This window comes from Protomyctophum parallelum (genome assembly GCF_964188405.1).
Source record: "Protomyctophum parallelum genome assembly, chromosome: 7".
NCBI lineage: Eukaryota > Metazoa > Chordata > Actinopteri > Myctophiformes > Myctophidae > Protomyctophum > Protomyctophum parallelum.
In genome coordinates this window covers 35,907,966-35,960,323 of record NC_139705.1, presented here as the reverse complement: position 1 = coordinate 35,960,323, position 52,358 = coordinate 35,907,966, and the positions used below count along the sequence as shown (strand labels likewise).

Here is a 52,358-nt window from a genome sequence, read left to right as displayed (position 1 = left end):
GAACACAAACTTGTATTGGCCCTCTGCACTTGGACCGCCCGAGACTTGCATGTTAAATTATGTATATTATAAATGTATAGTCAAAGTGCACTTATCTTTTTATCCATTTGTAACTCTGTACATTACAGTACAATGGAACCAGCAGGTCCATTTGTACACTGTCAGTTATAGGCTATTTACACTGAGGACTTTACAGTGTAGAATTCAGTGTGATTCAGAGGTCTGCTGTATCATCCGACCACCACATGCGTGGTACCACACAATCTCACTGCTTTCAACACATGACATTTCCATTGAGAAATATTTCATACACCATCCAAAGTGTGTGTGTGTGTGTGTGTGTGTGTGTGTGTGTGTGTGTGTGTGTGTGTGTGTGTGTGTGCGTGTGTGTCCGGGTGTGCACGCTCAAGTGTTCAGTGTTTTTTGTGTTCATGTTTTGTTTTGTCTTATGTAAGTTATGTTCTGTATAGTGCATGTTTCTTTTTATGATTTTCTGGCTGCCGCAATCCGTCCTGTGACTTTTGTACACTTGCCTTTATGTGAAAGATTATAGGCCTACTGTATGAAGAATAAGATAAAAGATAAAAGAGAATCACTGCCCTAACAGTGGCCACTGGCCATATAGGCTACTGGGGGGGGGGGGGGGGGGTCTCTGTGCTGCTGGCAGCCTGGCTCTCTGCCAGTAGTGACAGCTGTTGATGATGATATGATGACGATCGTGGTGGTGATGAAGAAAAAGAAGATAGTGGTGACGTCATTCTTTGGTGGTTCACTGGTTCCAGAGGGCCCCCGCCTAAATGACTGTCTGATATAGTTAGGAAATGTACAGATTGTGAAACTATACATTTGGTTACATTTGCACACTGCAGTGCAGTTCAATTAATGGATGGTCTTGGTCATGGCTCTCTGCCAGCTGTGACAGCTGTTGATGATGAAGATGATGATGGTGACGTCACTCTTGGATCAATGTGGAAGATTTCCCAACCAAACTCTCTCACACTAGTGCAGCAGGCACACACAGGACTGACTGGCTGCGTTAGAGTAGTTTAAAAGTTATACAGAAATATTACTTTTATTTTGGAATGCGAGTTTTCTTTCAAAAGGACTATATCTCTTCAGTCTTCTACTCCATCTCCATGACTTGACAGTACACTGGATTAAGTGTATTAAAGCTCTTTGCAATTTAGCCACAGCAGCAGCGCTAGCGCTTTTAGCCTCCAGCTAATGCCAATATTTCCTCCCACCCGACTGAGAAACAGAAGAAAGAGCGGAGCGATGGAGTGAACATGGAATAACAGAGAAGCCGACACACGGAATGAAACGGCGTTTGTTTTTCATCATAATAATTATGATGAGCCGCCTGATGATCGGGAAGCCGCAGAAGGAGGAAGAAAGAAGTTGAACTTTGTTCCTCAGTTCTTCAAACCGTACGATACGGGGATTGTGTTTTTTTGCAATGACGGCGACAGACAGGCTCTGTTCTGAAGTTTGAATCTCCTGCTAATTCGATCAGTGGACAATAAGTACATGCATTCATCTCTCAACACGCACAGAGGTAACACGCACATACACACACACACACACACACACACACACACACACACACACACACACACACACACACACACACACACACACACACACACACACACACACACACACGAAATGTTTCAAATTCATCCCTATAGAATAGATCCTTTTCACAGTATAGATATCGACATTCATTGTGTTAAAGGTGCAGTCCGTAAGTTTACGCCCAATATCTGTCCAGGGGAAATATTGGGTTTATAATGGTAGTATTACTTGTCAACAAAATGTCCTGCCCGACACCAGGTCCAGGGTCTATTTTTTAATGGAACAGTAGGGAGACCACGTGTGCTGCCTAGTACTGTAGTGGTTCTATATGTTTTTGTTTTTTTCTATAAGTATTTATTAGTACGCCCCCCCCTTTCCCCTCACTTATATGTATCTTTTCGCTTCCTAAGTGTCTATTTGTATGTCTCTAAATGTTTTGATGAATTGAACAATGTGGACCCTGTTGTAAACAAGTGTAATGCTTAATTGGGTCGTCCACTCACAGTATTTGTATTTTCTTTGTATTGAGTGTGTGCTTGAAATGTACTGTAATTCTACAAACTGTTAATACATATTTCAATCAATCAATCAATCAAAAAGCAGAATTACAGTACATTTCAAGCACAACTCAATACAAAAAACTGTTAACTGTGAGTAAGTCTAGTGCTTCACTAGACTTGTTTACACGAGGGTCCACCTTGTTCAATTCATTCATTACATTTAGAGACATACAAATATACACTTCTATATAGCCAAAAAACTGGAAATCATCATCATAAAGGAGGTAAAAAGGGCCATTTAGATTGGTTAAAATAACGTATTATATAGTTCCAGATTGTTGCTTGAATAGATTATGCTCCTTATTACTACTTATTTTCATTATCTAATTTTCCAAATGTTAGTCTCTACAGTAGTATAGTATTGTGATTCTGAAAGTCTGTTGTTATTGAGCTTATAAGGCTTTTATAACTGTTCAATCAGCTGATTTGAGCTGAAAACCAATCAGTGATGAAGCCTAAATCCATCATCATAATGTCTGCCACATTATTAAAAACAACACAAGTTATTGTAGGTTATTGCTGAGTCCTGATATGCATTTGGGCTCCTCAGCCTTTACTCACACTCACACCAACTGCTCATGGCATGCACAGATCATTTCAACTCAAATTAATGATAACATCACACCCTTCTGTGAACCTGTCAGCCCCCGAGCAGAATTCTTCTAGACACTGTTCAGGTGGTTCACATTAAGATACATTATGCAGCAAGTTACTGTGTATATAGGCACACGTTTCCTTTTATGCAGGCAGTTAATTAAACCTGAAAGGGTAGTTTCATTATGGCATTAACCGTCACTGTTTATGGTAAACCACACTTTAACAGCACCCCACCTTCAGGGGCAAGTTTCGTCACGCAGCATTTCTTGAGGAGGGCGTTTTGTGGCTGTTTTGAAGGTGCAATTAGGTTTAATTTAGCTGCCAGGTGATGACAAGGCACCGGGGGATTCATAGCTTTTGTGTCTGGTTCGTACCTGAATGAGTCAGTTTGACTAAAAACCCCAGAGGGTGTCTGTCCCCCAGTTCACAACTTTTACTACCTAGTACTTACTTACTTACTTAAATACTACATATTCTGGCCAGCCTTCAGGTTCTGAGTCATCATCTGGTGTTGTAGATTGTAGAACAGAACACTGATTCTCAACCTGTGGGTCAGGACCCCTAGGGGGTCCCCACATGATTTTGTAGCAGACCCCAAAGATGACAGAAGTGACAATTTAAAGACTTAAGTCATTTTTAATACCTAAAAGAAAAAGACCATTAGTCCATTACGGCATCAAAAGTAATACAAACTATACTATAAAATACTGGTCATACATTGGCCAAAATTGTCAAATAATATCAGAAAGAGGCCACGAATTTGAAAATAGTCGATTGCTTGTGACTTGTGAGCTTGTAGATCTGCTATTTTCACGATATTTATCAAGAGCAAACTAAATGTAATGCCTCCTACTGTACATTCCAAGTGCTTGTCAGGGTGGGGGGTTCCTGCCTGAAAAGGCTGAAGGACCCCTCTTAAATATAGAACAGTGGTCTTCAGTCTGTAGAGTGGGTCGCTCACAGCTACATCGATCAGCGCATCAGTTCTTGTGCATGATGTCAGTAGGCCAAAAATGTACATCCACGCATTATTATGCACGTAACATTCATCATTTTCTAACGGAAGTCAATGAGGATTGGATCGTGCTGAAACATTAGCCAAATTCTGAATGTCATACACATGATTGATGTCAGGACAGGATGGCCACATGAAGTCCCAGATCCACAATGGAGCCAAACCGTTCTTCCCATGTAGATCCCATGTAGATTCCATTTCATTTTATGTAGAGAAACAAAATGCACAATTTACTGTTCACCTTTTCAGTGGGTATTGTTTAAGCTTGACAACATTTTAAGCCAAGCTATAATTTATTATAATTTATTTAAAATTGACAACACTACTTGAATCTTAATACTTGTTCAATAGGGTTACTTACCAATTCGTATGTAAACTGAATGTAATATTTAATTTTAAATAAATGTGATCTTGACATGTCTGTTTAAAAACATACTGTATTGGATTTGTCATACATAGTGTACTCTATGCATATATTAATATGCATAATCAGTATGTATAACAATACAGAAATGTTAATTATCAGATTTTCTTTGGCCATGGTGGTAATGAGAATGTATTCCTTATGCAAAAAGTATTTGGTGAGTCCTGGGTCAAAAGTACTTCCACAGGTGGGTCACAGCAGGAAAAATGTTGGGAATGGACTATTAGAGCCTCCCTGTTGAACGGTTGGATGCTATATGAAAGTGTGTCAAAATCCACTCGCAGCTGCAAGCCATGGGAAAGAATGGATGATTTCATGTTTGTGTTGTGAATCTTGGCCTCCTCAGTTTATAATGTTGCCAGAAGTATTTGTAGACTTACTTCAGAGGAAACGTTTGATTTGGTCAAAAGGGTTGGGATATGAGCTGACCTAAACATAGCTGAAAAATCAGCGGTTGTAAGTAACTGGGTGCAAATCTCCCCGCACCATAATTATGGACTGTCCGCCGATCCCTCTTCCTGTATCTCAGGAAACTCAAGTCAGGCTTTCCTGTGTAACATACTTACCGAACACACAGACACAGACAGACAAATAATGCAAGTGGGTCAGAGAGAGAGAGTTGTAGTAGTGGCATTTTTCATTGTGGGGATGGGGCCTGTCAGTGATTGAGTGACATTCCAGCGGGCATACACTAGATTTAGGTCAGACCAAACAAAGACATCATTCGCAGGCTTGACTGACCGACTGTCTCTGCTGAAACGCATTGGGCAGCAGCCTCCCTCCTCCCTGTGCGACCGACCGCCCTGCTGGAATGCGGCACATAGAATTATTATGATCATGAGCTGCTGCCGTGGAATTTTACCCCATCTCCCCTTCTCTAGTACAGTAAATGCTTACAGCTTTTCGATGTTATGTGCAACGTGTCCAAGTGGTTGGGGTGCGTTCCAGCGTGCAAGTTGCTGCCACAACAAGTGCACACGGTAACCACGTTGGTGCTGAGGTAGGGAATGTGAGTCATAGATGACGCTGCAACATTTCATTAAAATACAGGTGTTCCATGCCAAGGAAGCCCCAAATAGTCAGTTATACCCGTACCGTTCTGGCTAAAATGCAACATGTTTTGCAATGTGCTCACATTGTGCTCTTTTAGATCTTCTATTTATGGTATTTTTTGGAAATTTGGGAAATTTTGACAACGTGACAGATATAACCAAAATTGGATTGCCAGGTTCATAGTGGTTACATTTGAATAGTATAATAATAATAATATACTGTAGTCTGACATTTGTTTATTTGTTTTTCATTTTCCTCTCCTGTCCAATTGCTCCCCTACTTTGAAAACCTGTGCACGACGGGCTGCTCTGATAACGTAACCAGCTTGGTTTACCTAATTACTTCATACTAGCTTCAGTCAGTGTCTTTGGATAGCTTTGATCCTCTTGTGTGGTTGTCAGGTTTTATTTACCCGAAACCTCCATTATGCCCCATTCTGTTTGTCAGTGCCTGCCTCTTGTGTGTGTTCAATATGCATGTGCGTTGCTGCCTCTAAACCTCTGTAACAAAATAGTTCAAATGCCCGAAAGACATCTTTTGAGAGAAGACTAAATTTAATTAAATGTTTTATTTTATTTTATCATTGGCATCGTTGCATAATTGGCCAGATGCGTGGCTTCGGAGAAGTAGTTACAGGGAGGTCTGTTTCTCAGGGGTTAGAGGAGGTTGTGGTCAGATCCAGAGTCCAGACAGACAGACGGATTAGTTTCATGTCACCGCTCAATGCAGCAGTGAGTTCTTGTCTCTTGTCGCTGGCCTGCCTTACGGCCGCTTGGATTTATTTTTGGCTGATGACCTTGACAGGAGTCCATCCTTCCTGATGTCGTCTGTGGTTCCATGCACATCCCATACTAGGGCTTAAGTGCACTTGTAAGACCAGTAGCTTCCTCCTAGATCACAGAGTAATGCCGTCGGCCCCCACCAGCATGCTGTCTTGACTTGTTTTTAGTGTAGAGTGATCAATGAGTAATTCTTGTGTCTCTGCTTTTCAGGTTCCATGTGAACAGAGACGAGGGGAAGATCGGCGTGTGTAAGAACAACAAGCCGTGTGAAAAAAAGCTTCCACCTCGAAACCCTATGGTATTTACCATACCTCTCTGTTCTGGAATAAATGATAGCAGACAGACACACTGGATCAACAGTGTTTCTGTACAGCTTTTTATTTTTCTTGATTTTTTTGAAAGGACAATCACTTTGCATTCAGCAATGGAGAAGTGGGGGTGAGCTTGCCGCAGGCCCCCTCTCGACATGCTGGCTCTGGGGCCTGAGCAGGTGAGGCGAGGGGGGAGAGGGGTCAGTGGCCTGCAGCTACGGACCACTTTGGCCTGGCAGGCCCCTCCTATGGCAAAGCCCCATGCTCAGGACCAGGGCATGAGCATCAGGCAGAAGATCTCCCAGTGGGAGGGCCGCTGCAGCCAGAATGCTGACATCAAAGCACACGCTCCGGTCTTAGCACGAACTGTATCGGGGGACGGACTGGGGGACGGACTCTGCGGCGATGGCTTGGGAAGGGTACCCCAAGGCAAAGCTGTCCTTTATAAAGCAAAAAGCCTGGGTTTGGATTTCCGGGAAGTTCAAACTGCACCTGGCAGAAAGTCTGAGCTGCCACAGCAGAACTGTCCCAATGAAATTGCAAACACAGTTCCACAAATACAGCCACTCGTAGCACATTTACAGTCCTCTCCTAAAGTGGATGGAGACACTTCTAACTGTTCTGTGACACAAATCATTACAACCAACGGCGAGCTGAAGGTTGACTGCCTCTTGGATGGTGAGGTAGTTTCGAAGCTCCTACCTCCATTAGCGGATGACCAAGAGGACAACATGCCCTCTGGGAATTTCTACACTTCTAGAGGTTTCTGGCGGAGACTAGAGGGGGACAAACTATTATGGGATAAAGCTAGAGAATCCCCTGGAGACCTTCAGCCTGCTCCACCCAAACCACAACGAACTTTCCAATATCGGGGAGCTGGCGACAGGGCGCAGTGGGACCGCAGATTCAGGCCTAAGAGAGGTGGAATAGCTCAGCCACCTAGCATCCCACCCCCTCCATGTCCTGCTGCTAAGACCAACGGCCTCTCAAGACACAAGAAGAACAGGTGAGCGATGACGCTTTGGTGAAGTATGGTGAAAGTAAGCCATTTTAATATTGGTTATGAAGGAAACATGATGTTGTATGTATAACATTTCCTAGTGGAGGGGAAATCTCACAGTCATTTTGATCTGAATTATGTGTTTTTTCACAAAGTGAATGCTGAAAGAAAACGCACTTATTGTAAAACACACAAACCAAAACATCTCCTCTAGCCTAGTAAGCCTACTCCATTTTTCTATCTTGACGTCAACTGCTTATCCGGAGTCGGGTCTTGTGGGGCAACAGTTCCAGACTTCCCTTTCCAGGGCAACATTAGCCAGTAGCCACTTCATCCTGGGGGATCCCATCCCAGTATGGGGGGGATATAATCCCCCCCATCTGGTCCTTGGGGGGGGGGGGGGGGGGTGTCACATGATCTGTGGCAGCATCGCACTCCATTGTCTGGACATGGCCTAGTTGTGGAGCAGCCAAGGATACCGGGGTCACTTTTGGTCATTTTGTGGTATGTACACAGACACACTGTCACTCAATCAGCCACTGATACCATCAAGGCTTTATTAAGTCACTCATACACACTACACAGATGACTCTAATTTGGTGACTCATCTTCCAGCAATACAGTTCCCTGCTTTGTGTCCACGCCATGTCCACTCTCTGCTGGTATCATTTCCATCAACATGCTTTCTTTTCTTGGAATGCAATGTGTTTTGCGAGCTTGTAGATACAAAAAATTAAACAAACATTAAATTATCTTTATTGTTAATGGCATTTAATGTTTGTGTTAGGGACAAGATGACGTAAATTGTCCCTTCATTGTCAATTTTAAAACAAACATTAAACCTGTATAATAGGAGGGGCGAGTGCCCCTCAAAAATAGGGACACCAGGTTGAAAGTGGTTAAATATATATAAAGATTTTGTTTTGGTGGGATAATTTGCCTCTGTGGGAAAAAAGTGTACACAAAGTATTGATATATCGTTGTAAAAAAAGAAAATGTTATACACACAACACAGTCATGTTTCCTTCAGTATATGTAGTACTAATGTGTGGTCGTCACAAAATCCCAAGGCACACCTGGACTCACGGCACACCGTTTGAGAAGCGATTCTGTGATTCTGGACCACATGTATCAGTGCTGGTCTAAAGTTCATTATAAACTCTTGGTTTATTGCTTACTTTTAGTCTCAATGTCAATGTGTATTAATCACTTAAACCCTGCTATACTATAGTAGAACTTTAGCCAAAAATAGCAGATCGACAAGCTTCGAGGTGTTGTGAGCATGTAGGTCGGCGATTTAGGTCGGCAAAGAGATTTGTAGAGGTGAAAAAGGAGCAAAACAACTACAGATCAAATCTCTGAAAATACACTGATAGTCAGTGAAGCTATCGGTGTATGAAAAAGTTTAATCTGCAACACAATTTTAATATACAATATGTATGTAGTGGGGGGATTCCCTTTTTTAATATTTAATCTCTCTCAGCTAAGGGGTCCTTGTCCTGAAAAACTTTGAAGACCCCTGCTATATACTTTATAGTTGACTTGAGTACCACAGGAGATAATGCTAGGCCACATCATCTTTCCCTCTAAATTATGATTTTTTTCTGAATTCTCGCCCCCAGAATAGGGATGCTATAGGGTTCATGTGGTTAACCAACACTTAAGCCAGTAGCTGATCTACAGGCTCACAACACAGCGTGATTTATTTTTATTTTTATTATAGATTTTTTTACTTTTCAAAATATAGTAGTAGTATAGTAGTACAAAGCTTTTGCCTATAATGACATGCCCAAAGTAGGGACAGCAGGTTGAAGTTTACATTGTAACCAACCCAACCCAGTGCTTCATATCAACATATGGAAGTCTAGCCAATCGAGTGGCTCTTTGGACAAACCACAAAGACAATGACTAGAGAGAGAACAATAGCAACTATCTAGGCCAATGTTGCCCAAACAATGGGTCGGGACCCATTTCTATGGGTTGTGGGTAAATATATCTTTCCTTACAATTTTTCTTACATAATTTCAAAAGATTTTCAATAATAATAATCATCAATCAAATATATATATTTTTTCCAAAGGACTACATTTACATACATTTTCAAAAATAGTGAAAATAGCCAATCTACCAGCTCACAACATCATATCGCAACATATTATGAGCTCTTTTTTTTATTTATTTTTTACTATTTTTGAAATCTAATTCATTGTGTACGTTTGCGTCTCAGGGAGACACCAAATGTACCTTTTGGGTCTCATAAGCTGAAAAGGTTTGGGAAGCCCTGATCAGGGCCAGTGGTTCTCAAACCTTTTCATGACAAGGACCCCTTGACATGAAAATGTATTTGGCTGCGGACTCCCATGTGAAAATGTTTTGGGCCAGAGACCCCCAGAATAGAACATTTGTGTTAAAAAAATGCAAAATTATTCGAAGCTATTTGGGTTTGATCAATAATAGCAGATTTACAAGCTCGCAGTGACACGCTGTGACCTTGTAGATTGCCATTTTTGAATAACATAATAAATGGATAAAGTGGTTAAAATGATGCTGCTATATTGCCCAAGGACCCCTGGTGGTCCCTGGACCCCACTTTGAGAACCACTGATCTACTACAGTATAGGCTATCTTTGGGACAACAGCCAGGCCTCTGTTTCTCATTGTCCCCCGCCTCTTCCCCTCCTTCCGTCCTACACAGGAAGTCCTTTGAGTACGAGGACGCGGTGCATCTGACGAGCCAGCAGGGCATGCTGGGAGGAGAGGCCAGGCGCTCCTCCGGTCTCTACCACGCCTTCTCCGACGACAGCATTTATGAGGACATAGTCTGTGAGTTTCACTTCCTCTGTCACACAGGCCGCGGGGTCGACTGTGTGTCAGTCCTCAATATGGCTGCGAGACAGTTAAAGCGGCACTATGTAACCTTTTTAACGAATAAAATGTAATGTTATGTAATTTTATTTATAAATGGGAATTTGGGGTGGTTGCACTTTGTCTCCCTGCTCTTCTATTGAGACCTTGAGATCGTGTCAAAGGTCATGTCTCACTTAGACACAGGATCTAACACAAGATTCAATTCAGCCCCTGAGCAAGCAGGCAGGCTCTATTAGCTCAATGATAAACATTTCAGTGCAGGAAACCGGGTTCAAATCTGGGGTAGAAGAGGAAAGTTACATGTGTGCAGATTTTATCTAACTACTCTACATAACGGATTATAAGAAATAAGAAACTATTTTTACTAATCGTTGTTTTGTTTTGTCTCTGTGTTGCAATGCTTCCCCTTTACATTGTGTTGCAAAGAAAGAGTGATTTCAGTTAGATGTATAAACAAACACATTGTTGATACATTGTTGGAGTGTGTAGTTAATGAATATTGACCTTTTGTTGATACATATTATAACACTGCCACACATCTGTAAATCTGATATTTTATTGTGTACTGATGACGTGCCAAAAATAGGGACGCCAGGGTTACGTTTTGGTTACATCATGCCACCCAGCTCTAATGCCAACTTTTCACCTCTTTTGACCTCTGAAGCTCGCAGGGGTCTCGTTAAAAGCAGACAAAGACAGGAAGTCATAAAGACCATTGGCCGAATACACAGCTACTCATTGCAGTTAAAAGTTCCATTTATAAGTCTTGTTTTACTGCTGTAGCTAAAACCTGGAGAAAAATGCCATTTAAGGGCACTGAAAAGGAAGTTTACAATTCACACAATAATCTGATAACTGGGAATAATCAGGTTATGGCAATAATTCAACTAATAGAAGAAACAATATACAGTAGTAGAACAAAGCCTAAATGATGACGATTCGGTCAATAATTTTATTTCTCATCAAGGACATGACGTGTATAGTCCTGTCACTTGAGTTTGATCTCATGGAGATACAGGATGTTTGATTGATTGAAGTATTTATTAACAGAATCACAGTACATTTCAATCACAACTCAATACAAAACTGTTAACTGTGGACGACACCATAAAAAGCATTACACTTGTTTACAATACCCTATTGTAAACCATGTTCAATTCACCATAACATTTAGAGACGTACAAATATACAATGCTATATAGCCAAAAACAGGAAATCATCATAGAGGAGGTAAAAGAGGGGATAAACATATACAGTGAGGGGAAAAGGGGTCAGTTTCGATTTGTAGGTGCCGTGGTGGCATAGGAGCAAAATTAATTTAGTCCTTTGTTTGTGCCGAATCTGGGTTGCACATGGTCTGGTGTTGTGGGTGTGGACTTCATTGACATTACGGAAGTATTTAGACAGGTAGGCTACATGGATTATATCTTGGTGGTGTATCGAATCTTGTGTTCATATTCTTCATTTCTGTAATTGATTGAATATTTTATTAGACAGAAATGCAAAACGGTACAAGTATAGTCAAACACTTTGGGCTGTATTTTGCGTGTCTTAAGTACCAGGTCTTATTCCCTAACTTGAGTAAACTAAAGACCTGGAGGCGTGATCAATGCTCTTTGGCCACTCAGAATAGCCAAATGGCATTGATCACGCCTCCAGGTCTTTAGTTTACTCAAGTTAGGGAATAAGACCTGGTACTTAAGACACGCAAAATACAGCCCTTTGTCTAAAAGGATTACACCAATAATGTCCTTGCGGACCTATATAGATTTTATATAGAGAGTTTCCTCTTCAGTTCAAAAACGATTCCTCCTGATTTGTTTATAGTTTACTGCACCCATGTGCCTTGTTTTCTATCCTGCGGTTGTATTTGTGCAATCATAACAACAACAAAAGGTATCAAACAGTTGCATGCATTGAATTATTTGAAAGATATGACAATTATTATTATTATTTATTATTATTATCCCATGTCAAGATACAAAAATAAATCTGCTCCTTCACTGTTCTGACACTATGAAACACTGTGTATGTCCTTAAATCAATGGTTCTCAAACGTATAAAGTTAATGGACCCCCAGTTTGATTTGCGTAAGGCCACAGGCCCCCATAACTCTGGGAGTGTACAAACGGAATGGCGTCCGTCCATTTGCTTGCATCTGTACACTCCCAGAGTTAGAGACCCGTAAGGGTCTCTCTGCTCGGTTCCAAAGTGTCAATCAAGCTGGCAACTCTCTGGAAAAAGAATCACTGCCTTAAATACTAGTCTGGAAGCCAGCCTTTTATTTTTCACAATGTATAACCTACAGTATGTAGTATTCAGTTCTGTTAATCTCTTCTGTCTAACCTACAGTATGTAGTATTCAGTTCTGTTAATCTCTTCTGTCTAACCTACAGTATGTACTGTAGTATTCAGTTCTGTTAATCTCTTCTCTGTCTAACCTACAGTATGTAGTATTCAGTTCTGTTAATCTCTTCTGTCTAACCTACAGTATGTAGTATTCAGTTCTGTTAATCTCTTCTGTCTAACCTACAGTATGTAGTATTCAGTTCTGTTAATCTCTTCTGTCTAACTACTATTGACTGTCACCCATCTCCCCCGTAGGTGAAGTGCCCAGAGAGAACCCTTATGAGGATGTCAAGTTTTCTCCTACGCGTGTCCAAATTGGGAGACCCAAACCGTGGACAGTTTCTCTAAGGCAGAACCCCCAGGCACCAAAAGTAATGGATCAGAATAGCTTGATATTGCATGTACTGTAGGGGTGAAACGATTCATTGAATTCTTCAAAAGAAAAACATAATGAAAAGATAATGGCTTTCCTTTCTTCTTTGTTGAATATTTTAAAATGGAAAGTAATGTTTTTTTTTGTTTTTTTTTAGATATTTTTTTTGCGGCTTACGCCTTTTATTGATTTTTGAAGGGACAGACAGTAGGCTGACAGGAAACGGGAGAGAGATGGGGGGATGACATGCAGTAAAGGCCGTGTCGGGTCCGGGAGTCGAACCCGCGGCACACTGCGACTGGATTACCAGTCCGGTGCCCAGACCGTTACGCTACGGCCTGGGCCGAAAGTAATGTTTTTGACTGCTGGGTAAACGCAATTTGATGATGTCTGTTGTATAAGTTAACATGTGATGAGCATTAGCTATTCTTTTTTATGGGCACTAGCCCCTCCTATATATGTAGATTTTCGTCCTACACAAACAAATTCCCATTGACAATGAATGGAGAATGTACATTATGTGGACAAGAAAATCGACATGTTACGTCATGATGATGTACGATGATAAGAGCGCCCCTCACTTCACACGGCTGTGATTTATTTTGTTTATTATCTTACAATAAACGAATAATCAAAAAGCACACTTGTGTGAAGTGAGGGGCGCTCTTATCGTCATACATCATCATACATCATCACATTCCGTGCTCAGCCGATCAAATCATCACATTCCTTGCTATGGACACACAGACACACAAAGCTGTGCATTGGAGGGGCTAGCACCCCTCAAATATAATATTGTCATCCGGGTATGGACTAGTAATAAATAGTGCAGAATCGGCCAGATGTTGGCGCAAATGGCACTGCTCAAAAAGACAAATAGGACCAATGCACCACGTCTCCGTATGTGTGAACGTATGTAATCTCGTATGTAATTCGAGAACCATTCCTCCCACCGACTTCATATTTGACACACACACACACACACACACACACACACACACACACACACAGTCCATAATGTGTGTCTGTGAAATACAGAGGCACATTATGGACTGTGTTCAGGTGATCTGAGGATTATGAATCTGTGCCAGCGAGTCATGTCTCCTCCTTCTGTTTGTTAGTTTAGTTGGGCACTGGCCTACTTGGAACGATGCTTGGTACGAAGTTGGAAATGCACCCCCATATCTCCATAATATAGAGATATGGGGTGATCAGGTCGAGAGCCCGGGCATTTTGTGGGATTTTGTGCTGATTCTGGACAACAGGCTATCCGACGGACTCGACACTGGGCACTGCACTCCCCGGGAGTCGGAATTATATCCTTCCTACTAATTGGCTGATGGTACGGACGCACTGACGCCAACACCGCTGCCCTACAGGCAGTCATCTACAACCACGTGGGTGATATTGGCTTAATTCTAGCAATAGCCTGACTCGCAGTCGCAACCAACCTTAACTCCTGAGAAATCCAACACATATTTGCCGTCTCCAAAGACATAAATGTAACACTTCCCCGTGAGGGTGTGGAATGCTTGTGTCAAATTTGAAGTCGGTGGGGCGAACGTTGGGGTGAACGGTTCTCGAGTTACGTGGATTACAGACGTACACACAGAAACTTGGTACATTTATAGATAGATTATTATTAGTAGTAGTACCGTAATTGTAGTATTGGTATTAATTTATTTATTTTTCAGCCCCTCCTATATACAGGTATAATGTTTGTTTTTAGTTCAATGTTTATTTTAAAAACGCCATTGACAATGAAGGGAAAATGTACGTCATGTTGTCCCTCATTACGTCATATTGTCTTATTGTTAATGGCATTTAATGTTTGTGTTTGCACGGTTTGTTTTACATCACCATTACATCACCTAATCAACATGAGTTAGACTTTAATATATTAGCGCCCCTCACTTCACACATGTGTGATTTTTTTATTAGTACTGGTGGCCCAACTTTTTGTGTTGTGCTTTGAGCGAATGCATAGTGTTAAAATGCCGCTTTAGATTATCTGTTTTGCAGACAGCTACAGTCTGCAAATCAACCATGTCGGCAAAATAAAATCAAACTGTTCAGTCCAGTTGTGCCATATGTATGTTGATATAAGATCCTGTTGCAACATAATGTCTTACAGCTCCCGCCAAAGCCCCAGACGTTGCAATATTATGCTGGTAAAGTGGAAAGGAGGGAGCCCAACACGGTAACATCACCCAGTCCCTCAACCCTGGCGGATACCTCCAAACCAGCCACACCAAAACACACAAGCATGCAAAAAACACAAAGGCAGCCTCAGGTAAGCAATAATTCCATGTTTTTTAATTTTGGAGAATTGGAACGCTATCTAGTTTGTGCATAGAATATGATGTGAACCACTGTGAAAGACAGACTAGAGCAGGAAGGAAAAGAGGCTGAGAGAAGTAGATAGCACTTAAGCCTTAGCTATACTTACATGTAGTTGCGTGCACTGAGAATAGCAGATCTGCAAGCTCTCTAGTTTGTGTAGAAGCTGACGTGACTCAATGCGAATGGGTTGTAGTCGGTGGTGACTTGCAGAGCAGGAAGGGGCAGAAACTGAGAAATAGATAGGACTTGGAGAGATCATAATGGGAGCGGGAAGAGAAGTCATTTCAGATGCACAACCCATGGACGTCGAAAGTTTGTGGAAAGAACAGAATGCACAAGATGAGGTACGGTTAAAAGAAAGGGAACAGCACAGGAGTTCTGACCTGTACGCGTGTGTACTTTTTATATGATGAGTTGTGGATGGAATTGATACTAGCAAGGATGGGAATTTGCTTTAGACAGAATGAAAGCTGCTATTGTTTTTTATCTTTGACGTCATGGCCCATTTATGCTGATGTAGTTAAAATAACTAAATAATAATAATATTATTTATAAATAATATAATAAAGTTATTTTTTTATTATGTATCCATAATCGATTTAATCTGCTAGTTTGATAGCTTTCAAAAGGCATGTGTGCCCCTCACGTTTCAAGATAAGTTTCAGCTTCCTTCCGTCATAGTTGCATGTTGCAGGTATACTGTTACTACTGATTGTGAGCACCAGTGCAGGACCTGTTGTGTCATGACCAGTAAGCGGCATCAACCACCCTACTGCATTCCTCTGATGCCATAAGAAAAGCAACAACAACATTTTTGGAATGTAATTATGAAGTATGCTCGAGTCGACATCCTTGATATCATTATGTACTTAGCCACTGTTAACCACTTACCGTAAGCCCTATGTTATACTTCATTTGTGTGATGGTGTCGTGCAGTAAAAATACTCAGTCAGTCTACACGGTCACAACATTGCATTGTGAGCTAGTAGATTTTCGCAATAAGAACAAAACAAAACACACTTTGGACAATTTTGCGCCTCCAGGTTTTGATGATCAGATCATGATGGCACATCATTTAGCGTATTCTAATAATGAACGTTTCTTTCCATGCGTGCGTGTGTGTGTTATGTGTCCCCCAGTATGTCAGCAGGATTCGGATGATCTTCGACGCCAAGCGAGGGAAGAAGAGAGTAAAGAGCCAGGGAGGCTCCGTACGAGGTGTGACATGTGCACACATACGCACACACACTGGACAACATTATGTGAACGGCTAAGAAGTCACAAATGTCTTGTTGCCCACATGTGATCCACAATTTCATAATACTGTATGCAAAACCCAATTCGCAACTTAGAAATGGATCCACAAATGCGTACATTTGTCTACAATTTTAGACAAAGTTATGTTACATTACATACGTTGTTGGAGCAGGAAACTCGGGGAGAAACCCATATTTATTTTTAGTAAATTAATGCTCTATACTTTATCGGAAGAAATAGCCCAGTGTTCGATGTCTGTCTAGCTGCAACAGTTCCAACAGACACACGGCCGCGGGGAACCGCCGACGCGTCGAGTGAACACACACACACACACACACACACGGCCGCAAATGAAAGTCCTTTATAGGTTTGCTGCGTTCTCTCTGTCACAGTGGCCGGCACTCGCAACGTGCAGCAATTCCAGTTTGATCATCCCTTGCATGGCTGTAACAAAGGTGACGGTTGTAAAACCATGGTGACGATACAGTAGATCCCATAGCCCAAACTCAGAATCTCCTGTATTTGCGCAAAAACGCTAATAAACAGCTTACATTGTGTGAAAAACAGGCATTGTAGTTGTGTGCATACGTATGCTAATGGTTAATGGCCGTGTGCAAGTTCAGACCAATTGCTCAAGCCACTGAGGAGAACCAGGCAGAACAGACAGGTTTTATTGACAGAGCTTTCCTTATTATATAGTAGGATTACGTTGGATGCATTGGAACGCGTTCTTTTTTTCCATTTCCTTAAAAGTAATGGTTTTGGACATACAAGGTTTCCACTCCAAGAGTTCCAAGTGGTTCTGTATTTTTCTGGATATGACTTTTGACACCACAAAAAAAAGCATAATAAAGTCGAATACAAATGTCCATACTTAAGCCATAGCCTACTGTACTTTGTCTTATGACAAAATGAAAAAATACGAATACATTTTTGAACAATTTTGAAAATCTTGGCGATATTTAGAAAATATGCCCAAAATTAGGACGGCAGGGTTAATGTGATTACATGGGGGGCGTCTCTTTGGAAATACCCTGCTTTTGATGATGTGTGTAAAGCCCAGCGTCTGCTTATCAAACAAAAACGGGTTGTCTGTGGCTGATTGTGGCATCTCATCCCGTTTTATCCCCCCCTCCCCCATCTGTTCCCCCCTGTCATGTCTTCCTCCTCTCACCCACTGTCCACAGAGGAGACGGAGAGCGGGACGGAGAGCGACCCCGAGGACGGCACAAGAGGTACCACAATGACATGTACAGCATCTCCGCAGAGATCAAGTCTCCATCTAGGACAAAAGTTACACATCACTGTCGATACAGATTTATATTGAATGACAATGGCGCATTTCCCTTGTGCCTGGGTCGGTAGTAAAATATGAGCTTTGAAAATTACTTAATAAAATTCTAGAGGGCCCAATTCCGGGTTTTGTCAAATCTGCTATCTGCTATTTCTGGTGAATATATATATTCCCCTCCAGAATAGGGATGCTGGGGTTCACGTGGTTAAGACTTGAAGAGACTTCCCATTTTCCCGTTTTGTTCCCACGTGTGGCGCAGCAGGCTCCAGGCGCTCGGTGTACATCCAGTCCACGCTGAAGCGACGGCCTGGTTACCGCACCCTGGAGCGAGACCTGATCCAGCTCCAACAGCAGCAGCTCTTCCAGCTGTTCGTGGTGGTGTCTCTGCGGAAGGGCTCCCCGGGGAACAACTACTCCCCGCAGATCACACAGCAGTTCCCCAAATTTGTAAGATGGATTTTTTTTTAACCGCAACCCCTTCCCCATGCATCTCAGCTCGGACGATTGGTCGAATGACATTAGCTGAGTAGAACCTCTGTGTATACATAATGAGTGCGATTTCATGTCCAAACTAGATGTAATCTCATTTGACCGCATGAAACAAATATGTACTGTCGTCGTATAGAGAGGGGAATCCAGTAAAAGCTGCGTTTCCACCACTGTCACAACAGCTGAAGAATTATGTGAAATTAACTTTTTTTTTTTTATGTTGATGTCTCTTCGGTTCATTTTAGGGATGTCCCGATACACTTTTTTTGTTTCCGTTCCGATCCCAAAACCACAATTTCCGAATACCGATACCAGAGAATAGTGTTTATAGCTATATATCTCGTTGTGTTTATAGCAGACTCCTCACTCAAATGTGCACTTGCAGTTTGGGCAACTCGAAAGCAAACTCCACATGCCCCAACATTGTATTTACTTGCCATAGTGTCAACTGCTATTCGCCGATACCGATATGACCCGATATGACCAAATAGGGGCCGATCCGATACTTTTCCGATACCAATACAGTATCGGGACATCTCTAGTTAATTTGGTATTCGGGGTGTTGTTAACCGGTTGCCCATCTCTTTCCTAGTTCGAGAAGGCATCTCACCACTCCAGGGAGGCAGAGGATCGGCTGAAGGTCATTCCTATGTTCTGTTTCCCTGATGCCCAGGATTGGAGGCCCTCAGCAGACACACCAAGGTCCGCACAGCACAGCCTGTGGGTCCACATTACTCCACAATATAGTATTCTTTACCAATGAACCAAATCAACTGCTTGTCTAATCTCTGTTTTTAACCGTTTTGCAGTGAGACCTTCTCCTTTGTTCTAACCGGAGAGGACGGCAGCCGGTGGTTTGGTTACTGTCGCAAGATCCTGGTGAGTGTATGTTTAGCTGTGTGTGCATTCACCGTCCTGTGTGTGTGTGTGTGTGTGTGTGTGTGTGTGTGTGTGTGTGTGTGTGTGTGTGTGTGTGTGTGTGTGTGTGTGTGTGTGTGTGTGTGTGTGTGTGTGTGTGTGTGTGTGTGTGTGTGTGTGTGTGTGTGTGTGTGTGTGTGTGTGTGTGTGTGTGTGTGCATGCATTGCACTGCACGCTTGTGTGTATGTGAGTGAGACGGCATGGCGGCCAAGTGCTTACTCAGCACCTCAGAGGACCAGGGCTTTTAAATCACAGGCCATAAAAACCTTGTGCGTTGATGACAGAGAGCCAGAAGAATTTCATGATTTCTCCAATGTCACATCCCCCTCCCCCTCTCTGATGGAGTGCTACACATCAGCCAGGCCATGCAGAGATTCTCTTTTTTGAGTGCAAGGAACTCCCTGTTATATGCATTAGGCCACAGACATTTGATACATTTTATTTATTTATTTTAGTCCAATCAGCATTGTGATGTGTTATATATTTCCATTAACACTTTGAAAAATGAATTTTCATAGTGAAGCCGAGAAATGGGAAATTAAAGTATACTGCGTCAGTTCCATTCATTCCAAGCCGGAACACAATTGCTTTATTTTTTTATGTTTTCTTTTGCGGCTTTCGCCTTTATTTTATATTTTTTATAGAGGGACAGACAGTAGGCTGACAGGAAATGGGGAGAGAGATGGGGGAGTGACATGCAGCAAAGGTCGTGGGGATCTGGAGTCGAACCTGCGGCACACTGCCAGACTGGATTACCAGCCAAGGTGCCTGGACCGCTGAGCCACGGCCCAGGCCCACAATTGATTGATTGATTGATTGAATACTTTATTATGATGAATGTAAACAGTACAGTCAAACACTTAGTCTAAAAGGATGGCACTAAAAAAACGTCCTTGCGGTCTTGTTTCCATTCAGTTCCTGGGTATTCAATTCATAATCATGACATGAAAAATAACAAAATTCAAATCATAATTTGTTTTAATCCAATAAAACACTATGTACACACAAAATAAAGAATCCATGCTCTGAAAACGCACGTGCCCGTACCCATCTGACTACTGGCCGTGGTTAAGTGGTGAGATGGGTGGGCCGTGAAGTTGGCCCTCATCCAGAAAAGGTTGAGAACCACTGGTGTTGATTACAGGCTACTTGAATGTTAAGACTGGTTCAAGAGTCAATGCTTTATGAGTCCCATCAAACCTGTGCGTGTGCGTGTGTGTGTGTGTGTGTGTGTGTGTGTGTGTGCGCACGCTTGCTTGATTTCCAGCCCAGCGGGAAGGGCAAGAGGCTTCCTGAAGTGCATTGTATAGTCAGCAGACTGGGATGTTTCAACCTGTTTGCGAAGGTAACGCAGCAACATGACAGCTATTATACCTTCCGTCGTAAGGCGACATGAATGATGACTGATCATCTCTGTGGATGTGTGCAGATCTTGGAGGAGGTAGAGAGGCGTAGGGAGATGTCCCCGGCACTCGTGCACTCCTTCATGCGGAGCGTGATGGAGGCCCCCTTCCCCGCCCCCGGGCGCACCATCACAGTCAAGAGCTTCCTCCCTGGCTCAGGGAATGAGGTAATTACACTATTACCACGCGACAGTGCTGGTAATTTTATTATTATTATTTTTTGGGTGGCGCTAGCCCCTCCTATGCCCAGCTTTCCGGGTTAGTGTATACAAAAACATTGGCTTGTGATTGGCTGAGCACCCCATAGAGATGATTTGATTGGCTGAGCAAAGTACATATTGAAGATAAAAGTGAAGACGTGAGGATGCAGATTGTGATTGGCCAGAATGAGATGATGTACGATGATAAGAGCGCCCCTCACTTCACACGGGTGTGATTATTATTATTAGTTTTTACTTAAAATACTACAATATAAAAATACTCATACTAATACTAGTAAAAGGCCTTGCCCTCTATTCGACATTTGACTTGGCATCAAAATATACTTACGGCAACGTTTTCGTAAATATCTACATGTGAGCTTGTACATTGGCTATTTTCAAATATACAAAGTATATAATACGGCTTAATTAGTTAAATAATACATTTCTAATAATCTAAATCTACTTTTATAACTTTTCAGTAAGTTTCTAAATATCTTTTGTGGAGTATTATTTAGTAGAACGTATCGAACAATGAAAATAAAAGTACCTCACTTAAGTACAGTATTTCAGTGAATGTACTTAGTTACTTTCCACCGCGGCCACGCAGTGGTCAGAGAAGTAACTATTATTACCAGTCCTCCGGACCTAATTACTGCTTGCTGCTGACCGTGACTCAGCACTGGACATGTCTCTACACATACTGAGAGGATAATATGCAGCTTACAAATGCAAGTCAACAATAATATTCAATAACAATAATATTCATATTGTCGCTGTTGGGTGGAAACCCAAAATGTCCAGGATGTGGACAAAAAAATTACCCAATGGATCCATGGTAGTTATTATTTAAGCACAAGCTCTTGTTAATACTTTTCATTGGTTCACTATTTATAAAACTCACAGAAAGACTTGACCACCTTCACTTTCAAAGTGAAAATAAAATAGCCCATCTACAAGCTTTTTTTCTTTTCTTCATGCAGTAAATGATATGCCCTACTTTGTCTTTCGAGAGTATCACGCAGCAGCAGCAAAAATGCCAGATTTTACAAGCTCACAATGGGCACCACCTGGGTGGTATCTGCAAAAGGGAGCTAGTGTGCTCCCTTTTGCAAATACCATGCTTGAAATTTAGAAGTTCAGCACTTGCCTTTAAACGCCTCTTTTGATCCTCGTCTTATAAATTTTTAACCAATGAAAAGTATTGGGAAGAGCTTGTGACTACGCATGTCCCCGTGTCACAGGTGCTGACTCTGTGTCGGCCAGTGGACTCCAGACTGGAGCACGTGGACTTTGAGTGCCTGCTGCAGTGTCTGAGTGTGGCGAGGCTGCTGCAAGTGTTTGCATCTCTGCTGCTGGAGCGAAGGGTCATCTTCATCGCCGACAAGCTCAGGTAACGCAGGGCCATTTTATTTATATAGCACACTTCAAGGCAACTCAATATGGCAGTTTTGACATTTGTTTTATTAACTTTTTTTCTTTAATTTAGTTTTAGTTATCTACAATATGAAGCATTTCTTTCTGCTGCAGTGTTCTGTCTAACCGTGGTCATGCTTCTTTTCTCCTCTGCACAGTGTTCTGTCTCACTGTGGCCATGCAGTGTTGGCGTTGCTCTACCCCTTCACCTGGCAACATACCTTCATACCCGTGTTACCCACCAGCATGCTGGACATCACCTGCTCCCCCACGCCCTTCCTCATGGGGGCGCTGGCGCCCTGCCTGCCCCAGCTGTGGGAATTACCCATTGAAGAGGTCAGCTACATACAATACGCTTGTTTACTTGCACAGTAGTCTCCCCTCGAGACACTGTTGACTCACGTCAACTAAATTCAAAGGAAAAGAGGGCACTGTTTTTCCTTTATTTGCCCATGGGTTGCCTATAATGACGTGCCAAAAATAATACAAGAACGGTTGGTACAACAGCCTAGTCAAACCCAGTCAAGTTCGGTGACCTCAGAACAGTCGGCGCAGTGAAATCCATCGACCTCTGAAGGGGTGGACTCATCAGGTATTTCTGGCCACCAGAAACTACTTGGCCACGTTTTTACGTATTGGGGGTACCGAGACTAGGGGGAGAGGCGAAACACACAGACTAGGGGGAGAGGCGAAACACACAGCACATCAAAACATGCTCTCAGGCTACACGCACATTGGACAGAACCTTTCTCCACACCGTTGTCAGGCTGTTCCATCACAGACAATGGCCTTCAAGCCTTTAAACGCAGAGCTCATAGACATCTCCTGACCAATGGATATATTATCTTACTTGGCTATTGTTCACAATTGCATCTAATACCAGTAAGACGCCCTGAGGGCGAGAAGCGACCTTGCCCTAAAGGGTGAGGTTGCGTGCACGCCTCCGCCTGGCGCTTTGGAATGGGGGTCAGATCAACATATGGAATTAATTCTGTACTGGCCATATATGGAGCGTGTCTTGAGTGTACAGGGTTTGATGAGGTCAAATCAACATGGAATGTCAGAACAGGTCAACTCCATATATGGAGATCTAAGGGTTTGAGGTCAGATGTAGAGTTGCTGGCCGGCTCCATATATGCAGATCTAGGTGATGATCCAGTCTTCTCCATATATGGCTATCCAGGGTTTGATGAGGTCAGTGACGTGATCTTCATATATGGAGACGGCTATATATGGAGCGTATCACGAGGCGTGACGGACTGACGACCATATATGGTGGCGTGAAGTGTCACGAGGCGTGATAACCATATATGGAGGTGTGACAGATCGACGGCCGGACTTTTGGAGGTTTTCATAGTAATCTGTGACCGGTTGCAATTAAAAAGAAAAAAAAGTTGATGATTTGCGTTGGCTGAAGCGGACTTTGCAACGTTCGGCGTGGACATGGTGAGCTCACTCCGCGGTGCCTCTCGTTGCTCAAGTCTGCTTCAGATGGAGCGCCTCTGTCGTTTTAACTTGCCTAACTAGTTCCTAGCGTAAGTTAAGGGGCTGTAGTCTGTTCTCAACAAACGGGCGTTTGTTGCGCCTCACTAGTGCCAGCTGATTACACCAAATTCTCACCAAACAGACCTGGTGGTCCGCCTCGACTGTTCTCATCAAGTGGCCGCTTGTACCGAGCGTTCCGTGGGAATACAGGTCCGAGTAGGTTGTTGTACCGACCCAAAATAGGACGCCACTGCACGCCAGGTTGATAAATGCCATTTGTGGTGCCAAACGTTTTCTGGGATGACTTTTCATTAGTTGTATTAAATCTGTTCCAGAAAGGCATGCAGATCATGTATTTTTGGCATTAAACACTTATTTTGTTTCCTCCAGGTGCTCATAGTGGATCTGTGTGCGGACAAGTTCATCGTTCAGGTGCGTACACACATCATTATGTAACACGAATGACAGGTGTGGCTCTGAATCCCTGTGTCGATGTGATCCAGGAATGGGTCTGTACTTGTCTGTTGTTGGCCTAGAATATCTCACACTGTGACAAGCGTTGGAAAAACACGACATTCCATCCACCAATATAGAATTCAATATGACGCAATATCGCTCAAGGACGTTGGTTTATAGCTAAGTAGAAAGTGTTCCACAATCATGACATGATACAAACATGAAGGCTTGTTCCTTTGGCAGCCAAGTGTCAACCCTGTACACTTAATTGTACAGCAAAAGTAGCACAACCAATGATACTAATTAAGGTCCTGTTCCAATTAGTGTAGCAGATAAAGTCTAGTGAGCCAACATTCACAATAGCAGCACCCTGACTGTAGCCAAATTCTGAATCTGTTAACTACAGTGACATCAGGAATCACATGAGTGTGTTAGAGGTGCAAACAATAGTACCTCTTTCGTGGATTTGGATCGTTTTTGTGGCTTGGGAGCTTGAAAAACTAATATTTGCATGACGCCCAATCTTAATTTGTCATGTTTTTGATCCATGCACTACAATACGAAAATGTGCTAGGGCAGACAAATCACTGTATAAGATCCATCTCACTAACTCAATACATGCTGATACATGTGTTTGCACTTGCAAGACAATGGCAGACTGGGCCACAACCCCAAATACCTGTATGTGTGTGCTTAAGAATTCTCATTCCGTTACTTGCACTGTTTCCTCACTGTTTCCTGCTCTGAAGGAGGCGAGGCAGAGATGCAAGGATAGAGGAATGAATCAATCAGGTTCGACTAGAGAAAGGGGAACGCTCTTCGCTCAGTAAAGCGTCATTTTGAAGTAATGTTTAAGGAACATATTTAAAGCATGTTAATGTTATTGCTCAGATGCTCAAATGTTTATAATGAGGGTGCAGGTTTATAAAAAAAATAACTGGTTACATTTTATTCGTAAAAATAAAGATATGGAACTTTGCTGAGATACAACAAACCTGCACTGGTCGTAATAATATAGAACTGAAACTTGCAACTAATATAAAAACTGCTGAATGAATGAACTCAAGAGATATTCACGCACGCACGCACGCGCGCGTGCACACACACACACACACACACACACACACACACACACATGCAGTGAAATTCCTCTCTGTAAACTAGTGTAGTTCTGTCCATCAATTGACTTTTAAAGTACCGGTAAACATGTTTACTAGATTATTAGTGCAGCTTTTGAATCCCATCTCCCAGACAGCTTAGTTTACATCCCATACCCGAATTGACAGCAGGCTTCCATATCCAATAACTAAACAGATTTTAATTCTTATGTCTCTACTTACTGTAGTCGGGTAGGACATCTACTGGTTGACAAGTGGTATTGCCCATGCTGTACTGTACATACATACATACAGAATGCAGGTTTAACTGCTACCCAAGCCTGAATAGTTGTGGAGATCTGAAAGGGCAGAGTACACTAGTAAGTTAAATCTTTTAACTTTTATGATATTTGCTGTGGAAATAAAATACCGCAGAAAGATTTCATGCTGACTCAAAGAAGTGAAAATGAGTTGCAATGTGAAAACTTCCTGTATATACTGTATGACCTTTTTTTTATTATAAGCCTGTTGTAGAAGCACAAAACTAGTTATAATAATAACATAAACCCTCAACACAGACTAGGGATGCTAGGGTTCAAGTGGTCAATAGAGAATTGTATAAATGGCACTGGACTGGAGCAATGACTTTCTTCTTGAGAATAGGCCCTGCGGTAAGCCCCGCCCGCTCGCTCAGCTGCCTCGATACCGTTGTTAAGCAGGACAAACATCAGCGAACCTCCATTGAGGACCGTGTTATGTCGGCGTTTTTCCGAAGAGGAATAGAAGCATTCATATCAACAACATTCATACTATAATAACGCCATGGTGAAACGTTCCTGTTGGGCGTCCTGCAACAGTGCTTCATAGGCACCCAGAACGTTTGGGGCATTTCTTTTTATTCCTTTCCCGTGGGTGCGCACAATGTTTACATTCTAGAGGAGGAAGCGGCGGTGGCGTCACTCGTTCACCCTCCCTGCTACTATCATACTAGTATTAACGTCAACCTTTACTAAACAATGGTTAAATCAATCGTCTAATAAACAACAAACAACTTACCATGGAGCAAATGGTGTGCTTTGTAACTTTCTAGTTGCTTGTGTTGGACGGCAGCCACATAACTGTCTTCAACCACAGGCTCCAGTCACATCCCCTCCCACTGCGGTTCAGAAAAAAAAGAACGCTGCTTACCCCCTTCTGCATGCAAAAAGTGAAGGTCCGCTAATGGTCTAAACTATTTTCTTTGCCGTTCCTAAATTCAAAATAGTTTAGACCATTAGCGGACCTTCACTTTTTGGATACAATGTGCAGAAAATGGTAAGCAGCGTTCTTTTTCTGAACGCAGTGGGAGGGAACGTGACTGGAGGCTGGAGACCAACACAAGCAACTGAGCGTGGAGATTAGAAAGTTACAAAGCACACCATTTGCTCCAAGGTAAGTTGTTAGTTGTTTATTAGACGGTTGATTTAAACATTGTTTAGTGAAAGTTGACATTAATAGTATGATTTAGTAGCAGGGAGGGTGAATGAGTGACCGCCGCGTCCTCCACCTCCAGAATGTAAACATTGACATGTGCATGATGTGCGCACCCACGGGGAAAGGAATAAAAATAAATGACCCAAACGTTCTGGGTACTTATTAAGCACTGTTGCAGGACGCCCAACAGCAACGTTTCACCATGGCGTTATTATAGTATGAATGTTGTTGATATGAATGCTTCTATTCCTTTATTTCCTCTTTGGAAAAACGCCGACATAACACGGTCCTCAATGGAGGTTTGCTGATGTTTGTCCTGCTTAACAACGGTATCGAGGCAGCTGAGCGAGCGGGCGGGGCTTACCGCAGGGCCTATTGGGATTGACTTGGGATATTGACTTTGTCCACTTGAGGGGGACAGAGGCTGCAGAATGGAAAGTGTTAAGAGTTTGAACCTTTCAGCTCACAAACACATGTGAATCAAATGGCTTTATTAAGACTACTAATAAACACATGCAATTTGGTTTAGCACAATTTTATCAGTTAAAATAAATCAAGAACATACAGGGGGTACATACCAGGGGTCAGGGTGTCAGTGGTAAACATACTAGTTCAAAATCCACAGAAAAGTGTCAGTCCTGAGTCACGGATACAGGCGTTATCAATGCTGAGTCATGCATGCATACTGCATAGGGTGGTTGTAGCAGTGTGGGTAGAGAGGCTGGGACAGACAAAAGGTCCCAGGTTTGATACATGGTCCCCGCAATGTCTTGAGGTGTCCCTGAGCAAGACACTTCACCCGCCCTCAGCTGGGTGAAGCTAAAAACAGAATTTCCCCTGTGGGATCAAACTTGTTCTTTTGCACACGGGTGTATCAGTGCTGAAAGGAAGTGAATAGTTTGAGTTCAGCTCTTTGAACTGATAACTGATCATGTGTAAGCAATCTCCTCACCACACGCCATATCCTCCGTCAACAGAAATTAAATAAAATACAACTTTCTGTCTAATGCTTTGAACACCACTGGATCATGCCAAGAAAATATTTATTATCACTCAGTCCTAAACTTACAGAACTGTAAGGTTTGTTTGATAAAGAAAGCTGATGTCCGGTATGACTTGGAGTTTAGATGTTGTTTTTTTTATCTCTAATTTATATTAACTCTTTCTATATATGTGACAGCTGGGTGATGAAGACTGCATTCTGCCAAATAAACTCCAGGCAGCGTTACAGCAGGTCCTGGAGGAGAAGGATGACATCCTCAGACAGGAAGCTGGAGACAGCTCTATAGGTCGGTATCACATGTAATATACAGTAGGAGTAGCAGAAGATTGATTGATTGATTGTTCAAGGAAAGTACAGGTCAATACAACATTTGCTAAGAGGATAAAACCAGAAAAAGCACTAAGACTTGTTTACATCAGGGATTCAGGGCCCTCCATTTTCAGACATACAAATACACTATAGAATAAGGTCTCAACCTTGATTAATATGATTAATAATAATATGAATTAATAAAATAAATATTTTTTTAACCAAAACTTAAATATTGCCTACTGATGAGTTTTAATGAAAATATATCCACCAGCTCATCAGCACTTGAGCCCCATTTGCCCAAGGTTAGTGCCATGCTGAAGTAAATTAATTTGTTAACCTATTCAGGACGGGAACCCCTTTTGGTGTTTTAAGCATAATGTTATACTTTAGCTATTGAACAATAGCAGATCTACAAGCTCAAGCGCAGAACTGAGTGCAGCACTACGAGCTTGTATATCTTTTTTAGAAAATTTGTGAAAACGTTTTTAACTCAAATCTTTGCTTTTGGGGGGGGTCCCTGGAACTACATATTTTCAGATGGGGGTCCTCAGCCAAATACGGATAATTCTGGGGGTCCATGAAAAGGTTGAGCACCACTGACATAGAAAAACATTTTTTTAAATCGGCCTCAGGTCTAAATGGATTAAATGTGTTAACAGGTCCGCAGAACGAGCTGAGCTCTCTGGTATCGGAGGCCTTTGTGCGCTTCTTTGTGGAGCTCGTGGGCCACTACCCTCTTCACGTGGCCGAGTTGTCGGCCAGCGGAGGAGCCAGGGAGCTTCAGCGCGACAGCTTCCGCAAGTCTCATCCCTCCCGTGGAGTGCGCCAGTTCCTGCAGCTCTTCATGGACACGCAGATGTTTGCTGGATTCATCCAGGACAAGGAGCTGCGCAAGGCCGCGGGCAAAGGTAGAGAATAGAAAGAGAACGTTTTGGAGAACAGTTCGATTCCCGCTCGGGACGCTGTGGGCGATGGCGGCGTGTCCTCTCCTCCGAGTCATCAGTGTGGAGTTTGCATGTTCTCCCCATATCCCCTAGGGTAGGTACCCTCACAAAAAAACATGCAGTAATCCTGGTCTCTAAACTGCCTCCCCCTGGCCAGCCGGGGTGCCTGATGGAGGAGAAAGGAACTGGTTGGAATATGTTCCTTCCACACGCTACGTCCAACCAGGTAAACGCCCCCACCTGTCAGGTGTAAAGGAGCGACTTGGACACTCATGCATGAAGGAAGCATGAGTTCAAGTCCGTTGCTCTCCCCAGGTTGGCGGAGGGTGTGTAGAGCCCAGGATCACATTAGATAATTGACACGGGGGTGAAAAATGGGTTACAAAATCGTGGGATATAAATTATAGTAAAAAAAGAAAGAACGTTTTGGACGTATCCCAGGAGGCTGTGCAAGTCAAGTTTGATCACAAGCGTGTTCGTACTGTCTCCTAGGTCTCTTTGAAACGAGAGTTGCAGAATATCTGGATTCCTGTCAAGAGCCAGAACCGAGCAGCGTGAACAAATTCTTCAAAGGACTAGGTTAGTCATGTTTTATTGTCGCGTGGCATTTGTAATGATTTTTAACATTCAATGACATAGTGTAGCATGGCATTTCGACATTGTTTTTTTTTTTTTTTTTTTTTTTTACATTGGATGACATACTCGTACTGTAATGTAGCATGCCACCCTCCTATGCACAACTTTGTGTGTGTATTTGTAGCATGGAATGTGAATGATTATTTGATTTTAAGAGTGATTTTTTTTTAATGGCTTTTACATTGGATGACATAGTTCATGGCATGGAATTACTGTACCTCCTTACAGCTAGGACAGTTCATGTACTAGCAATCGTTGTGTTCTATTTCAGGAAACAAGATGAAGTTCCTACAGATTAAGTGAGAGAAACTCCAGCAGCCTTGTCAAATTGGATGATTTCCATTTGGAACATAATGGAAATCAGAGCACAAGGCAGTGTGGTGATCTCACTGGAGGGGACAGTGGCAAAGTCGACTGGCTGTTTGGTTTAACAGCTAGCTTCATTTGTCAGGTGACCGATCTCACAGCCACCCATGAACGTGTGACAAGCTCAGTGCACTTGTGATTTGAAACAAACGGCGATTTGTTTTTAACATTTCTATCGTTTGATGACATTATATTAAGACTGCACAATATTGTCTTTATGAATCAACAGGATAGATTTCAACTAGTTAAAGTTATTAACTTGAATACATATTGTTGTAACTAACCATTATTCATGCTAGTGTTATTAAGTCATTTGTTTGGTCAAAGTATTACTCAAATCAAAAAATATTTTCTGTTTTGTAGACCCATCTAGCTGGAAGGAAATTCTAGCTCGGCTTTTTCAGTTAATGTTTATGATCTCCACTTTAATTTTTTTTTTAAGTACTTAATAGGAACACAAAAATAATTTATAATATTCCATGCAATTGGAAGTTTGTTGTAATACATCTCAGTTAATTATCCAAGTTGTTGGATAATTTTATAAGCACATTCCTTAAAAAGAAAAAGAAAAAAGGTTTACCGTTACAGAATGTGTTCTGTTTAGAATATTCAGATGCTCTATGCTGCGATCAATGGTATTTTTCTTTGGACTACAGGTAAAATCTCATGAATGCAATGTTTCTGTGGACCAAGGTTAAGTACAACTTAATTAACTTAATTGAAGAACAACTTTTGGGAAAGCTCATTTGATGTATTCATCCAGAAGTTAGTCATCTCCTTAGTTGTTTTCTATCAACTGGATCTGTAAAATCTTCACACTTTGCACAATGTGGAAATAATGTACAGTATTTTTTATTTTTATAAGCATGATGTCTGCCAATGTCTTAAATAAATGTTTTTCATAGTTTCTCTCTGTGGATGTGGGTGTGGGTGTGGGTGGGTGTGGGTGTGGGTGTGGGTGTGGGGTGTGTGTTGCGTGTGCGCGCGTTGCGTGTGCCCACGCGTGCGTGCATATTCATATGGGGCTTGGGGTCACTGGAGCACAGAATAGCAATGTTATGTGGGCCAAGAAGTTTAATTTTAATCATCTATCCAATAGAAAATGGTTCCTTATTAAAGGTACCGGTAAGTAGAATAATCAATTCACACAAATAGAGAAATAGTAATCAATTATTTAGTGAATGAAATGTATAAATTAAATTAAATAAACGTTCAAGTTATTTTCCCGATAAACTGTCAGTTTCACAACAGTAATAATAAATGCCCCTCCTCTTGACAACTGTTCTCGGCTCACACAGTGCTCATGGGCTTGAAAAGGTTGGTTATCAATTACCATGTATGTGACCCCCCCATAAAATGCTCTTACCCAGATACCACCCCCCCCCCCCCCCCCCACACACACACACACACACACACAAACACACACACAAACAAAATCTAACGGTATAGAATGAATGCTGATTTCATTCATTAAATTCAACCATAGTAAATGTTGATTCAATCATGGCATCGTTTTAACGTGATCACCAGATTTATGAACAGTTTCCACATGGCTGCTACCATCAGATTGTTCTGAACGCTGGCCGTTGCCTTGCTGTCCTGAGAAGTCCATAGTCTCGTGTTGCCAGACTGTTGCCTCTCGCAATTTTCATTGTCTGGCTACGTAACGTGAGACTATGATATGATGAGAAGAGATTGATAAGTGGGGCAGAGACCACATGGAATCGGAAACAAAAACAATCAATCGCACCTACTGACAGACACAAGTCAGTCAAGTTCATACAACAAGTAATTTTGGAATGTAATCCTAGCAGAATAATTATTGATTGCAGTCTCCTCTCCATCCTCATTCTTGGTTTCTCTCAACAAGGCTGGAGGGGGATTACTTTGGCAGTCCAGTGATGGGGAGGTATTCTCTACTGGCAGGTCATCTTCATCAATCTCATTTTCCTCAGCTGGTATATTGTCACCTGTTCCCAGCGACATGCTGCCATCTTTAGTTTGGCTGCTGTGGTCTGTGACCAATGCCATGGCAGACACAGCTAATGCCATTTGTTTTGTGTCACTTGGTATCTGTGTTATAAGTGAGGCCTTTGTTTCCACCTTATTCGTCTTACCATTTGAATAATCATTTTCTGCTTCATTGATCTCTGAAGTCTTCACATAAGCATTTGAATGGTAATAATTGTCATTGCAGGGGGTAGGGATACTCTCATAATCAACAGCGAGTCCCTCTTCAGTAGATGGGCCTATATGATGGACAGTACCATCGTCTTGGCAAACTGTACCGCAGGCGTCTTTGCATTGTGCTGCTTGCAGTGCTTGGACACAAATCTTTCCATCTTTCTCTTTGCTTTCCACAATTCCCTCATGGTCCCCTATAACCTTGTCTTCATCAGTTTTCACGTGAGCATTTGGCTCAGAAGAATAATAATTTTCATTGCAGAGTGCAGAGATGTTGCCATTATCAACAGTGATTCCCTCTTCAGGAGACAGGCCTGTATGATGGATAGTACTGTCCCCTTGGTAAACAGTACAGCAGGCATCTTTGTATTGTGCTGCTTGGTCACATATCTCGCATTCTCTCACTTTTCTTTCCACAATTTCCCTTTGCTTCCCTTTACCATTGTCTTCATCTTTCTCACATTCTTGCTCCTTCCATTTCTCCTCCACTCCACTTACCTCTGCCTCAAACTCCTCATCTTTGTCATTATGACAAAAATGTAAAGCTTCCCTGGTAGGCAAAACAGGCAATGTGATGGTGAGCTGTCCTTTCTGTTTGTTGAACTTGGCATAGCCTTTATCCTCATCCACAGGGTATGCTAAAGGAAGCTCCAGTCTATAGGCTGGTTTGCTGGACTCCAACAGTAGGGTTCTACTCTTTATCTCCAGGTTAGCATCCCTGGCTGACTTAAGTAGGGGCACGTCAACAGTGACAACTATGTCCTTGGGTCTTGAGCTTTGGGCTGGGTCTCTGGAACATCGGAAGTCCTGCAGATCAATTAAGGATCTGTATTTTAATGTGTAGATCGGTGCCGTCACCTCCTTGGTTGTCTGTGGTTGCACTGGTTGGATGTGGAGAGTCTTGGCTTTGGTGTCATTGTTGGTTTTTGCTGTGGGAGCCTCTGTTGACTCGGTTGTTGCTGGGTCCTTTTCAGGGTATGGGAAAGCAAGAGTGTTGGACTGTGTTGGAGGCTCTTTGGATATAAAGCCAGAAATGGGTTTTCGAATGATACAAGGATGAGGACTACCTTTGTACTTGATGTTCAACTCTCTCACATTATTTTCATCAAGATTCACTTTAAAAGCATCTTGGATTCCTTGAATGGCTGTGTTGTCCACCATACTCATGAACCGTTTGTCTTTGTTAGCGAGGTGAATACTGTCAGGATGGAACACAACATCATAGATCATGAACTTGTTTCCCTTTCGATCTCTCTCTTGTCTTCCAGGGACTAAGCTGTGGGACAGAGACCAATGCTGCCCCCTCCTGCCATCCTCTGTCACTCCCCTTTTGAATTCAGGCTTTGCAATTTCTTTGCTGCTACAGATGTTGATGAAGCACTTCTGACTGCCATTGAGACTCGTCCTGAGAACCCTAAATGGTTCAACATGGATAAAATGTACGTCATTTCCTCTCCCCTGTTCCAACTGTTTGATTTCTTCTTCATATCTTTTCTTTTTATTGGGGTCCGATAACTCTCTAGCATAATCAAATAGCATTTTTCTGAACTTTTCATCTCTGAAAGCTTGTGTGAATGTCTTGATTTCATCCTCTGTCACATTAAGTTCTTTTGTGATTTTCTTGATTCCGTCCTCTGTCAAAAGTTCTTTTTTATGTTCTCCGAACTCCATGTTGATGGCAATGGGGAAGTAGCAAAACTACGTTATCAACCAAACATGCGATGAAATTAGGCAAATGTGAACTAAATAGAGCTTATATTTATACAAGTTTCAAAGTAATAATTCAATGGTAATATTAAGTGGTTTTATATTGGGTGATGTCGGTGATGTCACAAATTAGTTCTGGCCTTGCATTATGATTGGGTGATTCGATCATGTATTATTCGAAACACCGTTCCTGTCATTTGCAAACACGTTCCTGTCTTTGCAAAAGCGCACCTTTTTTACCTTGCCTATTAGCAATGGCTGCCAAGCCCCCAGTGAGGCTCTCCAACGGCGCTTGGCCCTAGTGGTAAGAGCGGGGACTGCAGGCTGACCTGTGGAGTTATGACGAGGAAACCCGTGCATCTGGGCTTTAACATTGGGCACCCGTTTGCACTTCCGCATTTTGGACACCAAATTTTGGTTCTTCTGGGTGCTTCAAAACGCCACTGACATGAATAGCGGGGGGCGGGGCTATTGCTCCAGTTCAGTCTCTATCCTTTTAATACTCTAATGGCTGCCACCAGCTGAAAGCAAAGGTAGAGGCCTGCATCCTCCCACACTAATCTGTTCGTCACTGATTAGGCCTACTGAGTGATTACAGACAGACATGGTGCAACACATTGTGAGTGTGTGGTCATTTGAAAAGGAAACAAATTAAGTGTATAGGACTTCTTATGAACGGTCGGTCCTGTCCGGTCCTGTCTGATGATGTCCATCATCAAAATATGAACCATTTCTGGATTTCTGTAGTAGACTGAAGACACTCTCTCCTCTTCTCTTTTGCTCTAATGACAATGTCGGAGACAATTAGGTCTAACCTTACATTGATCACTCTGTTATTATCCTCGACAGGCCATAATGTACTCAATTATGCGAGTCTGTCCGTCCGTCTGTGAACATTTAATCTCATGTGCTGTCCATGAAACTGTGCATGCACTCAAAAAGGGTGAGAATCACTGAATAAACGGTAACCGGAAGAGTGGACAATGCAAATATGTAAATAAAAGGAGGGGGGGGGGGGATAATAATGGCTACCGGTATGCAAATTGCAAGCTATTCTTATACTTCACATGGTAATTTATGGGCATAAAAGTACATATTTAGATCTGATAATGATGTACTGTGCATGTTGAAATCATATATACTTGAATATATACTGAATTCAGACCATTGTCCAAAGCCTATTTATTTTTGCGCGGTGTGGCAACATGTGGCTTTTACCGTCGTGTGTAAGGACTAATAAGACTAAGAGACCCAATATTCTAGACAGCTATGCTGGCTCCTGCAGTCACACTGTAAAAAGAATCACACTTGTGTGAAGTGAGGGGAGCTCTTATCATCATACATCATACATAGGAGCACATTCTTTGCAATGTTACTGTGAGAGTGTGTGTGAGATCCAAGCCCCAGAACCACCGAGAATGGTCAAAGCCTCAGAAGCCTGGTGGCTAAATGCAGGACTTCCACATTTGGGACACTACTGCACATGCTTCTATTGTCAGAACTTCTGGGTGCTTCATGCGCTTGTGAGAAACTTTAATTGAAATGAATAGATGGGGGTGGGGCAGTCCGCCCTCTAGATATGACGGTGAGATCATATAATTCAATGATGTGGAGATGGGAGATCCTGTAAATCTCCCATCTCTGTTTCCTAAATCATGCGTCTGTAAAGTAAATATCCATGTTTTCTTAATTTGTTACGTTTCGTACAATCTTTAAAAAAATTCAGAACATCTTTCAAATGAATTTCAGAAATAGGCTAAATAAAGTCCATAAATGTAAAAGGAAAAGAAAAAAGAAGAAAACGTGTTCCATTGCAGGCTTCTAGATCAGCTATCTTTACACTACAATATGAGAAGGTATAGTGGATGGAGCCTGTATGTGAGAACGTTAGGTCTAACTCCTCAGTCCTCACACACCACATGTCCAATTGCCTCCATATTTTCACACCAAAATGGCTCATGGGTTTATGCTTCTACTTAACAGTTTACATTTATATTCACTTTTTTGCCCCATATTTGTCAGTAGGTGGCACGCATGGAAAAAAAGTCATTTCAATTTAGTGAAAGGAGGGGCTTGCTGGAGAACTTGTCCAGCTAGCCCATACTTGATGTACAGAAAACATTTCAAAACAAATAATGCAGATGGATGTAACAAGCTGGAGTTAATTTGTGCTAATTCTCTAATCTTAAAATGCCTGAACTAGTGATCTGCTTTCAAATATACTCTCCTATAATCTAAAGTCACATCAAAGGATAGCATCGACATTATTTTTCTTTAACTTTTGGCTTTTCCCTTCAGGGGAATCATCTGGGGATCACCTGCCTCCATCTAACGGTTAGATGGAGGCAGATGATAGAAACAGGTTAGATTCTAACCTGTTCTCTGCCTCCTCTTCTTTCACACAAACTAACTTCATGTCCTCTTTCACTACATCCATTAATCTTCTCTTTGCTCTTCCTCTAGGCGTCCTGCATGGCAGTTCCAACATCAGTATCCTTCTACCGATATACTCACTATCCCTTCTCTGTACATCACGTGGTTGGTGTGCGACACTGACTTTGTTCTTGTTCCTGACAAGCTCTGCTTCTTGGACAGTGAGCAGGACATCTTGACTATATAAAAAAAAGCTCTCTCCCTGCCTCTTCATTATTTATGAAGACTTAATTAAGATTCATAAATGGTGGAAATGTACAGATAAATCCGTATTGACATTGACAGTCAATGTTACTGTATCTAGATGCTGCTGACATCAATATCTGTATCATCTTGCTCTTCTGTGTCCTCCTCCTTTAGTACGTCAGGAATGTACATGTCCTTGTCGCAGTCGGCGTCCAGCTCCTTGCAAGTCTCCCAGTTTATAGATAGGTTGTGCAGGCATTTAAAATGCCCAAAGAAGATATGCATCATGGCAACGATAAGGATGATGCTCAGAACTATAGTCGTGAATATGAACGGCGGAGAATTAAACCCCTTGGTGAAGGTGAAGAAAAACACATAGAACAGACAGATAATGGGGGCCATCCCCACGTAGGTCACGGCAGCAGAATGGATCATTTTGTCGAGTTTGGCGGGCAGGTATGCATAATACATGTTGTACCTGTCGGTGAAGCGCTTCATCAACATGTACATCAGTCCAAAAGGGACGATGATTGGGCATGCGATGCTGTAGGCCATGACTATAGTAAAGACACACATCATCCAGGCATAAGCTGTCCCATAGTCAAACTCTTCGGCTTGGTCTGTTTTGACAAACCTGCGGTCAGCATCGTTACGGGCCAGACAAATGCGGATAGTATAAGTGAGAAAACCGACGATGTTCAACAGTTCACAGGGAATACCAATGAAGGCTGAAGCAATGACATAATTCACAAAGAAGGCTCCAATGTGGGGGAGGAACACACAGTCAAATCTGTCTAATTTTTCTGATTCCTTTGCATTGCTAAAGATCAAGTCGAATAATACTTCCAGATTGGCGAGTCCCAATGAGGGCAGCACCAGGACCATCAAGATTAAGAAAATGTAGCCTTTGAACATGGCCTCCTTTCTTGTTACCGACTGCGTCCAGTGGGCTTCCATATCAGAAGAGTACAAAACGACGATGGGGAGAGTACAGGATAAGACAGCCATAAGGACAGTGGGGAGGAACATTTTGATAACTGGATTTAGGTCGTCGATGACTCTTAAATCATCCATTTTGGTGATAAACCTGGCTGGGGTGGTGAGGTAGTACAAGAGCGTGAATAGGGATATGTTGATGGCAAACCAGCGGAACCACCACCAGTATTTATTACACGACAGCTCACCCCAATTGATGTTATTCGGATCAGAGGCATAGGTGACATAGATATTCGGGTTCCTCAAGTTGACTTTGAGTTTCTCCTTATTGACCGATGATTCCTTTGGCTTTTGACACCAGCAGCGACAGTAGCCGCCATAACACTTGCAAGTATTGAAGTCCCTGATGATTATGTTAGTCATGGCCTCGCTTCGGAAGGTGACAAAGGCCATTCCTAAGGGTTTAGTTGTAGCAGCATCTTTCTCTGTCTTAAAATCTCTATCCAGTTGTTTCTCCAGATCGGTGTAGTACATCACGGCCTCCTCCTTTTTTTCTCCGCATTTGTTGAAGATGAAGAGGGGGCCATGGAGCCATGACTTTGGGTTGATCATGGTAGGTGTTCCCCTAATCTTATCCAACTCGGTGTAGAAAATCTTGCTGCGCTTTGCTGCCTCCCTTTTAGATTTTAGCATTTTCAGCTTGGACACATCAAAACACAAACTAACGTTTATAACAACACATCCATCCTCCTTATACGCCTCGTTAAAGTGGTTCTGTATGTCCTCCTCCCTGGAACCTTTAGGGATTCCAGTGATGAATAAAGTGTGTCTCACCACGTCATCCTCTTTGTAGTGCATTTTAGCTTTGTGCCGTTTCATGAAGTACAGTGTCAGTAACACGTAAAATAATGCAAAGACTGTGTGCAGCCATAGGCGTGGATTATCGGAGTCTAAGTTAGCAATCATTGTTCGCCCAAAATTGTAGGGGTTGTTTCGTTCATATATGTGTCCGGTAAAGTTGATTGGCAAGATAATGAAAATAGACAGTGCGCACATCACTACCAGCAATTGAATGATGTGGCGCTGAAAGGACAGGTAGTGTTCCGCATCCTCACCGCACTTCTCCCGAATCTGTTCGTCACTGATGCAGTACATGGAAGTTAGCCAAGAACAAAAGGGTTTTGGCCTATCATTTTCCTTCGCTTCAGCTTCTTTCAATTCATCTTCCTTCAATTCATTTTCTCTCACAGAATTTACATCTTTCACCAATGCAAGACGTCCATGGTCGCCAAGTCTTTGCATGCAGGAGAACATTAGCAGCATAAACAAGAACACCATGAAGTCCAGGGCAAGGACGGTGAGCACCCCTCCAAAGTTCAAGCCTTTAAGAAGGTCACTGTGGATCTTGGTTGAATTGGTGCATATCTCCTGGCGCGTCTGGTTTAAGCCTTGAGCGGTCCAAATGACCATCATCAAAATCAGCACTCTCTCAAAATAAGCCATTACTGTTGGAAATCACAGCTAAAGACTCTTCTCTCTAGTGACTATTCAAACTGAACTGAAGTGATGGATGAAGTCGTGAGGTTTAGCTTATATATATAGGCAGTGGACGTCACAAGTAGGTCGACCTTGCGTTGTGATTGGCTGAGACAAATTGTCAATGTTTCCAAATATATAACATGCAACACACACGACATGCGACAGAAGCACACACACATGCACAAGCACGCACAGAGACCCTCTTCTACAATGGTTCCCAAAGTGAGGTCCGGGGACTCCTTGAGGGAGTTCCAGGGGGTCCATGGGGGGGTAAATGATAATTAGGAACCAAATGGACCCTTATGGGTCTATAACTCTGAGAGTGTACAAATGGAACAACATTTTACGATATAAATTAGGGTCCCAGAGATAGAAAAGCCATTAAATGGGGGACCGTAGCCTAATTCAGGTCAAACCTGGTGGTCCTTGAAATGAAAATGGTTGAAAATCACTGTTAGAGCTGTAAAAACATCTTCTCTTATGGGGGTCCTTAATTGGCATATATTTTCAAATGGGGGTCCATGGGCTAATGAGTATCATTTTGGGGGTCCTTGACATGAACAAGTTTGGGAACCACTGCTCTTCTAGACGGCTCGGCCCTTGCTCCAATTGTTTTTTTGAGTGGTGCTAACCACTCCAACGTGTGGCTTTGTGATTTTCTGTGTCTATTATTCTGCCCCCAATTCAAGTCAATGGCAAAATCAAATACTTGATAGTGGGTGCAGCAGATCAACTCATCAAAGGCACCGCTCACTTCACACTGGGGTGTCTTATTTCTGAGGGGCAATAGCCCCTCCTATACACAGCTTTGTGTGTGTGTTTGTACCATGGAATGTGATGATTTGATTGGCTGAGCACGGAATGTGAAGTATGATGATAAGAGCGCCCTTCACATGAGTGTGATTTTTGAGGGGTGCTAGCCCCTCCTATATACAGCTTTTGTCCCCACACGTCTCAATATTTGCCATTGACCATGAACAATTAGGTCAAATGTCCGCTAAATCTTGTCCCCACATGTCTCATATTTGCCATTGACAATGAAAGGAGAAATTAGGATCAAATGTCCACCAAATATGATGTAAATTCAGGACCACTTATCTTCATATAATTGGTCCTCACTAATGTTCATAATAAAATACCACAAATGTTTTCTACTCGGTCTGTGTCTCATAAGAAGGCTGTGGGCAGTTCAGAAACCCGTCCACCAGTGACATCATCAAAGACCAATTTTTCTTAACAAGAACGTTTTTTAATAATATTTTGATTTTTATTATCGTGAGAACGATGGCTTCCATTATCGCATTGCAACTTTTCAGGAATAGAAAGCCTGTAGTTTCTATTACCTTGGATTCCCCATTGATGATGTCACTGGTGGACAGGTTTCTGAACTGCCCACAGCTCTCCTATGAGACACAGAAAAAACATTAGCGAGGACCAATTATATGAAGGTAGGTTGAAAAGTGGTGAAGTGGTCCTTTAACCAACCAATCCAACTAATTTCCGTTGTTCATGTCATGAGATGATGTATGATGATGTATGTGCCCCTCACTTCACACAGGTGTGATTTTTATACGTAATATTCCAGTATATGAATTATTTTATATTTTATTGTGTGTGTGTGTGTGTGTGTGTGTGTGTGTGTGTGTGTGTGTGTGTGTGTGTGTGTGTGTGTGTGTGTGTGTGTGTGTGTGTGCGTGCGTCCTGCATGATTGGTGTAACTCAGAACTGTGAAAATGTCTGACCGTTCGGTCTCAAACCTGCAGTGTATTTCACATAAACCAATTGAACATGGATGGACGGAACACTTTATCACACTTCTGCGACCAAAATGTCTTATCACAGAGTCTGCTCACACTATATATGCAGTGACACTCGAAGATGTCCTTCCTTGGTGTGAAATGGCATGAGGGACCCCCACAAAAAGACCCCCCCAAAAATCGAATGGGGCTTGAGACCACAGCTTGAGACACATCCTGATTCTTGGTCTTTGGAGGCTCATGGAAGCAAAACAAAAGCTCACACTGGAAAGTCTGTTGATCAAAGCACGTACCAACAATGACCACATGATGGCAGTGTCTGCACATGCTATCAGCATTGACTCTTTAATGAATGGGTTGGGTTTTCAAGTATTAAGAAACGTTTAACTACAGGCAGTGCAATAGTGCATGGTGAAAGAAGTACTCTGATTTTGGAAGTAAAAGTAGCAATACCACAGTGTGAAAAGTACTTTCTTAAAAGACCATTTCACCTCACTAATGTTCATGATAAAATACAACAATTTTTGAGGGGTGCAACCACTCCTATAGACAGCTATGTGGGTCCCTGGGTCTGTCCCTGGCTGGCTGTGTCTGTCTGAGCCTAACACACACACACACACACACACACACACACACACACACACACACACACACACACACACGGTAACTGTCATTTCTCAACTATTTCGGACGCCAGGCGGCTCGCCTGGGCGCGTTCGTGGGGGTCTGGAAGTTCCGGGACCCCCCCCAGGGATCCCCACACGGTAACTGTCATTTCTTGACCGTTTTGGATGCGAAGCGGCTCGCTGGAACCAGGCCGGCACCCTGGCCACGTTCCAGGGACCCCTCGGGGACCCCCACACAGAGTTGCACCACTCACTTCACACTGGTAGATTTTTTATAAACAAAATATATATATTTTGTTTTATTATCGTGAGAACGATGGCTTCCATTGCAACTTTTCAGGTATAGAGGGTATGCGCATTGCATAAAGTGAATGGCAGATCGAGTGGCAAAGGTGGTGACAAAGTTAATAATGTTGTTTAATGCAATCAAATAGAGTTATCTTTTTGGATGTATGGGCTGTCACAGCCAGAAAGTAGTTTTTTGTCACTCAGTAAGTGTTCCCGCGTAACTTCCGGGTTTGATGATGTCACATGCATACCCTCTATAGTCTATAGAAAGCCTGCAGTTTCTATTAGCTTGGATTCCTCATCGATGATGTCACTGCGGTGGACGGGTTTCTGAACTGCGACTGTGGCTCAAGTGATGGCCAATCACTTCCCGACCCAGATTTTTCCTGCCCTTCCGGGAATCGAACCGGCAACCTTTTGGCAACAAGGGCGCTCCTCTAACCCTTAGGCCACCCCCTACAAAAATAAGCTACAATAAGTACGCATTATACAGAATGCACATTTTCAGAAACATTAAAAGGTGCTATACAAATAAAGCTTTATTACTTGCGCAAGCAGAGCGCGCAAGTAATGTTTTCGCGGCCCAGGCCGTAGCGTAACGGTCTGGGCACCGGACTGGTAATCCAGTCGCAGTGTGCCGCGGGTTCGACTCCCGGACCCGACACGGCCTTTACTGCATGTCATCCCCCCATCTCTCTCCCGTTTCCTGTCAGCCTACTGTCTGTCCCTTCAAAAATCAATAAAAGGCGTAAGCCGCAAAAAAATATCTTTAAAAAGAAAAGTAATGTTTTCGCCCGGTCTCTTCCGCCGTGACAGCTGTCCCGCCATTCGTTGTTTATGCAGAAAAACATCAAATCTGTGCCTGTTTTGCTGGGACCAAATGACCACAAATGACCATATTTCTTACGTCATCATTTAGGGCTAGTCATACGTATACTATATACATAATCAGTAAAAATAAAATAGCAAATTGTGCCTGATCTGCTGGGACCAGAGTACGTGGTGTGTATATGTATGACTAGCTCTTAATGATGACGTAAGAAATATGGTCATTTGTGGTCATTTGGTCCCAGCAAACCAGGCACAGATTTGCTGTTTTCTTGCATAAACATCAAATGGCGGGACAGCTGTCACGGTTTTTGGCGCAAAGTAACCACAGTATACCGCTAATCAACTTACAACTACACACTTTATACAGTATAGAGTATATATGTATACGTATATAGTATATGCCTATATACTATATATATACTATATATATTTCTTACGTCATCATTTAGAGCTAGTCATACGTATACTATATACATAATCAGTAAAAATAAAATAGCAAATTGTGCCTGATCTGCTGGGACCAGAGTACGTGGTGTGTATATGTATGACTAGCTCTTAATGATGACGTAAGAAATATGGTCATTTGTGGTCGTTTGGTCCCAGCAAACCAGGCACAGATTTGCTGTTTTCTTGCATAAACATCAAATGGCGGGACAGCTGTCACAGTTTTTGGCGCAAAGTAACCACAGTATACCGCTAATCAACTTACAACTACACACTCTATATAGTATATATGTATACGTATATAGTATATGCCTATATACTATATATATACTATATATATTTCTTACGTCATCATTTACAGCTAGTCATACCGACTCATACGTATACTATATACATAATCAGTAAAAATAAAATAGCAAATTGTGCCTGATCTGCTGGGACCAGAGTATGTGGTGTGTGTATATGTATGACTAGCTCTTGATGACGTAAGAAATATGGTCATTTGTGGTCGTTTGGTCCCAGCAAACCAGGCACAGATTTGCTGTTTTCTTGCATAAACATCAAATGGCGGGACAGCTGTCACAGTTTTTGGCGCAAAGTAACCACAGTATACCGCTAATCAACTTACAACTACACACTCTATATAGTATATGTATACATATATAGTATATGCCTATATACTATATATATACTATATATATTTCTTACGTCATAATTTACAGCTAGTCATACGTATACTATATACATAATCAGTAAAATTGTGCCTGATCTGCTGGGACCAGAGTACGTGATGTGTATATGTATGACTAGCTCTTAATGATGACGTAAGAAATATGGTCATTTGTGGTCGTTTGGTCCCAGCAAACCAGGCACAGATTTGCTGTTTTCTTGCATAAACATCAAATGGCGGGACAGCTGTCACGGTTTTTGGCGCAAAGTAACCACAGTATACCGCTAATCAACTTACAACTACACACTCTATATAGTATATATGTATACGTATATAGTATATGCCTATATACTATATATATACTATATATAGTATATGCCTATATAGTATATGCCTGCTTTGCTGGGACCAAACGATCACAAATGACCATATCTCTTACGTCATCATTTAGAGCTAGTCATACGTATACTATATACATAATCAGTAAAAATAAAATAGCAAGTTGTGCCTGATCTGCTGTGACCAGAGTACGTGGTGTGTATATGTATGACTAGCTCTTCACCCAAACTTATATAGATAGAAACTTGAATCTTACTTAATAATACTAGGTGTTTATATGCATAAAGTAGGTAGGTAGCAAATAGTCTAATCTAAAAATTATACATTTCAAACGTTCCTTCACAGAGATACTGAGATTTGACAGTTTACAGCGGTCGAAAGGACTTGCGCGCTCTGCTTGCGCACTAGTTGGCCATTTATGGCCTACTAGTGTGCAACAAGCAAGTATGCACTCGACAGAGTGCAGTTCTAGTTATATCATGTTATTGGACTATATTATTAAGTCCTATTTTATACTTAGCTGATTTACAATCTCAAAAGTCATCACAATACAATGTGTTGTGACTCGTGTGCTTGTACATTGCCTATTTTCACATTTATTTCTGATAAAAAGTAGCTAGTGCCTGAAGCTGTCAAATAAAAGTAGTTGCACGTGATATGTATTAGAGTAATCAAGAAATTGAAAAACTAAAGTAAAACTACTTAAATTGTACTTAATTACAGTACTTGAGTAAATGTGTAAATGTTCTTAGTTTGCTGACTGACAGGTATGCTGTGTTGTGCACGCTGCATTGGTTTCAGTGGAACAGTGGGCCCCTGAGAACATGAACACTGGGCTCACCTTTCCAAAAATATTGATTTATTTTATATCAGATTTTACTGGAGGGCCAAATACATGTCATTTTGTAATTACATTTAAGGACCGATAAACGTAATAAAAATTGCTACAAAATCTGTAATGGTGGCACTATGGCGGATGAGCACCTCGTTGATTGTTCATATAGGGACCCATTGACTCAGTTCAAGTGAGAAATTCCCCCAACACCAAATTGCGACCTACAGGAAGGTACTGGATTAAGTGTATTAGAACACTGGGCAAATGATCGGGAGATGGTGAGTTCAAACCCCATCCAAGTCTTTACTTTCAAGACCGATTTCAGGAGAAGAAAAGAAAGAGAAAAGCATTGTGAATTGTCTGTAACCAGTGGCTCAGTGTGTTAGAACGCTGCCACATGATCGGGAGATGGTGAGTTCAAACCCCACGCAAACCTTTACTTTCAAGACCGATTTCCAGAAGAAGAAAACAAACAAAAAAGCAGTGTGAATTGTCTGGAACCAGTGGATCAGTGTGATAGAACGCTGCCACATGATCGGGAGATGGTGGATTCAAACCCCACTCAAGTTCAACCAAAAAAATTAAGGTTCAGCGTCTTCAGCGTCTTAGCGTCTCAGCGTTTATAAAAACAATATCCTCGTTTTTCATCATTTTTGACCATGGGCTATATAGCCCATATCGTACGGCATACTATAGCACGCCGTTTTTCATCATTTTTGAGGATTTGAAAAAAATGAAAAAATGAAAAAAATGATATAGCCCATCGTTTATTGAATTTTAGATTATTATTTTTTTTAATCCTCGTTTTTCATCATTTTGGACCATGGGCTATAGCCTATATCGTATGGAATACTATAGCACGCCGTTTTTCATCATTTTTGAGGATTTGAAAAAATGTAAAAAAACGATGGGTTATAGCCCATCGTTTTTTGAATTTTTGAAAAAACAATATCCTCGTTTTTCATCATTTTGGACCATGGGCTATACAGCCCATATCGTACGGCATACTATAGCACGCCGTTTTTCATCATTTTTGAGGATTTGGAAAAAATGAAAAAAACGATTTTGTATGTAGGACTAGTAGCATGCCAAAGTTTGTGCTATTGCCATAGTGAATGCATTGGTTGTTTAAGTTAAAAAAATTAAAACCGATGGGTTATAGCCCATCAAATTTTTGAAAAAACAATATCCTCGTTTTTCATCATTTTTGACCATGGGCTATATAGCCCATATCGTACGGAATACTATAGCACGCCGTTTGTCATCATTTTTGAGGATTTGAAAAAAATGAAGAAAAAAAAACGATGGGTTATAACCCATCGTTTAATGAATTTTTGATTTTTTTTATCCTCGTTTTTCATCATTTTGGACCATGAGCTATAGCCTATATCATACGGCATACTATATCACGCCGTTTTTCATCATTTTTGAGGATTTGGAAAAAGAAAAAAAAAACGATGGGTTATAGCCCATCGTTTTTTTATTAAAAAAAAAAAAGAATATCCTCGTTTTTCATCATTTTTGACCATGGGCTATATAGCCCATATCGTACGGAATACTATAGCACGTGTTTTTCATCATTTTTGAGGATTTGAAAAAAATAAAAAAATAAAAAACGATGTGTTATAGCCCATCGTTTTTTGAATTTTAGATTATTTTTTTAATCCTCGTTTTTCATCATTTTGGACCATGGGCTATAGCCTATATCATACGGCATACTATAGCACGCCGTTTTTCATAATTTTTGAGGATTTGAAAAAAATAAAAAAATAGAAAACGATGGGTTATAGCCCATCGTTTTTTGAATTTTAGATTATTTTTTTTTATCCTCGTTTTTCATCATTTTGTATGTAGGACTAGTAGCATGCCAAAGTTTGTGCTATTGCCATAGTGAATGCATTGGTTGTTTAAGTTAAAAAAATAAAAAACGATGGGTTATAGCCCATCGTTTTTTGAATTTTTGAAAAAACAATATCCTCGTTTTTCATAATTTTTGACCATGGGCTATATAGCCCATATGGTATGGAATACTATAGCACGCTGTTTTTCATCATTTTTGAGGATTTGAAAAAAATGAAGAAAAGAAAACGATGGGTTATATAGCCCATCGTTTAATGAATTTTTGATTTTTTTTTATCCTCGTTTTTCATCATTTTGGACCATGGGCTATAGCCTATATCATACGGCATACTATAGCACGCCGTTTTTCATCATTTTTGAGGATTTGAAAAAAATGAAAAAATGAAAAAAACGATGGATTATAGCCCATCGTTTATTGAATTAAAAAATATATATATATCCTCGTTTTTCATCATTTTGGACCATGGGCTATAGCCTATCATATGGCATACTATAGCACGCCGTTTTTCATCATTTTTGAGGATTTGAAAAAAATGAAAAAATGAAAAAGACGATGGGTTATAGCCCATCGTTTATTGAATTAAAAAAAAATATATATCCTCGTTTTTCATCATTTTGGACCATGGGCTATACAGCCTATATCATACGGCATACTATAGCACGCCGTTTTTCATCATTTTTGAGGATTTGAAAAAAATGAAAAAATGAAAAAAACGATGGATTATAGCCCATCGTTTATTGAATTAAAAAATATATATATATCCAGTTTTTCATCATTTTGGACCATGGGCTATAGCCTATCATATGGCATACTATAGCACGCCATTTTTCATAATTTTTGAGGATTTGAAAAAAAAAAAAAAAAAAAAAAACGATGGGTTATAGCCCATCGTTTTTTGAATTTTTGATTTTTTTTTATCCTCGTTTTTCATCATTTTGGACCATGGGCTATAGCCTATATCATACGGCATACTATAGCACGCCGTTTTTCATCATTTTTGAGGATTAAAAAAAAAAAAAAAAAATTTAAAAACGATGGGTTATAGCCCATCGTTTTTTTGAATTTTTGAAAAAACAATATCCTCGTTTTTCATCATTTCTGACCATGGGCTATACAGCCTATATCATACGGCATACTATAGCACGCCGTTTTTCATCATTTTTGAGGATTTGAAAAAAATAAAAAAATGAAAAAAACGATGGATTATAACCCATCGTTTAATGAATTTTTGATTTTTTTTATCCTCGTTTTTCATCATTTTGGACCATGAGCTATAGCCTATATCATACGGCATACTATATCACGCCGTTTTTCATCATTTTTGAGGATTTGGAAAAAGAAAAAAAAAACGATGGGTTATAGCCCATCGTTTTTTTATTAAAAAAAAAAAAGAATATCCTCGTTTTTCATCATTTTTGACCATGGGCTATATAGCCCATATCGTACGGAATACTATAGCACGTGTTTTTCATCATTTTTGAGGATTTGAAAAAAAAAACAAAAAAAAAAACGATGTGTTATAGCCCATCGTTTTTTGAATTTTAGATTATTTTTTTAATCCTCGTTTTTCATCATTTTGGACCATGGGCTATAGCCTATATCATACGGCATACTATAGCACGCCGTTTTTCATAATTTTTGAGGATTTGAAAAAAATAAAAAAATAGAAAACGATGGGTTATAGCCCATCGTTTTTTGAATTTTAGATAATTTTTTTTTATCCTCGTTTTTCATCATTTTGTATGTAGGACTAGTAGCATGCCAAAGTTTGTGCTATTGCCATAGTGAATGCATTGGTTGTTTAAGTTAAAAAAATAAAAAACGATGGGTTATAGCCCATCGTTTTTTGAATTTTTGAAAAAACAATATCCTCGTTTTTCATAATTTTTGACCATGGGCTATATAGCCCATATGGTATGGAATACTATAGCACGCTGTTTTTCATCATTTTTGAGGATTTGAAAAAAATGAAGAAAAGAAAACGATGGGTTATATAGCCCATCGTTTAATGAATTTTTGATTTTTTTTTATCCTCGTTTTTCATCATTTTGGACCATGGGCTATAGCCTATATCATACGGCATACTATAGCACGCCGTTTTTCATCATTTTTGAGGATTTGAAAAAAATGAAAAAATGAAAAAAACGATGGATTATAGCCCATCGTTTATTGAATTAAAAAAAATATATATATCCTCGTTTTTCATCATTTTGGACCATGGGCTATAGCCTATCATATGGCATACTATAGCACGCCGTTTTTCATCATTTTTGAGGATTTGAAAAAAATGAAAAAATGAAAAAGACGATGGGTTATAGCCCATCGTTTATTGAATTAAAAAAATATATATATCCTCGTTTTTCATCATTTTGGACCATGGGCTATACAGCCTATATCATACGGCATACTATAGCACGCCGTTTTTCATCATTTTTGAGGATTTGAAAAAAATGAAAAAATGAAAAAAACGATGGATTATAGCCCATCGTTTATTGAATTAAAAAATATATATATATCCAGTTTTTCATCATTTTGGACCATGGGCTATAGCCTATCATATGGCATACTATAGCACGCCGTTTTTCATAATTTTTGAGGATTTGAAAAAAAAAAAACAAAAAAAAAACGATGGGTTATAGCCCATCGTTTTTTGAATTTTTGATTTTTTTTTATCCTCGTTTTTCATCATTTTGGACCATGGGCTATAGCCTATATCATACGGCATACTATAGCACGCCGTTTTTCATCATTTTTGAGGATTAAAAAAAAAAATAATTAAATTAAAAACGATGGGTTATAGCCCATCGTTTTTTTGAATTTTTGAAAAAACAATATCCTCGTTTTTCATCATTTCTGACCATGGGCTATACAGCCTATATCATACGGCATACTATAGCACGCCGTTTTTCATCATTTTTGAGGATTTGAAAAAAAATAAAAAATGAAAAAAACGATGGATTATAGCCCATCGTTTATTGAATTAAAAAAATATATATATCCTCGTTTTTCATCATTTTGGACCATGGGCTATAGCCTATCATATGGCATACTATAGCACGCAGTTTTTCATCATTTTTGAGGATTTGAAAAAAAAACAACAACAAAAAAAACGATGGGTTATATCCCATCGTTTTTTGAATTTTAGATTATTTTTTTTTATCCTCGTTTTTCATCATTTTGTATGTAGGACTAGTAGCATGCCAAAGTTTGTGCTATTGCCATAGTGAATGCATTGGTTGTTTAAGTTAAAAAAATAAAAAACGATGGGTTATAGCCCATCGTTTTTTGAATTTTTGAAAAAACAATATCCTCGTTTTTCATAATTTTTGACCATGGGCTATATAGCCCATATGGTATGGAATACTATAGCACGCTGTTTTTCATCATTTTTGAGGATTTGAAAAAAATGAAGAAAAGAAAACGATGGGTTATATAGCCCATCGTTTAATGAATTTTTGATTTTTTTTTATCCTCGTTTTTCATCATTTTGGACCATGGGCTATAGCCTATATCATACGGCATACTATAGCACGCCGTTTTTCATCATTTTTGAGGATTTGAAAAAAATGAAAAAATGAAAAAAACGATGGATTATAGCCCATCGTTTATTGAATTAAAAAATATATATATATCCTCGTTTTCATCATTTTGGACCATGGGCTATAGCCTATCATATGGCATACTATAGCACGCCGTTTTTCATAATTTTTGAGGATTTGAAAAAAATGAAAAAATGAAAAAGACGATGGGTTATAGCCCATCGTTTATTGAATTAAAAAAATATATATATCCTCGTTTTTCATCATTTTGGACCATGGGCTATAGCCTATCATATGGCATACTATAGCACGCCGTTTTTCATCATTTTTGAGGATTTGAAAAAACAAAAAAAAAAAAAAACGATGGGTTATAGCCCATCGTTTTTTGAATTTTTGAATTTTTTTTATCCTCGTTTTTCATCATTTTGGACCATGGGCTATAGCCTATATCATACGGCATACTATAGCACGCCGTTTTTCATCATTTTTGAGGATTAAAAAATAAAAAAATAAAAATAAAAACGATGGGTTATAGCCCATCGTTTTTTTGAATTTTTGAAAAAACAATATCCTCGTTTTTCATCATTTCTGACCATGGGCTATACAGCCTATATCATACGGCATAATATAGCACGCCGTTTTTCATCATTTTTGAGGATTTGAAAAAAATGAAAAAATGAAAAAAACGATGGATTATAGCCCATCGTTTATTGAATTAAAAAAAATATATATATCCTCGTTTTTCATCATTTTGGACCATGGGCTATAGCCTATCATATGGCATACTATAGCACGCCGTTTTTCATCATTTTTGAGGATTTGAAAAAAAAACAACAAAAAAAAAACGATGGGTTATAGCCCATCGTTTTTTGAATTTTAGATTTTTTTTTTATCCTCGTTTTTCATCATTTTGGACAATGGGCTATAGCCAATATCGTACGGCATACTATAGCACGCCGTTTTTCATCATTTTTGAGGATTTGAAAAAAATGAAAAAATGAAAAAGACGATGGGTTATAGCCCATCGTTTATTGAATTAAAAAAAAATATATATCCTCGTTTTTCATCATTTTGGACCATGGGCTATAGCCTATCATACGGCATACTATAGCACGCCGTTTTTCATCATTTTTGAGGATTTGAAAAAAAAAAAAAAAACTATGGGTTATAGCCCATCGTTAAAAAAAATAATATTAATAAAAACCTCGTTTTTCATCATTTTTGACCATGGGCTATATAGCCCATATCGTACGGAATACTATAGCACGCCGTTTTTCATCATTTTTGAGGATTAAAAAAAAACAAAAAAAAACGATGGGTTATAGCCCATCGTTTTTTGAATTTTTGAATTTTTATTTTATCCTCGTTTTTCATTATTTTTGACCATGGGCTATATAGCCCATATCGTACGGAATACTATAGCACGCCGATTATTTTATCCTCGTTTTTCATCATTTTGGACCATGGGCTATAGCCTATATCATACGGCATACTATAGCACGCCGTTTTTCATCATTTTTGAGGATTTGAAAAAAAAAAAAAAAACGATGGGTTATAGCCCATCGTTAAAAAAAAAAAAAAAAAAAAAAACCTTGTTTTTCATCATTTTTGACCATGGGCTATATAGCCCATATCGTACGGAATACTATAGCACGCCGTTTTTCATCATTTTTGAGGATTAAAAAAGAAAAAAAAAAAACGATGGGTTATAGCCCATCGTTTTTTGAATTTTTGATTTTTTTTTTATCCTCGTTTTTCATCATTTTGGACCATGGGCTATAGCCCATATCGTACGGCATACTATAGCACGCCGTTTTTCATCATTTTTGAGGATTTGAAAAAAATGAAAAAATAAGAAAACGATGGGTTATAGCCCATCGTTTTTTGAATTTTTTTTTAAAAATTATCCTCGTTTTTCATCATTTTGGACCATGGGTATAGCCCATATCGTACAGCATACTATAGCACGCCGTTTTTCTACATTTTTGAGGATTTGAAAAAAATGATGGGTTATAGCCCATCGTTTTTTGAATTTTTGAATTGTTTTTATCCTCGTTTTTCATCATTTTGGACCATGGGCTATAGCCCATATCGTACGGCATACTATAGCACGCCGTTTTTCATCATTTTTGAGGATTAAAAAAAAATGAAAAAATAAGAAAACGATGGGTTATAGCGAATCG

General features: G+C 40.7%; 2 protein-coding genes across 2 annotated transcripts; one reads left to right on the top strand and one right to left on the bottom strand.

The window, feature by feature from the left end:
* The first annotated feature begins 1,027 nt into the window (after window positions 1–1,027).
* On the top strand, window positions 1,028–30,907 carry dennd2c (DENN/MADD domain containing 2C). Its single transcript, XM_083769793.1, has 21 exons — window positions 1,028–1,555; window positions 6,217–7,323; window positions 10,013–10,140; window positions 12,790–12,940; window positions 14,034–14,064; window positions 15,042–15,061; window positions 15,173–15,200; window positions 16,390–16,468; window positions 17,695–17,742; window positions 18,061–18,248; window positions 18,883–18,992; window positions 19,100–19,169; window positions 20,477–20,554; window positions 20,639–20,779; window positions 22,057–22,205; window positions 22,387–22,564; window positions 24,104–24,145; window positions 27,920–28,028; window positions 28,714–28,962; window positions 29,491–29,577; window positions 29,906–30,907. The coding sequence occupies exons 2-21, from the start codon at window positions 6,473–6,475 to the stop codon at window positions 29,935–29,937; spliced, it is 2,769 nt and encodes a 922-aa protein (XP_083625919.1). The 5' UTR covers window positions 1,028–1,555; window positions 6,217–6,472; the 3' UTR covers window positions 29,938–30,907.
* Window positions 30,908–31,767: 860 nt separating this feature from the next.
* LOC310862056 (protein kintoun-like) lies at window positions 31,768–33,855 on the bottom strand (the record flags this gene model as incomplete). Its single annotated transcript, XM_083769792.1, has 1 exon — window positions 31,768–33,855. One exon carries the CDS (start codon window positions 33,853–33,855, stop codon window positions 31,768–31,770), a length of 2,088 nt encoding a protein of 695 aa, XP_083625918.1.
* Window positions 33,856–52,358: the final 18,503 nt, after the last annotated feature.

Excerpts from the sequence above, each read along its gene's own strand:
- dennd2c (XM_083769793.1), top strand. The coding sequence starts at position 6,473 with ATGCTGGCTCTGGGGCCTGAGCAGGTGAGGCGAGGGGGGAGAGGGGTC. Across the intron at positions 16,469-17,694 it reads CCAGGGAGGCTCCGTACGAG|AGGAGACGGAGAGCGGGACG; the intron begins GTGTGACATGTG and ends CACTGTCCACAG. Across the intron at positions 24,146-27,919 it reads CGGACAAGTTCATCGTTCAG|CTGGGTGATGAAGACTGCAT; the intron begins GTGCGTACACAC and ends TATATGTGACAG.